Below are 55,677 nucleotides of genomic sequence, written 5' to 3'. Positions count from 1 at the left end.
TATATATAAGGCATGGGTTATGGACCCTTGGGGCTAGATTTACTAAGCTGTGGGTTTGAAAAAGTGGGGATGTTGCCTATAGCAACCAATCAGATTCTAGCTGTCATTTTGCAGAATGCACTAAATAAAGGAAAACTAGAATCTGATTGGTTGCTATAGGTAACATCTCCACTTTTTCAAACCCGCAGCTTAGTAAATCTAGCCCTTGGTGTGGTCCTCCAATGACACAGTGCTTAGAACACATGACTATAATGCTAAAGAGAAATTATACAACAAACAGTTTTCTCCTATTAGTCATTTCTACAAACTATAATAAAAAAAAAAGTCGTGTTAACTATTGATTAAAAAAAAATAAAAAAATCCTACCACCTGCCAAAGCTAAACCGCCGCTGCTCAGTTATACGGAGGGATCCATTGCTGTGATCGTCCTGTACTACGGTTAGATTTACCAACATCCCACAACATGGTTGGATTTGATCAATCCTGGCTTTTATTGTGACCCAAATGGCATTATAAGGCACTACCTACCTGCAAGGATTTTTACATCTACATGACTCCACCAGGATCCCAATATGGGGAGGGGGGGGGGGGGTACAACTGGATGCTGGTCATGCAATGTGTAGCCAGAGTTTTTGCTAAACTCTCTGCTCATTATCCCTCGCGTCCCATAGAGATGCGAGGGGAAAATGAGCAGAGATTCTTACCCCATTGGCCCACCAGGATATCGCAAGCAATTGAATCCCCCTTATGCCTTAAAGCAGCAACCCTACATAGATTTATTTCCCCATTAATTAGCAAGTCAAGTACCTTTTAAGAATACATCTGTCCTCCTAAAGATCACTATCTCCTATTCAAAATTGCTCTGTAGGGTAAAAATTATGGCTGCCAGTCATACACAGGCTCACAGCTCTCAGCATGTAATGTGAAGACAGAGGGGCAGAAGGAGGGGGGGGGGGATTTTTCAGTACACAGAGCTCAGAGAGGTGTTCCAAAGCAACTCTGCTCACTGCATCATGTGCCACGTGTCTGTGGTTGCCAACAGAGTCCGTGACACTGAGCAGAATTATAAATCATTAATAGCAACCTGAAGGAACAGACCGAGGTAAGATTGTAAATACCACGATTCTTCTTATAGCCTACTATAGTGATCTATGTAAAAAATAAAAAACCCACACCTCAGTTTTCATCGGATTGCTGCTTTAATTTGCGAAACTGTTCTTTGAAATATTTGTTTCATTCCGCGTTTCATTTGCCTGTTGCGTCTAAGTGTTACCGATGCTACCAACCACACCACTCAGGAGAATCAATTGACCACCGTTTTCATATCTGTTTCATTACTCGAAATGCAAATTGACATATACAATGCGGGATAGAATTCCATGGAACTCTGAAGCGCAGCGATTGTATCGCCGGAAATTTGCTCAGTGAAGTTGCTTTACGCAAGACTCGATTGGTGCAAAGTTTCACTCCAATTCCGCACTAGTGGACATACATGTAATGTTTATTTTTATATTTGCGGACTGTTCATTTTTACAGATTCCCTTTTGTATTTCATCTGTAGTAATCTATTATTGCAGATTTGATGTATATTCCATTGCCATTAGTATTGGAAAAAATATTTGTTGTGGCTGTTTATGTGAATTTTTTCAAGTTTATTAGCTTATATTCTGTATAAGCCACAATATCTGCCCAGAGCCTGTTATCAGTACATCCTCTTGTCCAGAGTGCAGGGTCTACTGTAATCCCTGCACAAACATTAATGTTTTTTGAGTAAGACAGGTCACTTATTAAAACTGCTGAGTGAGACAATGATGTAAGAGGGAAGCCTGTTAAAGATCCCTATGTCTGTGTGCTCAGTAAATAAGATTATCCCCAGGCAAGGGTTATTCAGATGCCTTGGAATAATTGAACTTTAGTTTTAAGATCAAGGGCTAGATTTACTAAGCTGCGGGTTTGAAAAAGTGGGGATGTTGCCTATAGCAACCAATCAGATTCTAGCTTTCATTTAATTAGTACCTTCTACAAAATGATAGCTAGACTCTCATTGGGTGCTATAAGCAACATCCCCACTTTTTCAAACCCGCAGCTTAGTAAATCTAGCCCCAAGTCACATCAACTAATTAACAGTAGAAATATTTACATATACATTGCTATTCAGAATATAAGAATGTCATTTTAAAATGACTAATAATGCTGACATTACAGGATTGTGTTCAGTGTATATATGTTTAGTTTTAATAATCTTTTGATCTCCAGTTAAAGATAATAGGGGAATATTCACTATTGTATTCACAAAATCACAAACTTTATCTGACACTCATCAACTGCTGCAATCTGTATGTATGGCAAACATAATTTTCCGTTTAAGATTCTGTTTAGCGCAGAATCACTGTAGAGTTTTGACATGTTTGCACATTATAATTTTGCCGTTTATAATGATGTAAATTTGTTATTCATATTTAATTATGTCAGTTTGGACTTTTTGTTGTTTTGTTGTATGTTTTACAACCCTATGTACGGCGCTGTGGAACCTTTGTGGCGCCTTATAAGTAAAAGATAATAATTAACAAATGTTTTCTAAATAAGCTCAACAATGACATTCTATACTTCTCTATATATGTCCGTGTCAAATTCTTCCTACATTCTGTGCACTGATTGGCTCCTGCTTGTGCTGCAGGTCACTATGCACTATGTAGGGTGTTGAGACAGTGACCAGTCCAGCAATCACTAGAGTGGGCTGTTGCATTTTAAGCGTGCATCTTATAGTAATTTTTCTCAGATTTCCTCATACAAATCATCTACATTTCAAAAGCTCTCTTATTGGTGAACAAAACTGGCTGCCAATCATATTCTACACAGGCTCACAGCTCTCAGTATATCATGTGATGGCAGAGGAAGGGGGAGGAGGATGTCACAGAGTAGACAGAGCTCAGAGGGGAGTTTCAAAGCATCTCTGCTCACTTCATCATGTGCCTTGTGACTGTGGTTGCCATGGTAATTCAGAATCATAAATATATTAATAGCAGCGTAAAGAAGAAAACACGGGAAAAGGATAAATACCAACACTCTTCCTATAGTCTGCCAAGTCATGTATGTTTATAAACACACCTGATTTTTTCCCCATACAAAATGTATGTAGATAGAACTTTCATTACCAGGAGTGTAAGGTATAAATGCATTTAAATAACCACAGTCTGCATGAAACTACCATTAGCCTATACTTAGGAATTAGGGATAGAGCTTTGTTCATATAACATTTATTCCTTATACTATGTAAGCACAGGCAATGTATCCACAGTCTGTACATTTTGTTAAGTCCTTGTCCTCATGTATTCTGTTAGATGTGTTACTTGGCAGCTAGTGAAAGTATTCTGCCAAATCTACGGACACAAATTTAACTAATGGCCAAAATCAAATAGCAACATGTTCTTTTCCTGGCTATCCCCCCCAGAATGTATACATGGTTATGTCCCTCTACCAGCAGAGGGCACTACTGCAGATACTTCACAAGCTAAAGCTGACTGTTGTCACAATTGTCCTTTTTTGCTTTTCAATTGATAGAGACAATCTCACATATGGGGCTTGTTTGCAATTTAGAAGCACCCTGGAGTTGTTAGGAACTCCCAAGCCAGCACAATGAAACTCGGGGTCTACTCTGAAGGCCCGGTGTTCGCTGGAGCCCCTAGTGGTGGGGACAGACTTGGCTGCAGGCCGACAGAGGGTAGAGTAACGTATACTGACTTAAGGAGAACCCAGGAGTATAGTGATTGGCGGACAGCAGCGGGCAGGAAAACCAAGGTCAGAGGTCACAAGCACAGGTTCGAAATCCAGGGACAAGCGAAAGGTCAGGGGCACTGGCGGAGGAGCAGAATCCGGAATACAGGCAAAAAGTCAGGGTCAGAAGCGTAGGTTCAAGGTCCAGGAACAGGCGAGGGTCATACACAGGAGGTCAGTGACAGGTTTAAACACCAAAACAGAGAGAGCACAAGCAGGCAGCAGAACTGTGAACAGGACGCTATAACCGGCAGTGAGGTTCAGTCCTCACTGCCTTAAATAGTAACAGGAGCCAATCAGAACAGAGCCCTACGAGCACTCACAGGAATAGCCTAATGATAATTACTAATGGCCAATTAGGCTACAGGGTATTCAGCCAGGAATAATCAGCCAGGTGGCTGCATGATAAGATACTGGCATACAGCCAGTAGACGTGTAGCAGAGCCTCCTCAATCAGCCACTATTGGCTGAGTACTATGCCCCCTGTGCGCATGCGCCCGGCTGTCTGACAGCTGGCCGGGCGCTGCGTGATGTAATCTCCGGCATCCCGGTTGTTGCCTAGGCAACCGGGATGTCGGGACCGGAAGTGACGTCCCGGTTACTGTAGCAACGGCCGGGACGTCATCAGAAGATCCAGGAGAGTCGCGGCGGTGCCCGCGGCCGCCGCGATCTCTAACAGTACCCCCCCCTTGAGGAGGGGTCAAGGAACCCCGACATCCAGGCTTAGTAGGAAATGTTTTAAAGAATTCCTTCATTAACCTCTCAGCATGGAGACGCCTCTGTGGTATCCAACATCTCTCTTCTGGCCGTAACCCTTCCAATGTACAAGGAATTGCACTTGGCCTTGAACTCTCCTTGAGTCAAGGATTCTTTCAACAATGTATTCGTGGTCTCTGTTGATAATCAAAGGCTGAGGCCTATTATAGGAAGACTGACTGAATTTTCTGGGAGCCACAGCTTTCTTATGAAGAGAACAATGGAATGTAGATGGTATTTTTAAAGAGGGTGGTAGCTTAAGCCTGAATGCGACTAGATTTATCCGTTTTATAATGGCAAATGGTCCAATGTATCGGGGCCCCAACTTCCTGCAAGGTTGCCGCAACCTGATGTTCCGTGTGGACAACCAAACCCTATCCCCCACTTTCAATGAACATGGTCTACGATGGCGATCCGCGAAGACCTTGGATTTCTTGGAGGCTTGACCTAGCGCAGAGTGCACCTTTTTCCAGACAGATCTCAAGCTGGCAGTAAAAGTAGGTGTTCCGGAATCCCTACTGGGAACAGCAGTCGAAAACGAGTTGGATTTCGGGTGATACCCGAGGTTGCAGAAAAACGGGGATGTGTGAATAGTGAAATGGCAAGAATTGTTATACGCAAATTCTGCCCAGGGCAAGAGAGAGGACCAGTTATCGTGGAATTTAGAAACATAGATGCGTAAGAACTGTTCCAAGGCCTGGTTGGTTCTTTCTGCCTGTCCATTCGACTGGGGGTGATACACCGAAGACATACTGATAGTGATCCCGATGGATTTACAAAAGGAACTCCAAAATCGTGCAATAAACTGGGATCCTCGGTCCGAGACGATGTCTACAGGAAGCCCATGGTGACGAAAGATATGTGTCAAAAACAAAGTGGCCAAGGTCCTGGCATTAGGTAATTTGGGTAAGGAGATAAAATGTGCCATCTTACTGAATCGGTCTACGACTACCCAAATGGTGTTATGACCTGCGGATACTGGCAGGTCAACAATAAAATCCATCGAAAGATGGGTCCAAGGCCTGCTTGGAGCAGGCAAGGGTAACAATAGACCAGAAGGACGGTTTCTAACAGATTTATTTCTGGCACATTCAGGACAGGCACGGACGTAAGTTTCAACATCATCCGATAAGGTGGGCCACCAAAGCCAGCGAGAAAGAATTTCGATAGTCCTACGAATTCCTGGATGACCAGCAGAGCGGTTGTTATGACCTTCCATGAGGACAGATTTCCTTAAGTGAACCGGGACAAATAATTTGTTGACCGGTGTCTGAACTGGAGCGATTTTCTGGAAGTGTCGGATAGTGGCTCCTAGATCCTGGGTGAGTCCGAGATGAATAGAAGTTGACGGAACAATAGGCAACGGGTCAGGTGACTGAGAATGATGGGCCAGAAAACTTCGGGACAAGGAATCAGCCTTAATATTTTTGGAACCTGGACGAAAAGAAATGATGAACTTAAATCTGGTGAAGAATAGAGCCCAGCGGGCCTGCCTGGGATTCAGAGTTTTAGCGGTCTGGATATATTGGAGGTTTTTATGGTCTGTGAAGATGGTAATGGTATGTGCAGCTCCCTCTAACCAATGTCGCCATTCCTCCAATGCCAACTTAATGGCCAATAATTCACGTTTTCCGACATCGTAATTACACTCAGCAGGCAGAAACTTTCTAGAGAAAAAAGCACAAGGATGTAACTTCTTACTCCGTGGGTCTTTCTGTGAGAGGATGGCACCAGCACCGACATCCGAAGTGTCCACCTCCACAATAAACTGAAGTTCTGGGTCAGGGTGTCTAAGTACTGGAGCAGAAGTGAAGGCAGCTTTGAGAGCTAAGAAACTTGCTAATGCTTCTGAAGACCACTTCGCTGGGTTAGCTCCTTTTCGGGTGAGGGCAGTGATAGGAGCCACTAACGAGGAAAATGAGCCAATGAACCTTCGGTAATAATTGGCGAACCCCAGGAATCTTTAGATCGACTTCAGGTTAGTAGGGAGGACCCAATCTTGAATTGCCTGAACTTTGGCAGGATCCATTGCGAATCCTGATGAGGAGATGATGTACCCCAGGAACGCCACTGTGGACACCTCGAATTCGCATTTCTCCCGTTTTGCGTACAGATGATTTTCCCGCAATTTCAATAAGACCTGGCGGACATGCTAACGATGCTGAGATAAGGATTCAGAATAGATTAAAATGTCATCCAAATACACAACAACTGTTTTTCCCAGAAACTCTCGTAATACATCGTTGATCAGGTTTTGAAAGACTGCCGGAGCGTTGCACAACCCGAATGGCATTACGAGATATTCGTAATGTCCCGACTGAGTATTGAAGGCGGTCTTCCACTCATCTCCCTTCTTGATTCGAATAAGATTGTAGGCCCCTCGGAGATCAATCTTCGAAAATATAGTGGCTGTTTTCAGTTGATCAAACAGGACAGAAATTAACGGTAAAGGATACATGTTCTTAATAGTGATATTATTCAGTCCACAGAAATCGATGCAAGGTCTCAGGCTGCCATCTTTTTTACAAACGAAAATACAACCTGCGCCTACGGGAGATTTAGAAGGGCGAATAAATCCTTTCTTCAGGTTTTCCTCTACGTATAGCTCCATGGCCTGAGTTTCAAGGATGGACAAAGAATATAAACGCCCTTTGGGCAACTTGGAACCTGGTACTAAATCAATTGCGCAGTCATATTCTCGGTGTGGTGGAAGTGAATCAGCTTTCTTTTTGCAGAATATATCACTGAAGTCCTGATAGGGTACCGGCAACAATTCTGGACTAGGCCGTAGGATTCTAAGAGGCAAGGTCAAGCAAGACGTAGAGCACCCGGGACTCCAACGGATAATTTCTCCTCTTTTCCAGTCAATAAGGGGGTTATGACTGCGAAGCCAGGGATACCCCAGAATCAGCGGAGCAGAGGCATAGGTAATAAGGTAGAAGGGGAGTTCCTCCGTATGGAGGGCTCCTACAGACAACCGAACCATTAGAGTCCTAGCAAAAATTCTTCCCCCAGGCAAGGGGTTACCATCCAACCCACAGGTGGTAGTGCTTGATCCTAGCTTGATATCCGTAATATCGAGCGTCAGAGCCAAATGTATGTCCAGGAAGTTACCGGCCACACCACTATCAAGAAAGGCTGTCAGATCCATGGATTTCCCACGGAAGGCTAAACATCCAGGGACTAATAAGGAATTTTCTGAAGAGATAATTTGAAGACCTAAGCTCACCTCTTCACCTGCACTTAGGCTTTGGAGTTTCCCGGCTTATTGGGACAAGAACTACTAAGTGGCCAGGTTGACCACAATGCATACAAAGGCCCAGTGAGCATCTTCTGGAGCGTTCTTCTGGAGGCAAGCGGTAAGCTCCCAACTGCATGGGTTCAGAGGAATCGGGCAAAGTGGTACAGGAGCTGAAGGATAAGTCAATAGGTACAGATGCTTCCCGTTCAGTCTTCCTTTCTCTGATCCGACGATCAATTTTGATGACGAGTTGCATCAACTCCTCCAGTGAGTCGGATACTGGACTAAGGAATCCTTAATTTGCTCGGTAAGACCTAAGCGAAATTGACTTCGCAGTGCTGGATCATCGTACAATAACCCCAAAGCTTAGAAAAAGGCATCAACGGTCTGCATGGCTGGACTCGTTGAAGGCAAGGAGAAGGCCCAAGACTGAGGGTCGCCCTGCAGTAGAGAGATCATGATCCCTACCCTTTGTTGTTCAGAACCGGAGGAGCGGGGTCTCAGGCGGAAGTACAACCTGCAACTCTCCTTAAAGTTGCGGAAAGCTGACCTGCTTCCAGAGATTGATTTCACTTATAATTGTAACTTCTTCAGGAATTGTCACCAATATTAACTCAGGCATCTTACCTCTTGTGAGTCTTAAATCAAACACAATTGTCTGAGCATGATTTCCTTAAGCAAGTATGAGTAGAAACCCAATCCGTTAGTGTTGGAAACTCAACTTAACACCGAACTGAAGAGGCAACGTTGTATTTGTCCCAGGGACTGGTGTAAAGTTCCTTGGCTACAGTTTTCTCTGTTACATTTTTTCCATTGTCCCATTATTGATGGCAGTGGTCAAGAAAATCATAGAGGACCAAACAAAGTTCATATTGAATTGCCCGGCTTTGCATTGAAGGTCTTGGTGTCGTCTCCTGATGTAAATACTAGTGGATCTTCTTCTGATCTATCCATATCTTTACAGACATAACATCTGAACCCTCATGTGAGTTTGACAGTGTGTAAGTTGAGAGTGGCGCTCTCCTTGAACAGGGGTCTTTCTCTCTGTATTCTAGACTTTATTAAGAGCATCCCGTACTTGTAGGATTTTAGAGTGATTTAATTTTATATTATCTGGGCAAAGGACAGACAGCTTAGATTGTAAACTCACACGAGCAAGGCCCTCCTTCTTCACGTTGTCTTGTCTGCCCCCCACCTTGTCTACTTGTGCGCCCTTGTCTCTTACCTCCAGCATGGTCTTTATGGCACCTATTATATAGTCTGCCTAGTATGCTTTATGCACTATATTTTGCTGCCTGTAGTTTGCCTGTTAGTCTTATGTGTCTTGTTATATGCTCTATTAACAACAATAAAGGTAGGGATCCTAAATATTCCTTTAGTCTATACATAATTCTTACAATGCGGCCTGAAGACATGTATTCCAGTTAGGACCCTAATGTTTTTGTGGCCATTTCTACATTATCTGGGATTTAATGGGCTGAGAATCATACGATTGGCAGATTCTTAACAGAAGCATTAAGGGTCGTTCGTCCAACAAAGAGAGTGGTTCCTTCATTTGATTTACCTACGGTCTTGGATTCTCTATCTTTCAACCTGTTAATATTTGTGTGAAATATCTTTCTCGCATGACAGCTCTAATGACTGCCTTTACGTCAGCTCCAAGAGTCAAGAGCTACAAGTACCTCTATACCTGTATCTGGACAGTTCATGGTGCAGATTGGTTCCAGTGTCCTTAAAGCTGGGTTCGAAGTTACCTAGTGCTTAATTATTGTGTCAGTTTGTGAGAGTTCTCTGTACAGCGCTGCGGAATTAGTGGTGCTATATAAATAATTGGTGATGATGATGGTGATGATTGTGTCTACAACAAGAGCGCAGTGTTTTACTTAACTTGGACAGAGAAAAGCAGAGTAAATAACCCCTCTAAAGGTGGGAAATGAATTCTAGACATCCCCACCATGCTGCAGGCCTCCTTTATCTGCAACTACATCCAAATGCTCTGTGGGCGACTCCATGTCTCCTTTCTCCCTTTAACCTCTCTGGAGGGGACTCTACTTGGAAAAGTTGCTCCTTCCCTTACAACTGGGACACTCCTAGGTTTTATTGGGATATTGTCAGGTTTCTGAGGGAGCACCAACTGGAGGATGTTCAGCCCAACTTGTGGAAACCAAAGATTATCCACAATCTCATTGGTTCTAAGGAGTCTATGCCCAGCGCTCTCTGCGACACCAGTAAGAACCATATGGACCAATGCAGCATCCAGCAGGCTTATCAGCAGGTATACGGACATGGGGTAGGTGGTCATCTAGGGTCCCCTGTCATCCAGGATTGCAATGCGTGCCATAAACGTGTGCGGATACAGACACTGCCCATGGGACCTGTCAACAAGAAGACACCTTTCCATTGTTTCTGGCAGTGCCCTTTTGCCCAGACATTGTTGTAGAAGATGAGCTCAGACATGGCGGCCCAGGAACAGTCTGTTAGAAGGTTTGGTACTTTAGAGACTATTTTCTGGCATTCAGTAAAAGTATGGTTATATCAATCCCATTGATTGTAATACATGCTGGTGCATGGGTCCACGCCCTGCAGTAACGTCTTCATGGGGGGTGTTGTCCAATGCTGTGCTGGCAGCACGAGAGTCCCAACCAATCATCCTCTTGCAGGTGAATTATGTAGACTTGATGATGTCATAACACACACGCCAATGTGTTGTATGTTGTGGGTTACCAGGAACTGCTTTTATTTTTAGAAGAGAGAAGATTTTGGGAGCTGTTGGTCTGATCCATAGCCGGCTTAAAGTCTATTCAGTTATAGGCAGCCCTGAGGAAGAAAATGATTACTCCACCTCCCCTTCCTCTATTTACCCTTTCTGTGTCTTCTTTCAGTACCCCCTCCCTTCTCCCATCACACACCCTCCAATCCCTCCAATTTTTTGACATTATTGTCAGTATTGTTTGGTTAGTGCAGCGTACAATGTATACTGTAGGACAGTGGTTCCCAAACTTTTGCAGTTCGCGGCACCCTTAGAGTCTCCAAATTTTTTCAAGGCACCCCTCCAAAATAATTATTGAGCAGTCTTGTTTTAGAAGTAGTTGGGTCAAAAAATTGTAATAAGTATTTAGGTCAGGACAGAAATACTTATTTAGTTGTATGCAAAAATGCCCCCTCTGCATCCAGACACTCTGCCCTCAGGCACTCTGCCCCCTCTGCATCCAGACACACTGCCCCCTCTGCATCCAGACACACTGCCCTCTCTCACACTGCCCCCTCCTCTGCTCTCTGTCACGCTGTCCCCCCTCCTCTGCCCTCTCTCACGCTGCCCCCCTCTGCCCTCTCTCACGCTGTCCCCTCCTCTGCCCTCTGTCACGCTGCCCCCCTCCACTGCCCCTCTCATGCTGTGTCCCCCTCCACTGCCCTCTATCACTCTGTGTCCCCCTCCACTGCCCCTCTCATGCTGTGTCCCCCTCCACTGCCCCTCTCATGCTGTGTCCCCCTCCATTGTCCCTCTCACGCTGTGTCCCCCTCCACTGCCCCTCTCACGCTGTGTCCCCCTCCACTGTCCCTCTCACGCTGTGCCCCTCCTCTGTCCCCCTCCTCTGCCCCGCTGTGCCCCTCCTCTGCCCCTCTCACGCTGTCCCCTCCTCTGCCCTCTGTCACGCTGTCCCCTTCCTCTGCTCCGCTGTCCCCATCCTCTGCTCTCTGTCCCCCCTTCTCTGCCCCACTGTCCCCATCCTCTGCTCTCTGTCCCCCCTTCTCTGCCCGCTGTCCCCATCCTCTGCTCTCTGTCCCTCCTTCTCTGCCCCGCTGTCCCCATCCTCTGCTCTCTGTTCCCCCTTCTCTGCCCGCTGTCCCCATCCTCTGCTCTCTGTCCTCCCTTCTCTGCCCCGCTGTCCCCCCTTCTCTGCCCGCTGTCACCATCCTCTGCTCTCTGTCCGCCTCCTCTGCCTCGCTGTCCCCATCCTCTGCTCTCTGTCCCCCCTTCTCTGCCCCGCTGTCCCCATCCTCTGCTCTCTGTCCCCCCTTCTCTGCCCCGCTGTCCCCATCCTCTGCTCTCTGTCCCCCCTTCTCTGCCCGCTGTCCCCATCCTCTGCTCTCTGTCCCCCCTTCTCTGCCCGCTGTCACCATCCTCTGCTCTCTGTCCCCCCTTCTCTGCCTGCTGTCCCCATCCTCTGCTCTCTGTCCCCCCTTCTCTGCCCGCTGTCCCCATCCTCTGCTCTCTGTCCCCCCTTCTCTGCCCCGCTGTCCCCATCCTCTGCTCTCTGTCCCCCCTTCTCTGCCCCGCTGTCCCCATCCTCTGCTCTCTGTCCCCCCTTCTCTGCCCGCTGTCCCCATCCTCTGCTCTCTGTCCCCCCTTCTCTGCCCCGCTGTCCCCATCCTCTGCTCTCTGTCCCCCCTTCTCTGCCCCGCTGTCCCCATCCTCTGCTCTCTGTCCCCCCTTCTCTGCCCCGCTGTCCCCATCCTCTGCTCTCTGTCCCCCCTTCTCTGCCCGCTGTCCCCATCCTCTGCTCTCTGTCCCCCCTTCTCTGCCCGCTGTCCCCATCCTCTGCTCTCTGTCCCCCCTTCTCTGCCCGCTGTCCCCATCCTCTGCTTTCTATCCCCCCTTCTCTGCCCGCTGTCCCCCCTTCTCTGCCCCGCTGTCCCCCTTCTCTGCCCTTTGTCCCCATCCTCTGCTCTCTGTCCCCCCTTCTCTGCCCCGCTGTCCCCATCCTCTGCTCTCTGTCCCCCCTTCTCTGCCCCGCTGTCCCCATCCTCTGCTCTCTGTCCCCCCTTCTCTGCCCGCTGTCCCCATCCTCTGCTCTCTGTCCCTCCTTCTCTGCATCGCTGTCCCCATCCTCTGCTCTCTGTTCCCCCTTCTCTGCCCGCTGTCCCCATCCTCTGCTCTCTGTCCTCCCTTCTCTGCCCCGCTGTCCCCCCTTCTCTGCCCGCTGTCCCCCCTTCTCTGCCCCGCTGTCCCCCTTCTCTGCCCGTTGTCCCCATCCTCTGCTCTCTGTCCCCCCTTCTCTGCCCCGCTGTCCCCATCCTCTGCTCTCTGTCCCCCCTTCTCTGCCCCGCTGTCCCCATCCTCTGCTCTCTGTCCCCCCTTTTCTGCCCCGCGCCAGCCATAAAAAAAGAAAGAACACAGAAACTTACCAATCCGCCGGGCGCCGGGACCGAGAAGCCTTCTCTCTGGCTGCTGGGTCCCGGCGCCCGGCGGATTGGTAAGTTTCTGTGTTCTTTCTTTTTTTTATGTCTGGCCCGCGGCACCCCAGTGACGGAGCCGCGGCGCACAGTTTGGGAACCGCCGCTGTAGGATATTACATCTACTTTATTTTATTTATAAGAAAAAAAACATTTTCTCTCTTGTATGTTTTATGTATACTCAGTTGTCACCACTGTGCGGCGCTGTAGAGCACTGTGACGCCTTAAACATGAACAGTAACAACAATACTAATACTACTGTATGTCTTGTATTGTGCTGTCATGTATGCAGGATTCATGTGCTCGGGTGCATAGAATTTCGAATGTGCTGCAATGCAGTACACAGCGTCTGGCTGTCTTATGTCGTAAAGATGTTTATTATTTATTTTATGTAGAATAAAAAATAGATTTTAAAATAAAAAATAAAATTCTGAATGGTCTACAGGTGACAGACACAGCACGTACCGACGGGGACTATTTATTACCTTCTATTAGGACTGTATTTGTGGAAATGTAACATAGACCCGGCTCAGGGAAGTAGAATTAGATGGTGTTTGGACATCTTCTTACCACATTTTAACTAATTTTAGAAAGATATGTACTTCTGCTGGGGTACACACACCTGCCAGCAAGAAGATATCCAATAACATGTTTTGTATGATGCTGGGGGACACTAACACATCACTCATCTCCTGATATACTCTGTGCTGCTGGGGGACCCTGCTCCTTCCACTATATAACTCTCAGTCTGTGGCTTCCTGCTGCCTCCATTCCCCTCATATCATGTCACTGCCCCTGTCACATGTAGCCCTATCCTCACTAACACATCACTCATCCCCTGATATACTCTGTGCTGCTGGGGACCCTGCTCCTTCTACTATATAACTCTCAGTCTGTGGCTTCCTGCTGCCTCCATTACCCTCCTCACATCTTGTCAATGCTCCTGTCACATGCAGCCCTGTCCTCACTAGCACATCACTCATCTCCTGATATACTCTGTGCTGCTGGAGGGCCCTGCTCCTTCCACTATATAACTCTCAGTCTGTGTCTTCCTGCTGCCTCCATTCCACTCCTCACATCTTGTCAATGCTCCTGTCACATGCAGCCCTGTCCTCACTAGCACATCACTCATCTCCTGATATACTCTGTGCTGCTGGAGGACCCTGCTCCTTCCACTATATAACTCTCAGTCTGTGTCTTCCTGCTGCCTCCATTCCACTCCTCACATCTTGTCACTGCTCCTGTCACATGCAGACCTATCCTCACTAACCCATCACTCATCTCCTGATATACTCTGTGCTGCTGGAGGGCCCTGCTCCTTCTACTATATAACTCACAGTCTGTGGCTTCCTGCTGCCTCCATTACCCTCCTCACATCTTGTCAATGCTCCTGTCACATGCAGCCCTGTCCTCACTAGCACATCACTCATCTCCTGATATACTCTGTGCTGCTGGAGGGCCCTGCTCCTTCCACTATATAACTCTCAGTCTGTGTCTTCCTGCTGCCTCCATTCCACTCCTCACATCTTGTCAATGCTCCTGTCACATGCAGCCCTGTCCTCACTAGCACATCACTCATCTCCTGATATACTCTGTGCTGCTGGAGGACCCTGCTCCTTCCACTATATAACTCTCAGTCTGTGTCTTCCTGCTGCCTCCATTCCACTCCTCACATCTTGTCACTGCTCCTGTCACATGCAGACCTATCCTCACTAACCCATCACTCATCTCCTGATATACTCTGTGCTGCTGGAGGGCCCTGCTCCTTCCACTATATAACTCTCAGTCTGTGTCTTCCTGCTGCCTCCATTCCACTCCTCACATCTTGTCAATGCTCCTGTCACATGCAGCCCTGTCCTCACTAGCACATCACTCATCTCCTGATATACTCTGTGCTGCTGGAGGACCCTGCTCCTTCCACTATATAACTCTCAGTCTGTGTCTTCCTGCTGCCTCCATTCCACTCCTCACATCTTGTCAATGCTCCTGTCACATGCAGCCCTGTTCTCAGTAACACATCACTCATCTCCTGATATACTCTGTGCTGTTGGGGACCCTGCTCCTTCCACTATATAACTCTCAGTCTGTGTCTTCCTGCTGCCTCCATTCCACTCCTCACATCATGTCACTGCTCCTGTCACATGCAGACCTATCCTCACTAACACATCACTCATCCCCTGATATACTCTGTGCTGCTGGGGACCCTGCTCCTTCTACTATATAACTCACAGTCTGTGGCTTCCTGCTGCCTCCATTACCCTCCTCACATCTTATTAATGCTCCTGTCACATGCAGCCCTGTCCTCACTAGCACATCACTCATCTCCTGATATACTCTGTGCTGCTGGAGGACCCTGCTCCTTCCACTATATAACTCTCAGTCTGTGGCTTCCTGCTGCCTCCATTCCCCTCCTCACATCATGTCACTGCCCCTGTCACATGCAGCCCTGTCCTCACTAACACATCACTGATCTCCTGATATACTCTGTGCTGCTGGAGGTCCCTGCTCCTTCCACTATATAACTCTCAGTCTGTGTCTTCCTGCTGCCTCCATTCCACTCCTCACATCTTGTCAATGCTCCTGTCACATGCAGCCCTGTCCTCACTAGCACATCACTCATCTCCTGATATACTCTGTGCTGCTGGAGGACCCTGCTCCATCCACTATATAACTCTCAGTCTGTGTCTTCCTCCTGCCTCCATTCCACTCCTCACATCTTGTCAATGCTCCTGTCACATGCAGCCCTGTCCTCACTAGCACATCACTCATCTCCTGATATACTCTGTGCTGCTGGAGGACCCTGCTCCTTCCACTATATAACTCTCAGTCTGTGTCTTCCTGCTGCCTCCATTCCACTCCTCACATCTTGTCAATGCCCCTGTCACATGCAGCCCTGTTCTCAGTAACACATCACTCATCTCCTGATATACTCTGTGCTGTTGGGGACCCTGCTCCTTCCACTATATAACTCTCAGTCTGTGTCTTCCTGCTGCCTCCATTCCACTCCTCACATCATGTCACTGCTCCTGTCACATGCAGACCTATCCTCACTAACCCATCACTCATCTACTGATATACTCTGTGCTGCTGGGGGACCCTGCTCCTTCCACTATATAACCTTCCACTATGGCTTCTAAGCAGGTTTGCTAACCCTGAGGGGTTATAGATGCTGATCTGGCCATTGATTGGTCAGGAGAGGCTGCAGGTGGCAGTTAGCTAACAATCAGGTGCTGTGATACATAATTACAGAGAGCAGAAGACAATCAGCAGAATCTGGCTGAGCTGAGAGGTTATTTACCTTGAGCAGGTTTGTGAGTCTACGGTCCCTGTCTCCCTGGGGCAACTAAATTACAACTTTCTTTATTATGATATTCAATATTGTATTAAAAAATAAAGTTGTTTCTGCTACGTTTCACCACATAGACAATATTCATAGAAATGACTGATGAATATCTGTAGAAATGGTCACAGTGCTACATGCAGGATACAAAGGGTTAAGAATACATAGACATCTATGAAAATCTGTCAAAAGAATTCAGAAAACTGTGATATATACAAGTTTAGATAATGAAATATAGTTTATTTTCATAGCAGGAGATGCAGCTGTTATGTACAATAATGTGTGCAGTGTATTTGTGAGAGAATGTGAGAGCCGGGACCAGTGTTGCTTGGTTGCATTCCCAGCTGGGGGGGGGGGTGATGCCTTGGTGACATCATCGGACAACACACCAATCACACGACACCCAACGATAGCTCTGCCCCTGATATCCTGCCGGGCTTTTCAAACAGGAGAAGGAGTGAGAACAAAGGAACAGTGTTTTGTGTGACACAGAGGGACAGCAGCAGGGAGAGCAGCCGCAGCACACAGGGGAGACTGGAGAGCAGCCGCAGCACACAGGGGAGACTGGAGAGCTGAAGTGTTTTTCTGCTGAGAAAGGGAAAAACAGCATCGAAGGAGTGCCCCAATACCAGCAGCCACAAGGGGAAGAAGAATCCTGTACAGCCGATCCACGGGTTAGAGCAGCAGAGCTCTCAGCGACCAGGAAGGAACAGGTAAGTGCTCTTTGTGTGTGTGTGTGTGTGCTCGTGCCTGGCATAGTTCCAGACCTCCTCCCCTAGCTCCCATCCCTAGCCTCCTAACCCTTAGACCGGCCATCTCTAGTCTCCTCTCCCTTAATCTTAGCCCCAGGCCAGATCCACAGCCACTAGCCCTAGGCAGGATCCACAGCCACTAGCCCCAGGCCTGGATTCGCAGCCACAGGCCACAGCCCCTTGGCCTCCCTAGGTCCCTCGGCCTGTACCTCCTACCCCAGGAACACCTTAGTAGGCCTCCCCTAGCCTCACACCCGTAGTGAGTGTGTTTTATTGTATCGTCTAGTGTTTGTGCATTGTGTTGTAACTGTGTACTGTACCCTCTCACTCTATCTCTGATTGTTCTCTTGGTTGTATCATTGCAGTGTTGTGTATCTCTTGTTGCGGATTGTGCATGCCAGATAAATAGGGCTGGGTGCGCAAGCAAGTTTAGAAACGTAGCAGCAGTTACAATAGGGACAGCCTAGGTAGGGAGTCTGTACTCTGTTTACAGGCATCTGTCAGCAGACAAGGACACTGTAAGACCCCAGCCAGTGAGGACCCCCTGGAGTAGCAGGGACAGAGGGAGTCACCGTAGTGGACCAGCCTCTGTGAATATAGTCTGGCAAGGGCTGTTCCCCATGGTGCACTCGCCTTGTGGAACTGTCCTCCCTGCCTTTCACCCCACCCCTTTACAGCAAAATGAGTGCCCGACATACGAGACAAGGGATTCAGAGATCTGCACTAATGACTATTTTGTACCAGCAGTTAGCAATCTGGTTTTTTTTAGATTCATGACAAAACGCTATTTTTTAACAAACCCCAGCAGTTTACTACATGTGTTTCTAAAGAAGTTTCCCTGCAGGAAGAGACATTGCAGTAAAGAGTTAGGACGTTAGAGGACTGGTGCTCCACCCCCTTCCCTAAATCACACAACTTTCACTTTTCTTCCCTAGTTCCAGCATGGCGTCTGCTTGTCTGAGAGAGGAGCTGAGCTGTTCCATCTGCCTGAGCCTTTATACAGATCCCGTATCACTGAGATGTGGACACAACTTCTGCCGGGTCTGTATTGTGAGTGCGCTGGATGCACAGGAGAGGGATGAAGTTTATTCCTGTCCTGAATGCAGAGCAGAGTATCAGGAGCGCCCTCTGCTGGACAAGAACAGGAAGCTGTGTAACATTGTGGAAAGTTTCCTATCTAGTCAGCCAGAGCAGGAGGAGACCAAGGTCTTCTGTACCCACTGCTTGGAATCTCCTGTACCTGCTGTGAAAACCTGTCTACAGTGTGAGATGTCCATGTGTGAGGACCACCTGAGTGTACACAACAAGTCTGTGGATCATGTATTAATTGAACCAACTTCATCACTAAATAAGAGAAAATGCAGAATTCACAAAAAACATCTTGAGTATTATTGTTGTGAGGATGATGCCTGTATTTGCGTCTACTGTGTGGCAATAGGATCACACAAAGGACACCAGGTTGAGTCGTTCGATGAGGCCATGAAGACAAAACAGGAGAAACTGAGAAACATTCTAGAGAAACTGACCTCCAGCAGAGCAGAGGCTGAGGAACAAGTCCAGAGTCTGCAAGATCGCAGGAGAGAAGTACAGGAAGAAGCAGTTGTCGCCACAGGAAAAGTCACTGAGTTGTTTATGGACATCAGGAATAAGTTGGAAGCCCTAGAGAGGAGAGTGCTGAGTGAGATCTCCAGACAGACAGAGGAGATTTCCCTGGAAGTCTCTGATCTGATCCAGCAGCTAGAAGCACAGAAGGATGAACTGTCCAGCAAGATGCGTCATATTGAGCAGCTGTGTAAAATGACTGATCCATTAACTGTCTTACAACACAGAGACTCAGACACTTATGATGGTTATTGTGAGAAGGAGAATGATACAGAGAGTGACCCTAAAAAGATCTATTCTGTAGATGATCTGGACCAGTGTCTGATCTCAGTGACTTTGCACTCAGGTTTATCTGATCTTCTGACTGGTGTAAAGAGAGGGTTCTATATATTTGAGGCTGCAGACATATTACTTGATATAAACACGACTTCTAGTAACGTCTGTGTATCAGGGGATTTAAAATCTGCATCCTGGTCCACAATAGACCTAAACTACCCAGAGAATACAATGAGGTTTACAGATTTTTGTCAGGTCTTAAGCAGCACAAATTTTAACTCGGGGCAACACTACTGGGAAGTGGAAGTCAGCACAACAAATTATTGGAGGGTTGGAGTTGCTTATTCTAGTATTGACAGGAAAGAAAATCAGTCAAAAATTGGAGAAAACAGCCAGTCCTGGTGTTTGCGTTTATTCGAAGATGGGTACATAACGGCACACAATTCACTGGCCAATAAACTGCGGCTGGAGTCTCCTGTGCAGGTATTAGGAATATATCTGGACTATGAGGCCGGACGTCTGTCCTTCTATCAGCGGTGTGACCCCATCAGACACTTACACACCTTCACTGCCTCATTCACTGAGCCCCTACATGCTGGTTTTCTGGTATGGAGGGAGGGTTGGATAAAGCTCAGGATCTAGTTGTGTTACAGAAAGTGTATATCCTGTGTTCTGTGATCAATATACTTGTGATTTCAATTATTTTGGTGCCTATAAGGAACGTGTACGTTGTTTCAGGATTAAATTTAATTTCTCTTTTAATATTTAACAGCTATGTAATTTTTTTCTTAATATAATAAGCGGAATTCCACCTTCAGACAAAAAGGTTTTCCAGACAATTTTTGTTGTTGTTGTTGTTGCCCTTCAATATGACAACAATCTACTATGTAGATACAACTGTATCCAATGCAGAGATCTGAGCTAATCTGAACCAGTGGAGAGTGTGCAGTGTGTTCCACAGGGCTTTTCTCGTAGTGTTTATATTTTATTTCCTGCTAGAGTGCTGGAACTTCATGTTGACCACTTTTTGTTTTGAGACTGGAAGATTAGTGGGCACTTTGTCTCATGGCACTGCCCGGAAAGTTAGCACCCGGACTGTAAATGTTATTATAATGATGTACTCTGCACAATGATTCTTCAAATATTGTCTTTATGTGATATCTGCATACAGGGATCTTCTCCCGTCCTTATATTGAGGATGGACTATGTCAGTAAGTCTCTAAGGACTTGGGGTTTCTAAATCCTCTAACTTCAGGCATCAGGGGGTAAATGTATGATCCTCCGGATTCTTCAACTTCTTTACAAGGCGGCGCCGCTTTAAATTTAAGCGCTGAAGACGCTGAACTCGCCGGAGTTGAAGAATCCGGAGGATCATACTTTTGCCCCCAGGAGTCCACAAACAGCCACCTGGAATGCAGACCAGTCAGTGTAATGGTTTTTGGCCGCTTAGTGGTGAAGATGTCAGTGATTCTGCTCCTCACACAATTACCAACACAGTCATACTCTTGGATTCCCAATTGTAAAGCGCTACGGAATTTTCTGGTGTGGGGGTCTATGGACCCTTAATAATATATAGCTAAACAATTATACAGAATTTGCAGAATAGATGTATGAACTTGACATGAACTTCCTTCGTGAATTGTAGTAGTCTACAAAATTACCCTTCTCTGAGTAGAAATAGTTATTTTAATATGCAGGCTTGGCAAAAAAGCTAAATGATATATGACTTTGATAAGCTCACACCCACGTACAGCACTGGAGCTATGTTTATCGCAGAATAATAAGAAAAGGTTAAAGAAATATCACACCTCTGTCAGACAAGCTTTAAGAATTTCCAGACAAAACTTAAGAATATCTTTAAAAATAATTTTCTGCTTTGTATGCAATATTGTTAAAATTCAAATATGATTTGTTGAGGATGCTGTACCCCTTATATGATTTTCCCTAAATAAACACGCCAAGAGTCCTCTAATCAGAACCGAATCATAGCTACTTGGCTTCATTCAATCAATGTGTCAAGTTGTCTTTGCCGTTCTCCAGTTAACTGAGCTGATATCTGAATGGTCAACATTGAAGGTGATTATTAGAAGTATCGGTGCACCCCGATACCCCAACACTGGCGCTATATAAATAAATGTTGATGATGATTTTAGAAGCAAAAAATAGTCTTTTTTGTAATCAAATAAAATGCTTATAAGATCTATCCAAGATTATATGGATCTCCACCTAGACTCATTAAAATATTCCCAGCTTCTACCCCTCTGTGTTGGTGAAGTTTAAATAGGAGACTTCTACCTTATTTGTTAGTCATGCCCTAAGATCTCCATCTTTTGGATAGATATTCAGAAGCTACTGGAAGATACATTTCAAACTGGACAGTCCCGTTCGGGCTCCCTCTCGCTGGTCTACAGAAGAACCCTAATTATCATTCCATATCATACAATCAGCCAAGAGTATGGCAGAAACATTATCTCTACCTCCCCTATATGCTGTCGGAGAATTTGGTTTAGTACATCTGTGGAAAAATGGCACTCACTATCTGCAGCAGTGGTATTACATTTATTCACAATATCATTTGCCTTATTTAGTCTACATATATGCTAGTTTCTTCATGTTCCATCATTTAGGATTCTGTATCTAAGACACTATCTGATATTAGCGCACTATTTGTGCTTTTCATCAACCGCAGAGGTGACAAACTTGGTCAGATTTGTGAACAATAGATTATTAACTCAACTTTCATTTTTCCAAAAACAGCTCTCCCTCCCTTCCCATAACCTCCCTTCCTTCCTCTTTAATATTTTCACTAATCTCCCCCCCCCCATACCCTTTATAATATACATTATATGGACAAAAGTATTCTCACGCTTCACCATTACACCAACAGGGACTGTAATGACATTATATTCAAATACATATACTTTAATATGGAGTTGGTCCCCCTTTTGCAGTGATAACAGCTTCCACTCTTCTTGGAAGACTTTCCACAAGATGTTGTAGTGTTTCTGTGGGAATTTGTGCCCATTCATTCTGTAGAGCATTTATGGGGTCAAGCTCTGATGTTGGACGAGAAGGTCTGGCTCGCAATCTCTGTTCCAGTTCATCCCAAAGGTGTTCGATGGGGTTGAGGTCAGGGCTCTGTTTGGGCCAGTCAAGTTCTTTCACACCGAACTCATCAAACCATGTCTTTGTAGCCCTTGCTGTGTGTACTGGGGCTCGGTCATGTTGGAATAGAAAAGAGCCTTCCCCAAACTGTTTCCACAAAGTTGGAAGCATAACATTGTCCAAAATGATTTGGTATGCTGAAGCATTAAGAAGATTTCTACTGTCTTCTCACCAATCCAGCGGTGCCTGGGACCCAGCATTCTCCACCCTATTCGCTGAATGTCAGGCATGACATAATCACATCCTACATATTCAGTGAGCAGCGGCATGGGAGAGGAGGTTGCTGGGTCCTAGGAAGAAGAAGACAGAAGAAATAGAAGAAAGAACGCCAAGTAGGGTAAGTAAAGAAACGGAGGGAAAATGATAGGAAACGGCAAGGGAGGGGCAAAGAATGAAGGAGGGGACAGTGTGAGGATGAAGGGGAGCAAAGCGTGAGGATGAAAAGGCATAAAAATTGAGGATGAAGGAGGGCACAGAGTGGGAAGATAAAGGGGCGCACAGAGTGTGAGGATGAAGGGGGCACAGAGTGAGTGTGAAGGGGCACACGGTTTGAGGATGAAGGGGCACAGTGTGATGATTTTTTTACATGTTTTATTTTGTTTGATCTTATTCCTCTTAATTTTAGCTGTAAATTATGTTTACAGTATATAGTATAATGTAAACCATATTAAATAATACAAAGCTTATGTCTTCCTTGTAACTCTTTAACTTTCCCTTATCCATACTTGCCAACTCTCCCGGAATGTCCGGGAGACTCCCGAAATTCGGGTCAGTCTCACGGACTCCCGGGAGAGCTGGTAAATCTCCCGCATCCCGCTACTGGCTTCCAAAAGTGACACGGTGAATCGCGTTATTTTGCCCCCCCCCCCCCCCCCCCCCCCACCCGCGCGACAAAACAGCATTTCCGTCGCGGCGGCGGGGCCAAAATGACACGTATAGTCCTGCCCTGCCCCCTCCCGACCAGCAGTCACGCCCCTCTCTCGGAAATAACTTTGCGAAAGTAGGCAAGTATGCCCTTTTCTGTTATCCAGGGGCAGGCTGGGCTGGTGGGCAGGGGGACCTGAGGCTGGGTCACTGGGCTACCTGCATTCTTTTTCCTTTAAAATGTTCTTAATAGGCTGCTGAGTTGATTCTTGCCCACTGGGCTAAAATTTGCCTCCTCTGCTTTCATCTGTCCTCTCTGTCCATGTGCCTCTAACGTCATCCAAGGTAACTCCCTCTCTCTCCACCTCCTCTCTGCCTCACCCTCTGCTCCTCTCACCCTCTTACTTACCTCCTGCTTCTCTCACTATGTCCCTTACCACCTAGCTTACATCTATCTATTTTATATAAGTATCCAGTGCGGGGAAGTGAGATATATGTGTGTAAGTGGGTCGGGTGGATGTTGGTTGTTTGTTTTTTAAGCCAAAATGACATAACACTAACTATAGGACATAATACTAATTATAGGGTCCTGACATCAGCTGAGACAAAGTCAAATGTTAAGAAGAAACTTAAGAAGAAAAATAGCTATTTGCTTTTATTAGTATGTCACCTTACCTGTTCTTGCAGGTATCACTACTTGCGGCTGCTCGTGTCTCATACTCAGGTGCTGCCTATCTGAATCCTGGAATGTTGGTGCCCTGTTTTGGAAATAGACAGGCACATGAAATATAATATCAATATAAATTCAATAAAACAGACCATCATTGTATTAAGGAAAATCCCCCTCTCCTCCCTTATTACAGCCCCCACTCCCTCAACTTCCCACACACTTACCTTCTTTCAGCTGAGCTGCGGAGGAGAGTCTCTTGCAGCCTGCACACATGGGACGCCGCCTGTCATGTGGCGCACGTTCCATGTGACTTGTCAGTCACACACAGGGAAGGCAAAGAGGATAGACACACACACATAGGGTAAGAGGAGGAGGAGGGAATGGATCATACGTCACTGGCTGCAAGTCTAATGCACACATGCTCTACAAGGGTAACAAGGCGTGTGTGCAGCTAAAATGACTTGGGGAGAAAAGGTGTCGGTATGCCATATCGGCACATACCGCCCCACTTCAAGCACTTCCTCTCTTCTGATGCCATGAGCCGATTTGTGAGTAATTGCTCTCATTTGTATGGTTAAGAGCATGGTGTAGCACATCAAGATGGCAGAAACTGGGGTGTTCGGAACTTTGCTCCTTCTGATGGGGAGCTTGGTGGATCACGCTGGCCCTTGCTGATTGCCGGCTATCTGTAGTAATTCATCTCATACTGTGCTAACTGCAGAAATTATATTCTCTGTTGTAGTATAGGGTATGTAAATAAGCTTGAAGGGGTGGACATTGTGCATTTTGGGGACCGTTCCCATTTTACAAGCTGGCAGGATCACTGTGGCTAACATTGCAGCAAAGAAAACACAAAGTAAAGTGTGATGGTGTATTTCCTCCCCTCCCCATCTCAGACACCACAACACATGCTACCATCAGGCAACACACGTTAAAACATTATTCTCTATTGTGTATCTGACTGTTATCCTATTTGCACACAATATCATCATGTATTAAAACATATTGTTATTACATTATTAGGTTGTGTACAATTAGGGCAATGCCACTTCTGCACTGAGCGCTAACGCCTATCGTTTGTGTATCCTACACTTGTCGCACACCTGGTGTAAGTACTACTTAATATGCGTCCAACTCTATCTATGGCTAGCATGCTTTTCCTTGTGTACATCTCATCCTGCATACGCCAAGCCCCATGTACCTAAGATATCATTTGTTGTTTTATTATCATGTCTGTTAAAGTTTAATGTACTTACTTATAGAGCTATGTAACCAATGAAACTTTGAGCTATGTACACGGCCATGATATAATGTATGATAGTTATTTCTATCTCCTGTACTCAGTGGTGGGATTCAAATAAATTAACAACCTGTTCTCTGCCCTAATAACTGTTTAAAGTTTACAAAAATATACATTTAATAATCAAATAAGAACAAAAAAAGTTAAACAGTTACACTAGATTGTTATAAGAAAGAGATTTAAAATATTAAAGAAAAAATAATAAAGAATACCTTACCTGACAAAAACCTGTTAGTTAAGATATTTCCATATTACTTCTTGATTGGCGTCCTCAATTTTCTTCAGGCAAGATTCTTGCCTGAATCTGAAAACCTTTCCATTCTTTTGACACATGAATACTTTTCTCTTTTATGAAGTCATATATTGCACAATACTCACAACATAACATTTTGTTAGAAGTTGCCAGTCTGTCATATTTTTCTGTAAAATTGCTATATTGTTGCACTGTCCAGCATTCAGGAAGACTATTTTCAATTTGGGAGTTATCGTTTTGTATTTCAATAATTGACGTGCTGCTTTCTTCAGGTTGGATTGGTTGCGCTTGTGACTGTTTTGTACCATCCAAGGCCAATTCTGATCCAATTTTGGGTTGTTATTGAAAAAAATCTGTCAAACTCTGTTGCCTTTTCATCCTTTTAATTTTAAGGGCTACTGCCTAAAAAATTATAAATGTTTATTTTAAAATGTGTGCGTATGTGTGTAAAATGTTTCTTATTTTATGCTGCTGATATTGAGATAATAATAGTAATGAGTCATGTTATGCCTCAGTAAAATGCCCCCAGTTTATATTAGGATTGAATGGCTGCATTCTCAAGAATACTAGTCCCTTTGCTCTCCTTTTACACTACTGTGCTGCCTTCATTTGCTCCCCCCTTGCTCCGTTCCTTCACTTACCTTTTCTATTGGCTTCTTTCTTCTCTTTTCTTTTCTTCTCTTCTTGTCTTCTGATTTCTTCTTCTTCTTGCTTGCTGCCCCCGCGACTCCTCTCAGCACCACTCCTCACGGAATGTCAGTGCGGACGGAGCAGGGAGGAAGAGGTGCCGACTCCGCGGAGAGGTGAGGTTTTTTTTTATTTTTAAGGAGTCTGCTCCCCCCAGCAATGTAATGGGTGGCCTGTAGTCACCGGTTCACCGAACCGAGCCTCAAATTAGATATCGGTTCTGGCAAAACGGTGAGAACTAAAAATGGCCACCTCCATAGGTATCAATAAATGGACATAGGAGACAATTTCTGAACTGTGTCATCATGCCACAGATGGCGAAGCCAACCACGTCTTGTACTGGCCCAGCATCAGGGAGAATGCCAGACTCTTCAGGGAGTGAGGGAGATCACCCCTAGTTCAGGGAGTCTCCCTGACATTCAGGGAGAGATGGCAAGTATGCATTCAAGTGTAACTAGGCTTCCTTTTAAATCCATAACAGTCAATCAGAATTAATCAGTCATTAAGCTAATGGAGATTGTATGTGACAAACAATGATGAGTGCATTTTCTAATATAATATAGATATCCTCATTAAGCATATGGTAACACCACCTAAATCAGTAAAAAAACTATCCACATATAAATATATAAAAATAAATAACCAGAGATTTCTTATCTTGCATTTATACAACTGAGCAACATCAAACCTCCTTATTTTAAAAAACAAAAAATAGCCCTTTGTTTAGAATTCATTCCACTTGGGGAAAGAACAGATAGCCTTTATTATAATCCAGTAATTCAGCTCAGCCACTAACATTCACTGACTTCAGTACAAACTTATTGATTTTCAAACAATACTCACACAGAGTGTAAACATTCTACTGAGTTTCTTCAGAGTTCTTTTAGTCATAGATTATAAAAAGCTAGACAGAAATAGTCGTAGCAAGTATTAATTATAAGATGAGTGTGTGTGTATATGTATGTATATATGTGTGTGTATATATATATGTGTGTGTATATATATATATATATATATATATATATATATATATATATATATATATATATATATATACACACACACACACACACACACACACACACACACACACACACACACACACACACACACACACACACACACGGTGTTACAGTTTCTTAACCTAAAAAAAAATAATTTTCAATTTACCCATATTTAGATAACATCTCCATGTCATATTACACTGTCTTTATTAAAACATATTTAGTTTAACAGAATCCTTTAACTCTTTTGGATATTTTGGGGGGTATTCAATTGTTGGCGGAAACGCCGAAAATCCTGTGGTCTGCGAACTATTACCGTTATTACGGTAATAGTGCGCGGAAAAAACGTTACTATGGTAATTTTCTCGCTGGATTTCAGCTCGCAGCTCCCTGAGTCGCGAGCTGAAATCTCGCTAACGGTAGTAGTTTTAACGCACTGCGGAAACAGCACAATTGAATATGCCCCAAACAGTCTACAGCAAAAATCCAAAACCTTCTAATTTACAGAGACGAGCAAATCTATATCTATATCTATATATATATATATATATATATATATATATATATATATATATATATATATATATATATTGAATAGCTGTGATTTTCAAGGAATCCAAAGGACTATCGTGCTTACAAATAAAATGCCTTGCAAGACTATGTGAGCCCCTATTTTTATAATGTTTCTTCTATGTTCTAGAAATCTCTTATTTAATGCACAAATTGTCTGGCCCACATAGTGTGCTCCACGTTCACAGTCAATTAAATAAATTACAAAACTTGTCTGGCAATTCATAATACTCTGAATTTCATATAGTTCTTGTTGAACAGAAATGAACCCTTCTATTATAGACACAGTTGCACGTGATGCACCGATATTTATTACATCTATAAAAACCGTTTATAGTTTTTCTGTGGATTCTTTGTTTTCCTCTATTCCTTTCCTTTTGAGAGACTAGGAACGAATCTATTTCTTATCGTCATTCCTCTTCTAAATACCACTTTAGGGTTATTACAGACTGAGGACATAAGAATTTCATCAAATTCCAAGATAGAAAAATTTCTCTTAATAATGTCTTTAATTTGTTTGGAATATGAGTTATACCGGGTAACAAACGTAAAATCTTCTACGAATCCTCTGATTCCTTCATTGTACTGTTTTTATCTTTTGTTGATTTCATCATTAATAAAGACTTTCTATCAACTTTCTTTGCCTCCGAAAAGGCCATACTAAGAATATATACTGGGTAACCTCGATCTGTAAAAGCCTTCAATAGGTCCATATCCAAACCCTGATCCAGAGCCTTCTTAAAGTCTATTCCATTATAGCCAGGCCTGAAAAGGATTACCTCCCCTTTCCCTCTGTGTCTATCTTTAACAAGATTTCAGTACCCCCTCCCTTCCCCCTTCTCCCATCACACACCATCCACTTTATTGACATTATTGTCAGTATTGTTTGAATAGTGCAGCGTACAATGCATACTGCAGGATATTACATCTACTTATTTTATTTATAAAAATAAAATGTTTTCTATCTTGTATGTTTTATGTATACTCAGTTGTCACCACTGTGCGGCGCTGTAGAGCACTGTGACGCCTTATACATCAACAGTAACAACAATACTCATACTACTGACTGTCTTGTATTGTGCTGTCATGTATGCAGGATTCATGTGCTCGGGTGCATAGAATTTTGAATGTGCTGCAATGCAGTACACAGCGTCTGGCTGTCTTATGTCGTAAAGATGTTTATTATATAGTCACATGCAGCCCTGTCCTCACTAACACATCACTCATCTCCTGATATACTCTGTGCTGCTGGGGGACCCTGCTCATTCCACTATATAACTCTCAGTCTGTGGCTTCCTGCTGCCTCCATTCCCCTCCTTACATCATGTCACTGCTCCTGTCACATGTAGCCTTGTCCTCACTAACACATCACTCATCTCCTGATATAATCTGTGCTGCTGTAGGACCCTGCTCCTCCCACTATGGCTTCTAATCAGGTTCATTAACCCTGAGGGGTTATAGATGCTGATCAGGTCATTGATTGGTCAGGAGAGGCTGCAGGTGCAAGTGAGCTAACAATCAGGTGCTGTGATACATAATTACAGAGAGCAGAAGACAATCAGCAGAATCTGGCTGAGCTGAGAGGTTACTTACCATGAGCAGGTTTGTGAGTCCACGGTTCCTGGTCTCCCTGGGGTAACTAAATTACAACTTTCTTTTATTATGATATTCAATATTGTGAATGCTTTTTTTGCTACATGTTTCACCGCATAGGCATTATTCAAATAGAAATGACTAAAGAATATCTGTAGAAATGGTCACAGTGCTATATGCAGGATACAAAGGGGTCAGACTACACAGACATCCATACACAGCACTGGTTTAGTGATATCACAATTACTGAAGTGCACAGCTGTGAGTGTGTGTGAGCTGAGTGCAGACAAATGAATTCAGAAAACCGTGATATATATACAATTTTAGATCATGAAATCTAGTTTTTGTCAGAGCAGGAGATGCAGCTGTTACGCATACTTGCCGACTTTCTCCCATTGCTTTCCGGGAGATTCAGTGGAGGAGGTGGGTGTGCGGGGGGCGGGGCTCCGAAATCGCGTTATTTTGGACCCGCCCCCGTGACGCAAACGCGTCATTTTACAGTCGGGGGTGGGGCCAAATGCCGCGATTCCCAGAGAATCGCGGTATTGTGGCCCTATTTCTGTAAATGCGGGATTTTGCCATACTCCTCCGGGAGACTCCCCCAAAATGCGGGAGTCTCCCGGACATTCCGGGAGAGTTGGCAAGTAATTGTTATGTATAATAATGTGTGCAGGGTATTAGGTCTCCTTTTTTTTTTTTTTTAACATAAAATGTTGTTCTGTGGTCTTCTGGTGCACAGATTACATAAATGCTTGTACACGATTCAGAGATCTGCACTAATGACTGTATTTTGGTATTTTGCAGTACTGAATTTAGATTTGACACAACTCTATTTTTTAGCAAACATATGTTTATTACATGTGTTTCTTACGAATTTTCCCTGTAGGATGAGACATTACAGTAAAGAGTTAATAGGTCAGGACCTTAGGGGACATGTGACTAATGCTCCACCCCCTTTCTTAAATCACACAAGTTTCACTTTCCTTCCCTAGTTACAGCATGGCGTCTGCTTGTCTGCGAGAGGAGCTGAGCTGCTCCATCTGCCTGAGCCTTTATACAGATCCCGTATCCTTGAGATGTGGACACAACTTCTGCCGGGTCTGTATTGTGAGTGCGCTGGATACACAGGAGAGGGATGAAGTTTATTCCTATCATGAGCGCCCTCTGCTGGAGAAGAACAGGAAGCTGTGTAACATTGTGGAAAGTTTCCTATCTAGTCAGCCAGAGCAGGAGGAGATCAAGGTTTTCTGTACTTACTGCTTGGAATCTCCTGTATCTGCTGTGAGAACCTGTCTGCAGTGTGAGACCTCAATGTGTTTGGACCACCTGAGTGCACACAACAAGTCTGTGGATCATGTTTTAATTGAACTAACATCATCACTGGATAAGAGAAAATGCAGAATTCACAAAAAACATCTTGAGTATTATTGTTGTGAGGATGCTGCCTGTATTTGTGTCTCCTGTGTGGAAATAGGAACACACAAAGGACACAAGGTTGAGTCGTTGGATAAGGCCATGAAGACAAAACAGGAGAAACTGAGAAACATTGTAGAAAAACTGACCTCCAGCAGAGCAGAGGCTGAGGAACAAGTCCAGAGTCTGCAAGATCGCAGGAGAGAAGTACAGGAAGAAGCAGCTGTCACCACAGGAAAAGTCACTGACTTGTTTATGGACATCAGGAATAAGTTGGAAGTCCTAGAGAGGAGAGTCCTGAGTGAGATCTCCAGACAGACAGAGGAGATTTCCCTGGAAGTCTCTGATCTGATCCAGCAGCTAGAAGCACAGAAGGATGAACTGTCCAGCAAGATGCGTCATATTGAGGAGCTGTGTAAAATGACTGATCCATTAACTTTCTTACAACACCAAGAATCAGACAGAGGTGACACTTATGGTGTTGAGAAGGAGAATGATACAGAAAGTGATCCTAAAAAGATCTATTCTGTAGATGATCTGGACCAGTGTCTGATCTCAGTGACTTTGCACTCAGGTTTATCTGATCTTTTGACTGGTGTAAAGAGAGGGTTCTATATATTTGAGGCTGCAGACATATTACTTGATCTAAACACAGCTTGTAGAAATGTCTGCGTATCAGGGGATTTAAAATCTGCATCCTGGTCCATAAAACCCCTAAACTACCCACAGAATACAATGAGGTTTACACATTGTCAGGTCTTAAGCAGCACAAGTTTTAACTCCAGACAACACTCTCCATCTTGTGGATAGATATTCAGAAGCTACTGGAAGATACATTTCGGACTAGGGTTCCACGAAGTCCATCAACAGTCCCGTTAGGGCTCCCTCTCGCTGGTCTACAGAAGAACCCTATTTATCCGTGCATATTATTCAATCAGACAAGAGCATTTCAGGAACATTTTCTCTACCTCCTCTAAATGCCATCAGAAACAGAATTTGTTTTAGCACAACTGTGGTAAAAGATCACTCACTATGTACGGCAGAGGTGACAAACTTTGTCAGATTTAAGAGCAATTGATTATTAACTCGACTTTCATTATTCCATAAATATTTGACCAACTGTATACGTGCTATCTGAATACCTGGTATTTTTTAAATGAACAAAGGACTCCCTCCCCTCTGGATGTAACCCCTCCCCATATGCACCCCCCCACCCTTTCCTCTTTACTATTTTTACTAACCTTCCCATACCCTATAAGATTATATATATATATATATATATATATATATATATATATATATATATATATCTCACATAAAAGAAAGGTCACTGGGAATAATTGTTTGTTTTTGTATTCCGTTATATTTAAATGTTGTAAATCTGAAATAAAAATCATTGTTTGGAAAAACTAGTAAAAAGTCTGTTATACTTTTTGTATTAATATCATGTTGGCTACGTAGCAGATATACCCTGTTGTTGTTATTTTTATCCTTCATGTTTTATTAAATCACCAACATATTACGCAGAGCTCTACTTTGAAGGGATCATGATATAAATACTTTTTATCTAATGACATCAAATAAAATTTAAAGATGGAGCTGTCCATATGAGCTTACAATCTACGAAGTGTGGGGAATAACAATTGTGGTTGGTAATTGGGAAAGGGTGTATGGCTAAGACAGAAACATTATTGGTCACCAATATTAAAGCAGCCATTGGTAGCATTTTCGTGCAGCTCTCAATGATGCAATAGGGTTGGGGTAAGAAGAAATAGTGGAGCAGGGTGGAAGCTGAGTACATGAAGGATGTACAAGTCATTGTAGAAATCTTCTACGGCAACTGATTCTACAGGTCTGTTGAGGAGCAATATTGGATTGTTCAGATGTATCTAACTCCAGTATAATGTTGGCCTAGAATGGTTTTCCAGAAAGCCACTAGTCTTGGGCATGTCCACCATATATGCAAGAAGGGGCCAATCAGGCCACATTGTCTCAGCATTGGTAGTTTGCACTAGGGTGGGGCCACTTGAGGACTAAGTACCAGCAGCTATAAGTTATATTTGAGTTTAGTTTTAGTGATAGAACATTTTACAGTTTTAGTATGGATCTTGTCCCAGGCTTTGCCAGCTTGAAAGTCCCCGTAGATCTATATCCTAATCAGGTTGGGTCGATCATTGGTAAAGATCATAAAGTGCAGAAGCAAAATTTTTCTCGAGTGGGAGAATAGATACACATCTCTTCGTACTGAGATCATTTTGTTTGGGAGCATCCTACTTAGGGCTAGATTTACTAAACTGCGGGTTTGAAACCGTGGAGATGTTGCCTATAGCAACCAATCAGATTCTAGCTTCTAGATTTATTTAGTGCATTCTACAAAATGACAGCTAGAATCTGATTGGTTGCTATAGGCAACATCTTCACTTTTTCAAACCCACAGTTCAGTAAATATACCCCTTAGACTCAAGTGTGTGAAGACTATTATTAGGTATTGAGCTTCTCTCTCGAATTTCTGCAAGAGATAAAGGTGCAAATTCATTGAGGTTATGGAATTGTCTGCTTTCCAAACTCCAGATATTTCATTACAATTCCCTGGGGAAAATGTTGATTGGGCTGACAGGTGGTTTAGGGGTAAAGGATGCTTTGACAGGCATAGACACCTGTTGATCCTATCTCAAGCTTCTAAGGTTAATGCTATCGTATGGACTTAAAAGACTTGGGGCTAGATTTACTAAGCTGCGGGTTTGAAAAAGTGGGGATGTTGCCTATGGCAACCAATCATATTCTAGCTTTCATTTATTTAGTACCTTCTACAAAATGATAGCTAGAATCTGATTGGTTGCTATAGGCAACATCCCCACTTTTTCAAACCCGCAGCTTAGTAAATCTAGCCCTTGATCTCAGTTTTATTTTCTGCAGAAACAACAGGATAAATTCAAGGGCATCTTTCCCTTCCCCTGAGTTTGTAGAACCATTCTAGAGAGTGGACTTGGCCCACTAGGTTCTCTATTAGGTGTTTTTTTTCTTGCCTTTTGTGCAGAGAAGCATAACTAATAATTTCCAAATGTAGCGTTTCGTAAGCAGTCTTGTTATTGAAATACTCTTCAATAGTCGCCTAGATTTCTAATTGTATGATTACAATTCCGATTTAAAGTTGATGAATTTCTAATATAAATAAATTATGACATATGCATCTCCTGACTTTTTTTATGCTTCTTATACATATTATGATTTGGTAGCTTCGCACAAAGATCTGTAGCCAAACTAGAATGATCGGTGTGTTCAGACGCCTCAATGAGCTACTGGATTCCAACGTAGGCAAGAGCCACTGTACTTTGGGATAGAGTCATTATTTATTTATTACTGGTGCTCCACCATTCCTGATCAAACCTATTTGAGGGAGCTAAGCCCACACATGGTACAACTGTTGGCTACCTGGTGAAACTTTGCGGGCAACCAGCCTTAGTCTCATAACTGGGTGCGGAAGCTCAGTCCACTCCCCTCGATCCTCTTCTTGTATTCCTCATCAAACACAATATTCTGGGCCACCAAAAAATGATTCTTCCAATCTCCAACTTCCCCTGAAACAAGAATTCACAAACATGAAATAAATAATTACCACCATATTGACTCTAAATTGTAATTGCCTTATAGCTACAATAACATTATACCTTTCCTCATGAAGGGTGAGATGGATTGATCTAATACAACTGCTGGTACAACACTGTAGTTGGTCATCGGGTTTTCCTTCATTGCCTGGAATGATGTGTGATGGCGAATCTTCTCAAGAACCTCATCTGACAGGTGTTTTCTGAGGAACTTCAATAGTTTCCTGTACTCCCGTATTGGGTCCTGTCAACGAGAAGGTTTCAGTAAAATTAGGAAAACTTGAACTAGCTGTTACATATGTACTCCATGCCACATTAATCTTTCTCACCTCGATCAAATCCTCATAGAATATATAGAGAATTTGATGTTTTTCTTTTGCTTTCCACCAGCCGATGACATGGTCAAACCAACTTCCCCAAGGCACTGAAAGGAATAACTTCTTTTTTTTAAAACAATTGTAAGGCACCCATGGAAGATGTGGTTATTCATTTTAAGCAAAATCCCATTGGCCTGTGCTTAAGCACACAGGGTTAAGTTTCTAGAGTTCTGGAGAAGTAATGATTTGGATTCATAGGGACCTATTATAGGTTAAAAGGAGAATCAGAGGATTTTTGATGAATCATGCACTAAGTAAAGTGGATTTTTTTTAAAGAGTATTCTTAGATGTAGAATTCTATAACGATGAGCTCTGTCTTATGTAAAAGGACAGAAGTCTCCATGTAGGTGGCTGCTAGGCAGTAAGATCCTCTTTATCCCCAAATACAAGATTACTCTGCAATTGCTGTAAAAGATCTTAGAGAAGACTTGAATTTCTACTTCTATATAATTTTGGCAAGGTGCGTGAGGACAATGAAGCCACTTTTGATTTGGAAAGGAGAGCTCCACAATTTACTGGTGACTATGGGCCTTATTTTAAGCTTACAAAGTAAGCGTAAATTTCCTCCGTAGTTTACTTAGTCATTATAAGTTGTATTTGTCCCTTTGGCTCACCATCTCCAGCCAAGAACTTTGAGAAGTATTCATCCCAGGTCCCAGGGTCTGGTAGGCCCTTATTCATCTGATGGAAGTAAAAGTATGAAACCATGCAATCCTTGGCATTCCTAGCAACATATACAACCTGCCAGAGAGAGGAGAAATACTTATAAACATAATACACCTACTTCACATGTGTAATATCCACCAAATCTTCTACCTCAACACTTCCACCTTCCCCTCACTTCTCTAATATCCACCAAGTCTTCTAACCCCTGACATTTCCACCTTCCCCTCACTTCTCTAATATCCACCAAATCTTCTAACCCCCAACACTTCCACCTTCCCCTCAGTTCTCTAATATCCACAAAATCTTCTACCCCAACACTTCCACCTTCCCCTCACTCCTCTGTCCACTTGTACTTCTTCCCTCACAACCCATGATTTTGCTACCTATTTCAAAGACAAAATTGATACCATCATGACACTCCGTTGCGACACAAATTCACCTTTTAAATATTTCTCTGACTGTTGAGGAGTGTACGTGGTACAAATATAATTTTAATAAAGAAATTAATAAACATTTTTTAAAAGGTTTATGATTGATATTGGACCCAAGATTGCCCAGATTCAGTATACTTTTTCTTTCTTGTAGCATCTATTGTCATTCAGAATGATAGAAACTGTCGCTGATTTTATTCATAAATTCTCCCATAACAAGTCAAAGTATTAGAAATGGATGTACTAATGCTCCTGAAAACAACCAAAAACCTATATGAATTCTAGGTGGGAGTAGGATAGATGTGAGTGTAGCAGGGTGTACCAGTGTGAGTAGTATAGGTGGGAGTAGGGTAGATGTGAGGATGTACCAGTGTGAGCAGTATAGGTGGGAGTAGAGAAGATGTGAGTGTACCAGTGTGACTAGTATAGGTGGGAGTAGGGCAGGTGTGAGTGGTATAGGTGGGAGTAGGGTAGGTGTGAGGATGTACCAGCATGAGTAGTATAGGTGGGAGTAGGATAGGTGTGAGGATGTACCAGTGTGAGTGGTATAGGTTGGAGTAGGGTAGGTGTGATGATGTACTAGTGTGAGTAGTATAGGTTGGAGTAGGGTAGGTGTGATGATGTACTAGTGTGAGTAGTATAGGTGGGAGTAGGGTATGTGTGAGGGTGTACCAGTGTGAGCAGTATAGGTTGGAGTAGAGTAGGTGTGAAGGTGTACCAGTGTAAGTAGTATAGGTAGGAGTAGAGTAGATGTGAGGATGTACCAGTGTGAGTAGTATAGGTGGAAGTAGGGTAGGTGTGAGGGTGTACCAGTGTGAGTAGTATAGGTGGGAGTAGGGTAGGTGTGAGGGTGTACCAGTGTGAGTAGTATAGGTGGGAGTAGGGTAGGTGTGAGGGTGTACCAGTGTGAGTAGTATAGGTGGGAGTAGGGTAGGTGTGAGGGTGTACCAGTGTGAGTAGTATAGGTGGGAGTAGAGTAGATGTGAGGATGTACCAGTGTGAGTAGTATAGGTGGGAGTAGAGAAGATGTGAGTGTACCAGTGTGACTAGTATAGGTGGGAGTAGGGTAGGTGTGAGGATGTACCAGCATGAGTAGTATAGGTGGGAGTAGGATAGGTGTGAGGATGTACCAGTGTGAGTGGTATAGGTTGGAGTAGAGTAGGTGTGAGGATGTACCAGCATGAGTAGTATAGGTGGGAGTAGGATAGGTGTGAGGATGTACCAGTGTGAGTAGTATAGGTGGGAGTAGGATAGGTGTAAGGATGTACCAGTGTGAGTAGTATAGGTTGGAGTAGGGTAGGTGTGAGGATGTACCAGCATGAGTAGTATAGGTGGGAGTAGGATAGGTGTGAGGATGTACCAGTGTGAGTAGTATAGGTGGGAGTAGGATAGGTGTGAGGGTGCACCAGTGTGAGTAGCATAGGTTGGAGTACAGTAGGTGTGAGGATGTACCAGTCTGAATAATATAGGTTGGAGTAGAGTAGGTGTGAAGGTGTACCAGTGTGAGTAGTATAGGTGGGAGTAGGGTAGGTGTGAGGATGTACCAGCATGAGTAGTATAGGTGGGAGTAGGATAGGTGTGAGGATGTACCAGTGTGAGTAGTATAGGTGGGATTAGGATAGGTGTGAAGGTGCACCAGTGTGAGTAGCATAGGTTGGAGTACAGTAGGTGTGAGGATGTACCAGTCTGAATAATATAGGTTGGAGTAGAGTAGGTGTGAAGGTGTACCAGTGTGAGTAGTATAGGTGGGAGTAGAGTAGGTGTGAGGATGTACTAGTGTAAGTAGTATAGGTAGGAGTAGAGTAGATGTGAGGATGTACCAGTGTGAGTAGTATAGGTGGGAGTAGAGAAGATGTGAGTGTACCAGTGTGACTAGTATAGGTGGGAGTAGGGTAGGTGTGAGGATGTACCAGCATGAGTAGTATAGGTGGGAGTAGGATAGGTGTGAGGATGTACCAGTGTGAGTAGTATAGGTGGGAGTACAGTAGGTGTGAGGATGTACCAGTCTGAATAATATAGGTGGGAGTAGAGTAGATGTGAGGATGTACCAGTGTGAGTAGTATAGGTGGGAGTAGGGTAGGTGTGAGGGTGTACTAGTGTGAGTAGTATAGGTGGGAGTAGAGTAGATGTGAGGATGTACCAGTGTGAGTAATATAGGTGGGAGTAGAGTAGGTGTGAGGATGTACTAGTGTGAGTAGTATAGGTGGGCGTAGAGTAGATGTGAGGATGTACCAGTGTGAGTAGTATAGTTAGGAGTAGGGTAGGTGTGAGTATAGCAGTGTGAGATCGCAAGATTAAATGTGCTCACGAATAGACGTGCTGAATTCCAAATGTATTTTTTAATTAATCGCATCCTATGATATAAACAAGTGAACCAACAATATTCTTTGTTACAGCTTTATTTAAGCAAAATTATATTACAATCTTATTCGTGCAAATGACTCAGATTGACACAGTATGTTTCTGAAATACAGGAACTAATTTCAGTTACTCTCAGTGAGTAATGTGTTTATAGTTCTAATTCATGAATAAAATAAAAATATATAACAACCAATGACAGGATACTGTTTTTTAGGCTAAAGTATCTGACGATACATTATAACCAGACATCCTACTTTTTGGTCAGTTGACTTCGTTTTTAATATTTTTAATCCGTTTATTTCCACTTATCACTTATGACACAAATTCAACTTTTTAAATATTTTGAGAACTGTTGGGGAGTATCGATGGTTCAAATATAATTTTAATAAAGACACGATAGATTTTATTGATATTATGACTGATATTGGACACAAGAGTGATTCAGAATACTTTTCTCTTTCTCGTCCTTTCTATTGTCTATAGAATATTCTGGGGAGCACCGTGTATAAATATAGAGACAGGGACCATTTAGTTTAGAATAATGACTTCAGAGAGAGTTCCTGATAGATCTCCTGTGCAGGGTTCAAACCCCCTTATCCTGCAATAATCCTGAATGACATCTGGCCAAGAGCAAGACGTGGAACTAGGACACAGACCCCACCAAATCCAAACTGAGCCCCACAATTCATATTTTCATATTTGTAATAAAATGTGCAAATTATTATTAAAGATGACGCCACTAAAAACTTTTTAGTTTTACTTTAATTTAGTATTGGGTAGAGTTTGTTATTATGAGATACAATGTACTTACCTGGGGTGCAGACTTCCCTCTGATCCAGTGGGTAACTAGAAGACTCCAATCTTCCGGTGGTGCTTCTCTATCTGCGGCAGGCTTAATTCAAACACCCAGTGGTACCGCTGACGCCCCTCCCCTGGAACTTCCCACATACATGAATGGGAGCGCTCAAGGAGAAGTGTGTCTACACCAGCACTGCCTGTTTTATACCCACAAGCAGCAGTAATAGCAGAGAGTAGATGGGCCATTTTTCAGCCTACACGCATAAATTCAGTTTGAATATATTGTAGTCTGAGCTCTGATATCCCCCTCCCTTCACTTCAATAAAGAGGCTTATGGGTACTTTGTATTACTTCGCTGAAGCAATTTTGCTGCACTTTGCTGAACATTTATCCCTTCATGCCGCAGAGAAGCGGCTCGTTTTAGATCTTTTCAGCCGCAAGAAAAATGAATAACATTGTAAATCAGGATATGAATAAAAAATAAGTGAACAATTCCTCTCATTATTCATGACACAATATGTTTTTGATCTATCACTCACCCTCACGTTCTTGTCCCAGAAAGATGGAGGCAGCAGCTGTATCGGTAAATGCGTTTTTAGGAAACGAGGAGACTCCATAGCGTTGGCGTTATCCACTCCTTAAATATATGGACTAAGAAATTAATCCCAAACTTGTTTTTATTTTTCTTTCATTGTAAGTAAAATTCAGATCCAATTGCTTAATTTTCTGTGTTAAGAAATGAAAAGTTTGCTTATTCTGGCAGATGGGGCATCTCTGGGTAGGAGGACGGGGGCTGTAACCACAAGCTGTGTGATGCCATTTATTAAGAGTCAGGTGCCTAAATTGTCAGACGTGCACAATATTCTCATAACGTCAGATGTCAAACCTCGTCACCGCGTAATCCTGCTGCAGTGGCCGAGGTCACGGACAACGGGAACTACAGGTCTGATGTAAGGGAAGGCGACATTTTTATTTTGTCCTAAAGTAACCAGACGGAGCAGCGCTGGGATCTCTGTCCAGCAATCAGAGGCTATAAAATACAATCCTTTAATGATTGTATAGATATAGAGCAGCGAGGGACAACATGATATAATACGGGGGCAGCATGGTGCGGTCTCTAACCTTCAAAAGGGCCGCACATTACCGTCACTCTCAGTAGTAAGATAAAACAATACATATAATTGAAGAAGACACCTATCTTTAATAACATATCAGTAGGCATGTTATACAAGCAGGGCGGATTGGGCACTTAAAGCGGCCTTGGAATTTTTTTTTTTAAGTGGCCTGATGTGGGTGGGGCCAAATCAACTGTAGGTGTGGCCAACACAAAAGGAGGCGTGGTTTAGAACTACAGGCATTTGGTTGTAGTAACATTTAGTAAAACCTAGATGTGATGACTTAACAGAGAGAGGGTCATAGCTAATGCAATGCAGGGAAAAGGCTGCCAATCCTGCATTGTATGATCTTCCACTGGTTTATGCCTCTGTGCTCCAACTTGTGTGGCAAGATTTGCAAGATACTAGAAATAGGGATGTTGTATTGTACCTAACAGTGGAATACCTGTATATGTCATCATCATCATTTATTTATATGGCGGTATAGATTCCTTAGCACATGACATTGACATACCTTAGAACAGTCAGCATTATCGGTACAGATAAGCAAAATAATAAATTAATGTAAATAAAAATCACATGACAAACAGAAACAATTCAGCATAAGAAGTGACAGGGATATTTAGGTATTTTATAATCTGCTTTTTAACCTCTAATCACAGGACATGCTGACCAGACTTTATATTTTGGGTGGACAAAAGGGTACACGTTAGATTGACTGACCTGTCCTTGTTTAGTAGCCTACTAACACATCCTTCCATCATTGCCTTCATATAAACAAATCTGACTTTGTTTTAAAAAGTATAACTGTTATGAAACATGTTGGCACAATCGTATTTGATCAGTCTGTCGGAGCAGCATATGAGCACCTCACCCACTGTCGTATCTTCCCTGACGTCATGATATGCAAACTACAAGTCTAATCTCTCTCTGAAATATATATATATATATATATATATATATATATATATATATATATATATATATATTTCAAAAATGTTATCTTTATAATAAATGGCTGTCCAGGTGCAATCACCACAAATGTGAAATGCTTCAAGCATTTGCAAGAAAACACGTCTTTTGTAATAATTGTGTATGAGCCCTAAATGTGCCCAGTGATTGTGGGTGGTTTCAATAATAAGAGGGCAGGGTGAGTTGGCAGTGGGATCAGTAGAGTTGGGGCTGACAATGGCAAGTGAAGGAGATAGTGAAGGGGAGAGCTAATCCAAGGGTTTGCTGGTTATATAATAAGTCCAAAGAAGGCAGGATTGCTATGAATTAATATGTTCAACGAAGTGATCTGAGAATGGGACCAGTGCAAGGTAGAAAGCAGGCAATGGGATCGATGCAAGAACCACTAAAATATCACCAGAGCTAGATTAAGGCTCTGGGGGGCCTGGGGCACTTAAGACAGGAGGGTTATCATTTTAGATTCATTTTAGACAATACACAGGCAAAACTGTGTGCACTACTGTTAGGTGCACTCAGCTCATGAGCAGTACAGTGTGAAGCAGGACATACCTCCGAACTGTCCTTGTAATCGGACCAAATCCTGACTAAGTGAGATAGTCACCCATATTCGGGACTGCCCCACCAGATTCAGCACAGTTGGCAGACTGACCTGCTCTCTCCTTCCTGTTCTTGTCACTTTCACCACCTGTGGCTGCTGGTGTCTTTAGATCAGTTGCTGCTTGTCTGGATCCTGGAATGTTGGAGGCCCTATTTAAAAAAAAATAATGGCTAAATGAAATTCAGAAAACTCCAACCAGTCCCGGCATTAAATCAACAGCACACACGTTTAATGATTAGGCCTCCCTTCAGCCCCAACATTAAAATAATACCAACCAGCCCTGACATTAAATTAATAGTATTTCTATTTAATAAATAAACCTATTTCTCTCCCTCCAAACAGCCCCAGCAATAAATTAATATCATTTACATGTAATAAATATAGCAATTTACCACAATCATAAATAATTCATATTCACATTTAATAAATAGCCCTCCTCCCCAAACTCAGCCCCACATTCAGTTAATAGCCCCCAAACCACCCAGCATTAAATTAAAGGTCCCATCACCTCACCTTAAATGAATAAGGACCACTATTAAATTAAATAACCCCACCATCGCCCCACAAATAAATTAATAGCACCCACCATTAAATAATTAGTGCCGACTCACAGTTCACCAATAAATTAATAGTATTTACATTTCATAAATAAGCCTAGTTCCCTCAAACCATCACTGCCATTAAATAATTCATATTTATATTTCACATTTGATAAATAGATCTTACTTTTCCCAAACAGACCCACATTCAATTAATAGCCCCATATCACCCAAGGAGTAAATTAAAGGTCCCATCACCCCATCTTAAATTAACCCCACAGATAAATTAAATTGCTCCACAATCACCGACAAATAAAATAACACCCATTAAATAATAAGCCCCCACCTAATCTCCACCATTAAATGAATAGCCTGCCTCACACCCACATTAAATTAAGACCCCCCCTTCCCTCACACATTATAGTAACATACCCCCCTCCTTTCCCTCACACTTACCTTGTTCCTGCCGCTCTGTGTCTCTTGCATCGGGCACACATGGGATGACACCTGTCACGTGGTGTCTGTCCCATGTTATATCTTCTGTTATGGGGACTGGAGGAGGCCACAAATGGGGGGAGGGAGGGACGGATCATATGATCCACGGGCAAATTAAAGAAGGGGTGTCACAGTTGGCTTACAGGAAATTGAACCTTAGGCTCTGCTGAACATGGCTAAGCCCACCCACGGGCGTGGAGTCTAACAGACAGGTGGTTTTCACCAGGAACCCCTGCAAGGAGGTATGGTCTTATCTGCACCAAGTCTGCAGGTCGCGGTCCCATGAGTGAGTGTACAGCAGAACGATGTGGGGGAGCCAGGTGAAGTGGATGGAGACGATGGAGTCCACAGATGAGTGGTATAAATACAGGCACAACAATAATATAGGCTGATGGTCAGCAGCCAATGAGTCACTAGGAGAATAGATGCTCTGTGGTATACAACGAGAGGACAGAGGCTGTCACTATGAAGTACTCTGAGGATGGTAATGGAAGTACTGGAGCAGCAATAGTTCAACACAGCCAGAGGCTGAAGGCTGACTGGAGTGGTGGAGGTAACTCGTAGTAACAGCTGATGAGTCCCAGCTGAAATAGCAGCTCTGAACGATAGTGATGAGAGAACTGGACCTGTCACAATAGAGTACACTGGAGATGGTATTAGAGGTACTGGAACAGCGATAGTTCAACACATCCAGAGACTGAGAGCAGGCTGGAGTAGCGAAGGTAACTCGTTGTCACACGCCGGTCCCATAGCTAGGTGCTAGCGTGTGACTTGCCCTTTAAAGAACTATGTTGGTGCTTGTCTCTTGTTTCAGAGTCTACCTTTTCATGGCTGTTTTATGTTATCCTAATTGTGTTAGGAACCCCTCCAGCCGGCACAACACAACCCGGAATCTACTCTGCCAATCAGGTGTTCACTGGAGCCCCTGATGGTGGGGACAGACTGGGCCGCAGACTGACAAGAGGGTCGTGAAGTGTGTACCGGCTGGGGAGAACCCAGGCAAGAAGAGTCAGGTCCACGCAGAGGTCAAGGGCCGGCAGCAGACAACAGTATCGGTAAACAAGCTGAGGTCAGGGGTCACAGGCGAATAGCAGAACCGGTAAACAGGCCAGAGATCAGAGTCACAGAAAACACGAGCGAAGTCCAATTCAAAGCCAAGGGTCATACACGGGGAGTCAGTAGTGGTATCAGAATACAGGAACAGGAACTAGCAGGTCAGCAGACTGGAGCACAGAAGCTATAACCGGCAATGAGGTAGCAGACCTCATTGCCTTAAATAGTGAGGACAGCCAATCAGAGCCTGGCTCTGATAATACCCAGCCCCCTGCACCTAAATTCATTAGCCCGCAGGCTAGTAATATTGATGGGCGCATGCGTCCGGCTTCTCATTGCCGGGACGCAGCGCTGAAGCGTCCCTCCGTTGCCCCGGCAACGGCTGGGTCATAGGCGGAAGTGATGTCCCGGTCGCCATAGCGACGGCCGGGACGCAGGTAGGAGAGTCGCGGCGGCTGGGCACCGCCGCGGCTCGTAACATATTGGGACCTCCTTTTGAAGCTTATTGGTTCCTGAAGACTATTTCAACCTCCTGTGATCAGGGACTCATTGCCTGATCTTCATGTTACTCACATTGCCGTGGGTTCTGGCTGCATACCTGACTCTTTGACTATCTCCTGGATGTTATCGGTTGCCGAGATTGCTTGTCATCACTGCTCTCATCGGCTCCGCTGTATACCAGTTCATGGTTATCTACAAGCTGAAACTATCCGTTGATTTCCATCTGCACACTGAACTGTCTCGTGAGTTGCCTATTACATCTGCGCTCATATTTGGCTCAACTACCTCTCTGCTCGGATGTCTATATTCTTTATTGAACTACAATCAAGTTATCTTGTCATCTGTGGTTCTATGTCTGGCACGGCTATATTACTACTCTGCTGATTATTAGTTGCTGGACTGTTTTCAAGAATATATTTCCGAGCTAGTAGCCAGTTCCGTTATTCAAGTTGTGTGCGTTATCAGCTGTATCTTGTTAGTAATGAACTTACGCCTCTTGGTGAATTTGGATTATATGTGACTCCTAGTGCTACGCACGGTTGGACTGTTATTTCCACGCTGTACTTCTAAGCAACATTCCATTGCATGTTTCCAGATTACCCAAGTTCTTGGACTGCATTAACATCTCCTGTTCCGCTGTTTGAACCATTATGTTACCTGTAATCCATCTCCTAAAGTGAATCATATTCCATCTGGATCAGCCAAGTCTATCTACTATTCATATTGGACTTTTAGCTGTGTCAGTGATTCTCCTTTATTGCTGTGTGTGGTTTCAAGTGTTCTACATCACCATCTCAGCGTTGAACTGTTACTGCCAATCTTCATGCCGTTGCTAATGGTTACCATCTGAAGTACTTCTGTGATTGTTTTGTTTTTATGAACTGCCGTGTATTCAGCCCAGCTGAGTTATATATATATACATATGTTATCTACTGTTGCTGCATCATCAAATTAATATACTAAATTGCAACACTATATCATCGTCTGTGTATTCTTCCTTGTGCTGCTTCCAAGTTGAACTATCAACCCCAGCGGGTTCTGTCTCCACCATCCTCTGCTTTTATCATCCTGGTAGAGGTTGGGGATCCATAAAATATCCATAGCCGTGACACTCGTGATAGGAGCTGAGGAGTCACAGGTGTAATAGCGGCTCTGAGTGGTAGCGATGAGAGTACCGGAGCTGTCACAATGAAGTACACTAGAGATGGTAAGAGAGGTACTGGAGCAGTGATGGTTTAGCACAGAACACGAACTGAGAGCAGACTGGAACACAGGCAAACCACAAGGAGAACAGGAACCAGAACCACAGGCTGCAGGAAATGAGCTTGAAGAACAGGCATCAGAGAGGTGAATCCAGGAGGTTTAAATAGTGCTCCAGAAGTGCTTAGACAATGAAAAAGAGGGAGGAGGTCCTGAAGTGCAATAGGCTGCACCTGCACAGATCTAAATATAGCTGAATGAATGAACTGGAGAATGTCTGATGCTGGGACATGGCAGTTTCCAGATGAATGGACTGCAGGTAATGAGACAGGTACAAGTGTTGCACGATATTACAAACACATCTGACAAAAAAGCAGGAAGGAACTGGGGACCGCCGGTGGAGTCTCGGAGGGCCGACGGTGGAGTCCCGGAGGGCCTCAGGTGGACGCTTGGAGGGCCGCCGGTGGAGGCTTGAAGGGCTGCTGGTAGAGTCTCGGAAGGCTGCAGGTGGAGGCTCGTAGGGTCGCAGGGGGAGGCCCAAGGGGCCGCCTGTTGCCCATCACTGATCTAGAGATAATTATTCCTATGTATAAATTATTTTGTAAAAATAATTTTTGTCCCACTAGCAGCACACAAATCTTCTATTGCTTTACACTGGTGTTCATGTCATAACTTAACAAAACACACTGGGCCTTAATGCAGAACATATATTATAAAGTCACATCATTATTATGCTGGGCCTCAATGAAGACTAACGTTACAGGAGACATTTAATAAGGTTTGTAAACTGCCACACATGGGATGAGGTTTACAGACCCAAAATGTAACACGTGTGTCAGAATACTATGCGCCTATGGTAGGTGTCGGCGTGTGCCTGTACTCTGTGCTGTCACCTGTGGTACATTGCGGATCTGTGACTGTTATATATCTAAGCCTCTGTGTGTATGTGCTTATTGCTGCTTCCTATTGGACAGTTGATAAGTGGCTCATCCCATATAAGGTATTGATACGCTGTGTGACATCCAATTGGTGATGTAAGAACAGTACACCGACCAATGGGGTATTCTCATGTTTGGGGGATAAATTCTGCAGTTGTGCATTTCACCTTCAGATGTCTTTGATATGTTGACTTGTACATACCCCCTGGTGACTATTACTAAATATATTTATCTTTCTTTCTGGTGTTTTTCTGTACATTTATACAATGTATTTTTATTACCAGAGATTTTTCATGTTGTTGCCCTGCAAACAAAATTAAGTTATCTGAAAGGGAAAACAACTTTAATTGCTTTAGTTCCTGAGCTGTATATAATATATGTAGAATCCATATATCTGTTACCTGATTTCCGAGGCTTTGGATTTATTTCTATAAATGGCACCTTGACAAAACTTGGGGCTCGCATGCTCTTCTCCACATCCCCCTCTAGCAGTATCAGGTCCATGATCTCCTGCACCCACGTGGTACCTGTAAGAGCCACAGCACATGACCTCAGCTGCAGCCTCAACTTTCCTCCCCGCTTGTTTTTGTTTTAATGCATTCGGGGGGCAAACCAACTCTGGATAGTTTTATTACGATGAACCTTCATGTGTCATGCAGGCAGCAGTCAGGGGTAGCATGGTCGCACAGTGGTTAGCATTGCTGCCTCACAGCACTGGGATCATGAATTCGATTCCCGACCAGGGCACTATCTGAGTGCAGTTTGTATGTTCTCCCCGTGTTTGTCTGGGTTTCCTCCCACACTCCAACAAACACTCATGGTAGGTTAATTGGCTGCTGACTAAAATGGTCCCACGTCTGTGTTTTCTGCTCAACCATATTATAATGTATTTACTGCTGTGACACAATTCTGTGGAGAACCAGAGACCATGATAACGAGGGTGATCTCTAACACGTATGTGATCTGTACGACCTTTACACCAGCTGGAAATAGTTGTTCCATTAAAACAAGTCACCCTCTTTATAATGACCCCCAGTTCTAAGATTAAATCATCTTTTAAGTACACGTTTTGATTAGATATGGAGGCGGGAAAGGAAAAGTTCATAGAAATCTATGAATTTTATCTTTCTAGTGAATTGGTCTGATCCCTAATTGTGCAGAATAGATCCGTCTGGATATAGCGGAGGGACTGGTCATATAGTAGGTACAGTAGGTATCAGGGGAAGGCTGGGCAGGGGGGCATATGCCCCCCCGGGCTGGTCCTATATAGTGCTAACTTGGGCTGGATCACTGGGACACCTGCATTTTTTTTCCCTTTAAAATAGGCTGCTGAGTCAAGTCCTGCCCCCCGGGCTAAAATTTGACAGCCCTCCCCTGGTAGGTATGACCATTCCCTCCTCTTTGTTCTTTATGTAAATGCTTATATTATACTTCTGATTATAGAGTGTTGTTATTTATATAATATTATATTTGTTCATATTTAGATCATGTAATACAAAAAATAAATAGATAAAAAGAATCAGAGGTCACTGTAAAGCCACCCAGCACGTCACATGTATATTATTATTACAGTGATACTATATATTTTAGTGGCTGGACTAATATTGTCATTGTGCCGCTGAGCACTGAGTGAGACACAGTGATATTACACTGAAACTTTGTTACTCTAAAAGCAAATATTTGATATCGTTTTAATTGCTGAATGAAACACATTTTCCACCACTTTGTACACAAGGTATTAAGGGTCATTTACAAATGTGGAAAATAGCAATCTGCAGATCAAATGCCATGTATTCCCCTTTAGTGATGCTTTAAATCTATTCTGGCATTTTTTCCCATTTGTGCAGATAAGTGCTGGCAGCTGTGGGGGTGTAGAAGAGGCACTGGGCAGATTGGGGTGTTCCTCGCTGAATGCAGCCTTGGTGCAGTGTTGCTTCGTCATACATGGCTTTACGTTGCAGGAAGCCATATTTATAGGAGTTTCAAAAGGATGGAGAATGTACATATCGGATCATCATCAGCAGCAGCTATTTATATAGCGCCACTAATTCTGCAGCGCTGTACAGAGAACTCACTCACATCAGTCCCTGCCCCATTTGAGCTTACAGTCTAAATTCCATAACATACACACAAAGAGACTATGGTCAATTTGATAGCAGCCAATTAACCTACCAGTATGTTTTTGGAGTGTGGGAGGAAATAGGAGCACCCGGAGGAAACCCACGCAAACACGGGAAGAAGATACAAACTCCAGACAGATAAAGCCATGGTCGGGAATTGAACTCATGACCCCAGTGCTGTGAGGCAGAAGTGCTAACTACTGAGCCACCGTGCTGACCCAATGGGTCTTTTCAGTCTCTCTTAACCCCCACAAAACTACCAGAGTTTCGTGCATCCTGTCTGGTCCTGAGCAATGCGTCTCTATGGTAGGGGCCCGGAGGTGTGGCTGTAGCCCCTGACCCAACGCTTGCACTCCGCCTTGTTCCTCCACTGCCCCCTGCTGGGCTTTATTGGTATAACAATATAATGTACCACAGTTGTCTCCCTGCACTACATTAATAAATGTCATTATCCTCCCAACTATCATATTTACTTAATTATGACCCCCATAATCTCTGATTTCACAGAACTGTATTAGTAAATGATTCTTGTTGTACAGTAGGGAAATATTATACTACTGTCTGTGACAATTCAGCCACTAAGGGCAATTCTCTCACGTTCTTTCCCAATCTCTAACAATAATATAATAATAATAATTATTATTATTTGTTTATATCAGTTATAGTCCCTAACACACACACTGTGGTTAATTATGTCGGCAGCCAATTAACCTTACAGTATGTTTTTGGAGTGTGGGAAGAAACCGGAGCACCCGGAGGAAACCCACGCAAGCAGCCCGTGACCGCAGTGCCGTGATACTAAGCAGTGTCCTGTCATATCACCTGAGAGCTGTAGGATGGGAGGTGTTAGGGAGAGTGGGAGCGCTTCGTACTAAGTAAGGATTAGGTTTACATTTAAGCTACTATACTCTCATCCGCTGCCATTCAAAGGTGGTTAACAAAATTTATTTGCCAAAATTTATTTTAATTAAAATATGTTTAATGATCATTGATAGAAATGTAAAGTAATATTAAACCTGATATAAATATATAATCTACCATCTAATAGCAGCCTGATTATAATTCTTACACCAGCTGTAATAAGACCCCTGCGTGTATGGTGTGATTTTAGTAGGATTAGCAGCGCTGATAATTATATAGTAAATTTCCTTTCTGTTGACTCAGTATTACAGTTTGTTTTACTACCGTGAGATCTGCCAGGTGAGCAGGTTTTGTAATGTGTGATATTAAGCTCTCAGGTTATCATATTGTGTCCTATTCCTGTGGTCAAGGTTTAACCTATCAGGTTCTAGGAAAGATCACTGGGGTCATCTAAATCAAACACTGCTGGGAATAGCTATTGCTTGTCACGGGATCATGTTTTATTACTCCACCCCCAGCATGTTGTAGTGTACACATAGATTTATTTCATTTTAACATAGTAACATAGTTGATGAGGTAGAAAAAAGACACCAGTCCATCAAGTTCAACCTATTTTGGATCTCCTGCGATCCTGCACTTATATTTGAAATTAATCCAGAGTAAGCAACCGCCAATCTGTTTCAATTGTGAAAATCCCCCCAGACTCAATATTACAGTCCTATTTTTACCCTATATCCACTACTATCCTCCATTTTAATTAATGGTCGTATCCCTGGATACACTTTTCCGCTAAAAATTTGTCCAACACGTTCTTAAACATATCTATTGAATCTGCCATCACAACCTTCCCTGGCAGTGAATTCCATATCTTGACTGCCCTTACTGTAAAGAACCCCTTCCTTTGCTGGTTGTGAAATTTCCTCTCCTCTAACCTTAGGGGGTGACCGCGTGTCCTGTGTATAGTCCTTGGGGTAAAAAGTTCCCATGAAAGTTCTCTGTATTGACCCTTAATGTATTTGTACATACTGTAGTAATCATATCTCCTCTTAGACGCCTCTCTTCTAAAGTAAACATGCCTAAACTGGCTAACCTTTCCTCATAACTTAATGACTCCATACCCTTTATCAATTTTGTCGCCCTTCTCTGAACCCTTTCTAGTTCCAAATTATCTTTTTTATAGAGTGGTGCCCAGAACTGTACTGCATATTCAAGATGAGGTCTTGCCAACGATTTATACTTCCCTTACATCTATGCCCCTTTTTATGCATGCCAATACTTTGTTTGCCCTTGCAGCTGCTGCTTGACATTAAGCACTATTGCTAAGTCTACTGTCTACGAGCACTCCCAAATCCTTTTACATTTATCTATGTTAAACCTCATATTCCAATCCTCCAGTTTATTTAAGTCCCTCTGTAGAGAAGCTACATCTTGCTCTGATTTTATTACCTTACAGAGTTTAGTGTCATCTGCAAAAATAGAAACTTTACTCTCTAAACCATCACCAAGGTCATTAATAAATATATTAAAAAGGAGTGGTCCTAGCACGGAACCTTAAGGTACTCCACTTAAGACCTTTGACCAATTAGAAAATGTTCCATTTATCACAACTCTCTGTTCCCTATTCTCCAACCAGTTTTCGATCCAAGTACAAATGTTGATTCCTAGACCCAGTTCCCTTATTTTGTAAACCAACCTCTTGTGTGGCACTGTATTAAAGGCCTTTTCAAAATCTAAGTAGACCACATCTACTGTGCTGCCCTGGTCTAAGTTCCCACTAACTTCCTCATAGAAACTAATTAGATTAGTTTGACATGACCTATCCCTCACAAATCCATGTTGATTCCCACTAATAATTTTATTGCGCACCAAGTAATCCTGAATACTATCCCTCCCTTAAAATACCTTGCAGTAGTTTCCCCACCATTGATGTCAGGCTTACAGGCCTATAATTCCCTGGTTGTGATCTCGTCCCCTTTTTAAACAATGGCACCTCATCTGCTATTTGCCAATCCCTTTGTACTGAGCCTGATGAGATTGAATCTCTGAAAATTAAGAATAGCGGTCTAGCTATTTCTGAGTTTAACGCCATAAGGACCCTTGGGTGTATGCCATCTGGACCTGTAGCTTTATTTATCTTAATATTCTTCAGTCGCCTTTGGACTTCTTTAATCCTTTTGCCATTTATATACTTAAAAAAAACTTACCCTCTTCACCCTTGGATTCAAAAATGGATATGTTCAGATCTGTGCATCGGATGTGACTGTATGTAAAGAACAGTTCTCTTGATGTAAGTAAGGGCTACAAGACGAAACAAATTTGCCTGGACAGTAGACTTCCCTGAAGCTGGAGTTCCCCTTAAATTTTACAGTGTTTAGGCACCAAGTTCCCAAGGCTAAAATATGTACGCACTTATGTAAAAAGGGGGAGGGGAGTTGATGTCTCTGGCACACAAGGTGTTAATGCCACCTATATTGGAGCCACTTACCAGCTTTAGGATATGTAGCAATAAGGATGTCGTCTTCACGTGCCTGAAAGTTATGGATTTGGTCCCAGATTTCACAGGTGCTTTCTGGAAATGGGATCCCCTCCACCTGCCCCATTTTAACCTCAATGTCCTTCATGAACTCGACTATTTTTTGACTTTCCTCGTCCATTCTGGATTAAAATGTTGCCTAGTGAGCAAAAAAACAGTCCTGGTCTTATTGTCATGCTATGATATCATTTATATTTAAAACATAATTTTCTATTATAAGGACCACGCTAATAGTAGTCACAATATTGACTTCATATGCTGGACAGACAGAGGATGCTGGTTGAAAATTTTGGTTTATCATCATCATCAGCAATCATTATCGTCATCGTCATCATCATGAAACATCTTCATCATCATTCATCATCAATCATTATCGTCATCAGTCATTGTCATCATCATCAATCATCAAATATCTTCATCATCATCAATAATCATCTTCATTATCATCATCATCAAACATCTTCATCATCATCATCATCAATCATCTTCATTATCATCATCATCAAATAACTTCATCATCATCCTTTTCATTATCGTCATCATCAAACGTCTTCATCATCATCATCATCAATCATCTTCATTATCGTCATCATCAACAATCATTATCATCATCATCAGCCAACAAAACTCCACACCGCCGCACACTGGATATAGTCAGAGATGGATTAAAGCTTTGTTGGGCCTGGGGCACTTAAGATAAGGGGGCCAGTATGGTCTAAAATTAAGATCATAGTGCCATAACAGGGAGAGTTAATTACTAATAATCGTTCCCCCTTTGATGATAGTAATTAATAATAGTTCCCCCTTGATGACATACTTACCTTAGGGCTTCTCTCTTGTGTTTGAACAGTACGCAGAGGCTCCCGGCTCCCTTAAGGACATAATAACGCTGCGTTGCGTAAGGGAGCCAGGAGCCTCTGCATACAGCCGCGTCAAGACACAGGTGCCGCCGGGGTTGGTAAGGCAGCAGCAGTATTCCTGGATAGATGATGCCGCACAGTCTGGGGGCCCCATGAGACAGGACCCCCTATCCGTAATCTGGCTCTGGGTATAATATATCATACTTAAACCTAACCATACACATAAAAGGGACAAGAACATACAAGGTTGAGGAAGAAGGTGCAGGCGTGACACAAAGGACCCTGCTCTTGAGAGCTTACAATCTAGAGATACATCTGGTGTTTGAAGTCAGTAGAGTGATTACTGACAGTGAGGTCCCCATAATGTTTCAATCTTCACTATGAGGCCCAACATAGAATATGTATTATGAGAAACAGAGAATATTAACACATAGTGATTGCAATTCTTTTATCTGTATGTACTTGTGTAATCCTGTAATTTTGTTGTATGTTCTAACCCCCTATGTACGGCTCTGTTTGGTGCATTATAAATAAAAGTTAATAATAATAATAATAATGCAACGCAATAAACAGGGGAGGGCTGGCAAATTTTAGCCCGGGGGCAAGACTCAACTCAGCAGTCTATTAGGAACATTTTAGAGGGAATAAAATGCAGGAGACCCAGTGACCCAGCCCAGGGTAGCCCACTATAGGACTGGCCCGAGGGGCAGATGCCCCCCTGCCCCCAGCCCCACCTGCCCCTGGCAATAAAACAGATAAAATAACATCAATTTCAAAGATGTCACCTCCCAGCTAACAGCCTGCTGCAGGGGGGTGAAAGAGTAGGGGGACATGTTTAGTTACGTATCAACAGGGTCTTACAATCTTTTCCTAATTTCAGTCCAACCTTTTCTCCCTCCAAATGTTCCCCTGTTTTCTAATTCATTGGCCACTCACTAGTCATCTCTCTCCAACAAGCGCCTGTACCCTGCCCACCACCATTCTATCCTCTCCACCAGGGTCTTGTAGCCTCTCTACTACCAGGATATTGTACTCTAAACAACTCACAATCTTCTCTCCCACTTGAGTCTTGCCCCTTGTCCAGCTCCCAGTCTTCAGTTTCACCAAGGCCTTTTAGTCTTCTCAGCTCTGAGTCCTGTCTCCAGCCATGGCCTTGTACTCTGCCCAGTTCCCGGTTCTCTCTCCCAACCTTGCACTCTATTCCAGCTTTCAATCCACCCTATTCTCCCTCCAAATGTTGCCCTGTTTTCTATTTTTCTGGCCTCTCACAAGTCATCACCCTCCCAACAGGGTCTTCTACTCTGCCCAGCTCCCAGTCATTTCTTCTGCCAGGACCTTGGACCCTGCCCAGCTCCCAGTCATCTCTCCTAACAATACCTTGTATTCTGCCCAGCTGCCAGACTTCTCTTCTACCAGGACCTTGTACCCTACCCAGTTGCCAGTCCTCTTTTCTACCAGTACCTTGTACCCTGCCCAACTGCCAGTCCTCTCTCCTACCAGTACCTTGTATCCTGCCCAGCTGCCAGTCCTCTCTTGTACCAGGACCTTGGACCCTGCCCAGCTGCCAGTCCTCTCTCTCCACCAGGGTCTTGTAGTCTCTCCTACATGGATATTATATTCTACACAACTCACAGTCTTCTCTCCCACCAAGGTCTTGTACTCTGCCCAGCTCTCAGTTCTCTCTCACCAGGGACTTGTAGATTTCCCAGCTCCCAGCCATGTACACATTTATTTTTCAGAGCAGTAAATGCAATGAACACAGACATGGAGTACTCTTTTTGCTCATTAAATTGTGCTCAGAGGACAGACGTGGTACATTGCACACATTTTTGCTTACTATAAAAGAATACATAAAAGTATCTGATCTGCGTACACATCTTTTGGTTTGTGAATCTTGCAAACCAAATAATGCAGCAGGTCAGCACTACCGACTAATTGAAGAATACACATACACAATGTTTACTTACGGTACCTTATACTTTCATATATTATGTACTGCGAACCATGCCCCCTATATACTCACTGCTGACCCTCTCTCCCACATACTCACTGTCAGTGTACAGTATATACTGCTGGTCCTACCCTCCATATACTTACCATCAGTATATACTGTTGACCCTCTCTCCAATACACTCACATAATGCCCTCTAACATGCAGTCTATGCACATAGCAGTCTCTTTCTTAGGGGCATATTCAATTGTTGCCGTTTCCCGCAGCGTTAAAAGTATTACCGTTATTACTAAGCCGGATACTAAGCCGGATTTCAGCTCGCAGCTCCCTGAGCTGCGAGCTGAAATCCAGCGTGAAAGGTACCGTAATAACGGTATTTCCGCGAACTATTACCGTGATGATGGTAATAGTGCGCACGCCACGTTACTTTTACATGTAACGCCAACAATTGAATATGCCCCTTACAGTCTGTTTGTGTAATCTCACACTGTCTCCCACACACACACATACCAACCTGAGGACTCACTGTAGTAACTCATAGAGGAGTGAGAGGAGAGTGGGGATGGATCCTGTGTAGTGTGTACCTAGCCTTAGGTTGGGTACACTACAAAAGCTATTTGTTATCACTAACGATTTTACAAAGGACTGAAGTTCCAATCAGTCTGCCGATACATGTGTACACACTTACACCCTGCACCCTCTCCTCTCCAGCCTGCACCCTGTATTGTCTCCTCTCCAGCCTGCACTCAGTATTGTCTCCTCTCCAGCCTGCACCCTGTAATGTCTCCTCTCCAGCCTGCATCCTGCACCCTCTCCTCTCCAGCCTGCACCCTGCATTGTCTCCTGTCCAGCCTGCACCCTGCACCCTCTCCTCTCCAGCCTGCACCCTCCCCTCTCCAGCCTGCACCCTCTCCTCTCCAGCCTGCACCCTCTCCTCTCCAGCCTGCACCATGTATTGTCTCCTCTCCAGCCTGCACTCAGTATTGTCTCCTCTCCAGCCTGCACCCTGTATTGTCTCCTCTCCAGCCTGCACCCTGTATTGTCTCCTCTCCAGCCTGCACCCTGTAATGTCTCCTCTCCAGCCTGCATCCTGCACCCTCTCCTCTCCAGCCTGCGACATGTATTGTCTCATCTCCAGCCTGCACCCAGTATTGTCTCCTCTCCAGCCTGCACCCAGTATTGTCTCTTCTGCACCCTGCACCCTCTCCTCTCCAGCCTGCACCCTCTCCTCTCCAGCCTGCACCCTGCACCCTCTCCTCTCCAGCCTG

At 43.7% G+C, this 55,677-nt stretch overlaps 3 protein-coding genes across 3 annotated transcripts; 2 read left to right on the top strand and 1 right to left on the bottom strand.

The window, feature by feature from the left end:
* The first annotated feature begins 16,655 nt into the window (after window positions 1-16,655).
* Window positions 16,656-19,649, top strand: LOC142098604 (E3 ubiquitin/ISG15 ligase TRIM25-like). The gene is made up of 2 exons (XM_075181439.1): window positions 16,656-16,999; window positions 17,974-19,649. Exon 2 carries the CDS (start codon window positions 17,981-17,983, stop codon window positions 19,556-19,558), a length of 1,578 nt encoding a protein of 525 aa, XP_075037540.1. The 5' UTR covers window positions 16,656-16,999; window positions 17,974-17,980; the 3' UTR covers window positions 19,559-19,649.
* Window positions 19,650-30,021: 10,372 nt separating this feature from the next.
* LOC142098441 (E3 ubiquitin/ISG15 ligase TRIM25-like) lies at window positions 30,022-31,245 on the top strand. Its single transcript, XM_075181288.1, has one exon. The coding sequence runs from the start codon at window positions 30,022-30,024 to the stop codon at window positions 31,243-31,245; it is 1,224 nt and encodes a 407-aa protein (XP_075037389.1).
* A 2,538-nt stretch (window positions 31,246-33,783) lies between these two features.
* On the bottom strand, window positions 33,784-51,733 carry LOC142097291 (sulfotransferase 1C1-like). The gene is made up of 7 exons (XM_075179003.1): window positions 51,551-51,733; window positions 46,486-46,611; window positions 39,213-39,310; window positions 35,032-35,158; window positions 34,370-34,464; window positions 34,104-34,284; window positions 33,784-34,013 (listed from the first exon to the last, which is right to left on the bottom strand). Exons 1-7 carry the CDS (start codon window positions 51,717-51,719, stop codon window positions 33,901-33,903), a joined length of 909 nt encoding a protein of 302 aa, XP_075035104.1. The 5' UTR covers window positions 51,720-51,733; the 3' UTR covers window positions 33,784-33,900.
* Between the last annotated feature and the right edge of the window lie 3,944 nt (window positions 51,734-55,677).

Source organism: Mixophyes fleayi, chromosome 7 (genome assembly GCF_038048845.1).
Source record: "Mixophyes fleayi isolate aMixFle1 chromosome 7, aMixFle1.hap1, whole genome shotgun sequence".
In the NCBI taxonomy this organism is placed as follows: Eukaryota; Metazoa; Chordata; class Amphibia; order Anura; family Limnodynastidae; genus Mixophyes; species Mixophyes fleayi.
Note: the sequence above shows the minus strand (reverse complement) of the source record. Positions and strands in the feature narration are given on the sequence as shown.

Coding starts and splice junctions, on each gene's coding strand:
- LOC142098604 (XM_075181439.1), top strand. CDS start 17,981: ATGGCGTCTGCTTGTCTGAGAGAGGAGCTGAGCTGTTCCATCTGCCTG.
- LOC142098441 (XM_075181288.1), top strand. CDS start 30,022: ATGGCGTCTGCTTGTCTGCGAGAGGAGCTGAGCTGCTCCATCTGCCTG.
- LOC142097291 (XM_075179003.1), bottom strand. CDS start 51,719: ATGGACGAGGAAAGTCAAAAAATAGTCGAGTTCATGAAGGACATTGAG. Junction 39,311..46,485: donor TCCAAAGCCTCGGAAATCAG/GTAACAGATATA, acceptor CATATATTTAAG/GAGTGGATAACGCCAACGCT. Junction 34,465..35,031: donor AAAGTTCTTGGCTGGAGATG/GTGAGCCAAAGG, acceptor TATTCCTTTCAG/TGCCTTGGGGAAGTTGGTTT.